Source organism: Rutidosis leptorrhynchoides, chromosome 7, assembly GCF_046630445.1.
Source record: "Rutidosis leptorrhynchoides isolate AG116_Rl617_1_P2 chromosome 7, CSIRO_AGI_Rlap_v1, whole genome shotgun sequence".
Lineage (NCBI taxonomy): Eukaryota > Viridiplantae > Streptophyta > Magnoliopsida > Asterales > Asteraceae > Rutidosis > Rutidosis leptorrhynchoides.
Genome location: NC_092339.1, coordinates 283013328 through 283085416, shown reverse-complemented (window position 1 = coordinate 283085416; position 72089 = coordinate 283013328). Strand labels below are relative to the sequence as shown.

Below are 72089 nucleotides of genomic sequence, written 5' to 3'. Positions count from 1 at the left end.
ATATTTTTCGTTCATGTAAAGCGGCTAGAGCCGATTCTAGCCATGACTTTGATTCTGTTTCTGCAAAGATAGATGCTTTCGAAAGACGATTGGAAAAGATGACTAAAGATATTCACCCAATACGAATCAGTTGTGAGCAATGTGGTGGACCACACTTAACGAACGATTGTCACATCGAGCAAACGATAGAACAACGTGAGAATGTTTCCTACATGAACCAAAGGTCGGGAAATAATTATCAAAATAATTATCAACCGCCAAGGCCAAACTTTAATCGAAATCAAAACATATTTTACAATCCAAATGGACCAAATAATAACTCGTACCATCAACAAGGTCCGAATAACCAACCAACTCAAAACAACACTTTCAATCAACAAAGACCTAGCTTATATAAACCACCACAACAAACCGAAGAGAAAAAGCCAAATCTAGAAGAAATGATGGAAAAGCTAATGGAATCTCAAACACAATTTATTACATCTCAAACCCAAACAAATGAGAGGTTTGATCAGTCATTAAGAACTCAAGAAGCTTCTATTTTAAATCTAGAAAAACACGTAGGTGCTCTTGCTAGCATGATGAGTGAGAGGGAACAAGGAAAGCTACCTAGTAATACCGAAGTAAATCCTCGAAATAAAAATGTTAACATGGTGTCAACAAATTCTAAAAAACCAGCATCAGAAGATTGTAAGGTTTTCGATGTGAGTAACAATGAAGAAGTTACACCACCACCACCACCACCACCCGAGTATGTAAAGCCAGTGGTGGCACCATACAGACCACCCATCCCATTTCTAAGAAAAGGAGTTGAGAATGAGCAAGTGATAGGTAATAAAGTTTGTGATACCTCTGGAAAGAAGAAGAAGAAGAAGAAGAAGAAGGTGCAAGAAAAAAAAATCGTAAAAATAAACCCGGTGAAGACAGTTCCACCAAAACTTCAACCTAGGTTAGGTGATCCGGGTGAATTTATTGTTCCTTGTCTACTTAGTGATTGTGTCATGTATGATGTACTAGCAGATTTAGATGCGAGTGTTAATGTTATGCCTCTTTCATTATATAAGAGATTAGGAGTAGGTGAGCTAAGTCCAACAAAAATGAGTGTTCGACTCTTTGATCAAACCATTAGGCACCCAGTTGGAATTCCTGACAACCTACCCGTTCAAGTGAGTAATTTAACCTTTCTAGTCGAATTCATTGTCATTGACATAGAAGAGGACTCAAACATTCCTCTAATTTTAGGTCGACCATTCTTAGCGTCCACCAGGGGCGTTATTTGATGTAAGAAAAGGTAGAATGACACTTAGTAATGATGAAAAATAGATCACCTTTGTGAGTCGAAAGTCTAAATCTCCACCAACCAAAACCGTTGAACCGATAAAAATGATCGATGAGAAGCATATTATTTTACCAACTCCAATAGTAGTGCTTAACAATAATAAAACGCCTAAGTGTGGGGAAAATGAAGTAACACCTAATGATGACTTGATAACAAAGTACCCCATTGTTGATACGAAATTAAATGACTCCGTTATTAACAGTTCAATGAAGAAACTTATTAAACGAATTCGCGATGCTAGAACCAAGGGGAACTTTAAGTTATGTAACCAGTTAGTGTCCAATCTATCGCCTAAAGAAAAGGCGAAACTAGTTGAACTTGTGGATATTACACATGAATCCGACCAATGGCTTAAAGCAAAAGTCACAAATATGCAAGTTGATTATGGTCCAAAAGAAATTAACGATGAAGTTAATCACAATTTTGACACCACGGCTACCTAAGTGTGGGGAGATTCAAATGTTCTAAAAAGAAAACGCTGTCTAGAGTTAGTTGTTCTGTTCTCGTTTAGTTCCGAGAATAGAATCCGATTGGTCTTTTTCACTAGCAGACACTAAAGAACTAGTTTTCTCCCCCCATTCTGAATTTTTTTTTTGTATGTTTTGTATGAAATTAATATGCATTTTTAAATTTAAGTTTTGTGTGAATTTAAAAACAAAAAATTACTTTATTTCATTAAGTTTAAAAAATGATTTCTAAAATTCATCATAAGTTGAAGACTAGGTCATGGAACCGAAATTGCTTTACCCGAGGGCGGGGCGAAAAATTTTGTTATCATTATTTTTTTAATTTTATTGATCTAAAGTATACCAAAAAAATCAAAAAACCCAAAAATCTTTGCTTTTAACAAAATCGCTTTAACGACAAATTTTAAATTTCGTCGAGGGACGGACTAGGTAAACATACCGAAACTACCTAAAGTAAAAGGAAACAAAATTTTTAAAAAATTATTCATTTAAATTGTTTTAATAAATAAAGATTTTATATAAAAAAAATAATAAAAATATTATATATGTTTGTAGTTTATCTTATGTACAAAACAGGGTAAAACATCGCACTTTCAAAGACTGACATTAATTTCAGCAAAAACTACTAATTTTAACGACAAGACGTAAAATATCAAATGTGATATAAAACAATATGTTTACAAACTCGTTATTTTTAATCACTTTTCTACACTAATCACCCTCATGAATTTATAATTGTAGTCTGATTTCATGCAAATGAGGGCATTGCATGATCTCAAGTGTGGGGAAGGGTTATAAATTCTCTCGGGTTTACACTTAGTTTAATTGCCAAATTTTGTGAAAATTTGAAAAATTTTCAACTAAATGAATTCAAAATCATGTTTATACATATTTATAAACGATAAAACTAGGTGTTAATGCCAAAATTATTGTTACCTCAGAGAGAACATAAATAGAGAAACAACCAAAAACGTTTGAATTCATTTAAAATGGAATAGAAGAGAATAAAAAGGCAAAGAAAAGAATAAATAAAAGCTAAGTGCGAGAAGAATTTACCAATTTCTTTAAAACACATATCACATATTTAGTACAGATTATTGCAGGTACTTTTGTTTTGGACTAAACTAATCAGTTTTACCCGATTAATTGTAATTCCTTTGAAAGAATAGATGGATCTACACGATGAATCAATTCCATCATTAAAATGAAGTAAAGTCTTCCGAAAAAGACACACGCTTCTTGATTTAGGTCAGGAAGTTGTCGTCCAGACCAGTTGTAGAGTCTACGAAAAACCTTGAAAAGTTTTCTCGAAAATCAGCTGGAAATCCACGGACCTCAGTATCAAACAGGGTCGTCATGTGGTCAGACTTATCCTAATCATGAGAGGATCTGTCTCATAAAATGGGGAGGGCGCCGTGCAAAATAGCTTGATAAGACTAATGAATCAGACCCCCAGAAAGGATAATCTCCTTAAAAGATTAAAAATTAGCTTTTAAGCCTGATATTACTCAATCCTTGAGATTGACTTTAAAGATTGAGAATTGCAAACTCATGGAATTCAATGATATCTAAACTCGAGCTTGAACGAGAAAATATTTTGATCAAAATTACAAACCGATTTGTTTTCTGAAAACCCATTTTCAATGCGTTCATTACCATTGAACGTAAAATCCTAAGAATTCACTAGGAATTCATTAGGTCACCTGAACCAAATTGGGTGTCAACCGTAAGAATGGTGGTTGCATAGCATGGTCGAAGACAGGACCTTGTGCCAGACTGAAAAATTATATGGTGATCTTTACTATTGCTTCTACAAAGGATAGTAATTGCATCCGACACGTTGTGGACCATGAACATCTACATGTCATTAGACATTGCCTTAACAGTTGCTTGTTCATCGCTTTCCTTTACAACCGGACGGTCGTTTACCGAAAGGTAATACACGGGACAAGTAAACTGGACGTGTGCTTTCCTAATACAAGGTTAGCAAGTGGGTGACACAAAACCGCAAGTTTTGAGCTAAAATTTTGAAATCTGAAACCTACACAACCCACAAAAACATTTTACAAACACCGGTAAAGGGTTATTCCGGAAAACTTATCTAGGGTAAAAGCTAGAATGAATTTTCAAAAGATCAAATGTTTTCATAAAGATCCAATTTCCTTAAGGATCTAAATTTTATAAGTCATGTGGGACTATAAACCACATCGTTACTATCATTGTTTATACCGCCGTATCAAAATCACTGATGTATAAACTGTGTGAATAAAAGAAGTGATTCGAGTGAAGTGTGATTTAATTTCAAGTTCTGTATTGCTTGAGGACAAGTAACGTTCAAGTGTGGGGATATTTGATAGTGCTCAAATAAACATATATTTAGGCACAATATCCTTCCAATATGTAAAGCTTTTAGTTGCAATTGTTCTATTTTTATGTAATATTCGTTTAAATAAATAAGTGCGAAGACAAAAGAAGAAAACGACGATTTGAAGACGCAAATAACCAAAAAGCTCAATTGTAAAAGATACGATCCAAGTGGTTCAATTTATTGATGAGAAACGTCTAAAAATTACAAGAGTACAAGTCGCGGAACACAAAGTACAAGATATCTACGCGTACGAAAAGACGTTCGAAAATCCAGAACCGAGACATAAACCGGGCGTAAACGTACGAGACAACGGAGCTAAAATTACAAGTCTACTATGCACATGAATATAATATAATATATATATAATTATATAAAATTATATATATTATATTATATTATTAAATAAAACGTCAGCAAACTAGAAAACAAACTGATGGGAGCATGCCAGCCTGGCCATGCGATCGCATGGGAATAACACTGAAAAGCCATGCGATCGCATGGCCATCAGGATTAGTTCACATCTATAAAAGCCAGCGAATTCTGCTCGAATGATATACCTTCACACTCTTCTTTCTTTCTTTCTGTAAACTATATTTATATTTATTATTTATAATATTAAGTTTAAGTTAAGATTAATAATTGGGTTATTGTAAGAAATGTTTTACGGGTTTTAAAGTCAAAACTCTGTCCGTGTAACGCTACGCGATAAATAATCACTGTAAGCTATGTTCTTCCTTTTTAAATTAATGTCTCGTAACTAAGTTATTATTATGCTTATTTAAGTCGAAGTAATCGTGATGTTTGGCTAAATATTAAGATGGGGTTATTGGATTTTATACCATAATTCGGATTTGGACAAAAGACCGACACTTGTGAACATTGGACTATTGACTATTAATAGGTAGGGGGTATTGTCTAATTGAATGACAACTCATTGGAACCTGTCGAACCTATCTTTAAATTAGTTAATCTAATAATTATTAAATTGATTACGAATGTCCTATTTAGTGACGTTTATACGACATCGTTTACAATCATTTAATTAATTATTCGGGTTGGGTAATTAATTATTCATTCTGATCAAGTGGGTAAATTAATATTCATATCTCATTAAAACAGGGGTGGATTACATACAAGGATAATTGGTGTAATTATTAACAAAGTATTAAAACCTTGAATTACACGCAGTCGATAACCTGGTGTAATTATTAACAAAGTATTAAAACCTTGTTACAGTTTAAATCCCTAATTAATTGGAATATTTGACTTCGGGAATAAGGTTAATTTGACGAGCATTTTATAATTATGACCGATAGACTATTATGGAGAAAAACCAAATAAGTATCAAATAATCCAGGACAAATGACAATTAACCCAGGGTAATAAATGAAAATTAAAACGTCAAACATCATGATTACAGAAGTTTAAATAAGCATAATACTTTTATTTCATATTTTATCGTACCTTTATTTACTTTCATTTTAATTACTGCAATTTACTTTATCGCGATTTAAATTATGTCATTTATATTATCGTCATTTATCTTTACGCTTAAAATATAAAATCGACAAACCGGTCATTAAACGGTAAAAACCCCCTTTTATAATAATATTACTATATATAATTATATATATTTTATATAAATATAGTTGTTAAAAATATAGCGTTAAACTCATCTAGCTCCCTGTGGAACGAACCAGACTTACTAAAAACTACACTACTCTACGATTAGGTACACTGCCTATAGTGTTGTAGCAAGGTTTAGGTATATCCCATAAATAAATAATTAAAACTTGTGTAAAATTGTATCGTATTTAATAGTATATTTCGTACACCTCCGCTCGCACATCAAGTTTTTGGCACTGCTACCAGGGACGCCGAAGCAAAATGCTATATTTTTATAAACTATATTTTTGTAAAAAAATATATTATTTTTTATTTCGTAAAAATATTTTGTATAAGTGTTAAAAAAATTAAAAAGAAAAAAATATATATATATTTTTAAGATTTTGTCTATAATAAGTATTTTTATTTTTAGATTTAAAAATATAAGTTTATTTTAATAAATATTTTCTTTATATATTTTATAAAAGTATTAATTTTATAAATAATAAAACTAATTGAAACTTAAAAATACAAAATAAAATAAACTAAAACTTAATTATTAAATAACTACACCCTAATTAAGGTTTAATGATAATAATAATTAATAATACTCCGTAATTAATGCTGTACTATGATCAGTCCTAGCGTATCAGATAGAGCCATGCGGTCGCATGGGTTTTAAGGCCTGGGCTCATGCGATCGCATGAGCTTCAGGTTCAGTTCAATTGCAGGCCAAAAATTGCAGGTTCAATCGTTTATATATATATATATATATATATATATATATATATATATATATATATATATATATATATATATATATATATATATATATATATATATATATATATATATATATATATATATATATATATATATATATATATATATATATATATATATATATATATATATATATATATATATATTTTATTTTTTTTACTTTAATTTTTTTACAAAATTTAAAATAAGTAATTAAAATACACTTATATTTTTAAGATCTAAAAAAAATACTTTTATACTTTATAAAATATATATTTTCGTTTTACTCTTTTTTTTTATGTTTTAAATTTTTATTTTTAATATTTAAAACGTATTTTTATGACAATAAATTAAAACTTAATAAAAAAATTTTATAGCATTTCGCTTTCGGGTCCCCGGCAGCGGCGCCAAAAATACTTGATGTGTGCAGCAGCGTATACGAAATAGTTATATTTTTATTGCGAAATACTATTAAAAACGATACAATTTTACACAAGTTATTTATTTATTATTAGAGTGGATATACCTAAACCTTGCTACAACACTATAGGCAGTGTACCTAATCGTACAGTAGTGTAGTTTTTAGTAAGTTTGGTTAGTTCCACAGGGATACAGTAAACAAGTTTAACGCTATAATTTTTAAAACTATATTTGTGTGTGTGTGTATATATATATATATATATATATATATATATATATATATATATATATATATATATATATATATAAGTAGTATTATTATTGTAAAAAGGGGGTTTTTACCGTTTAATGACTGGTTTGTCGATTTTATGTTTTAAGTTGCAATTAAAACTTAATGTAAAATATTAAAAATAAATATAACTTAATTTAAAGCATAAAGTAAATGTCGATAATAAAAGTGCAATAATTTAAAGTGCGATAAATAAAATGACGGTAAATAAAATTGCGATAATTAAAAAGTACGATAATTAAAAGTACGATAAGATATAAAATAAAGGAATTATGCTTATTTAAACTTCCATAATCATGATGTTCGACGTGTTGATTTTAGTTTATTACCATGGGTTAATTGTCCTTTGTCCTGGATTATTCGATATGTCCATACGGTTTTGTCCATAATAGTCCATCAGTCATAAATATAAAGTGCGAGAGTCTTCGTCAAATTATCCTTATACCCGAAGTCAAATATTCCAACTAATTGGGAATTCGAACTGTAACAAGATCTTAATACTTTGTTTAATGAATATACCAGGTTATCGACTGCGTGTAATCCAAGGTTTTACTACTTTGTTAACAATTACACCAATTACCCTTGAATGTAATCCACCCCTGTTTTAATGAGTCCATTAATCATTAATCCATTCCCGTGTCCGGTAAAATGAACGATAACTCATATTTATAGATATCCCGTCCACCGTACCCGATTAAGCGTATGTGGTTATATATAGATACGTCAAATTGTAATCTTTATATTAAATTAACGAGGTATCATTTAGTTAATATAAAGCCCATTAATAACTCATAGCCCAATTTCCACAAGTGTCGTTCTTTTGTCCAAACCTCAATTATGGTACAAAGTACAATTACCCCGTCTTTAATATTTAGCCTAACATCACGATTACTTCGGCTTAAATAAGCATAATAATAACTAAGTTACGAGACATTAATTTAAAAATGTTGAACATAACTTACAATGAGTAATAATAGCGTAGCGTTACACGGACAGAATTTTGACTTACAAACTTAAAACATTCGCCACTATAACCTTATTATTATTAACTTTAAATTAAAATTAAAATTATAAATATAAATATATATATATGTTGAGAGTGAGAGAGATTGATATGTTGTGTAATTCGTTTGTGCTCCTTGTAACGTCTTACTTGCGTAATAAATAGGTTGAAATCATTTTTCAATCCTTTGTCCTAAAACGGCTCCCATTGCAAAATCACTTGCATCGCACATGAGTTCAAATGGTAGATTCCAATTTGGATTTATCATGATCGGCGCATTAGTGAGTTTTTCTTTAAGAATATTAAAATATTTGATGCATTCATCTGAAAAGATGAATGGAGCATCCCTTTCTAGGAGTTTATTCATAGGAGTGACAATTTTAGAAAAATCTTTTATGAAACGTCGGTAAAAACTGGCATGCCCTAGAAAACTCCTAACTCCTCTAACATTGGTGGGATGTGGAAGTTTAACAATTACATCTACTTTAGCTCTATCTACTTCAATTCCTTCCTTTGAAATTTTATGACCAAGAACGATGCCTTCTCTAACCATGAAATGACATTTTTCCCAATTAAGAACTAGATTTGATTGCTCGCATCTAATAAGCATTCGTTCAAGATTAACTAGACATGTTTCAAAAGTATCACCGAAGACTGAAAAGTCGTCCATGAAAACTTCCATACATTCTTCTATCATGTCGTGAAAAATCGCCATCATGCACCTTTGAAAGGTTGCAGGGGCGTTGCAGAGTCCAAATGGCATGCGTTTGTAAGCAAAAGTACCATAAGGGCACGTGAATGTGGTTTTCTCTTGGTCCTCGGGTGCTAGTGGAATTTGAAAGCATCCGAAAAAACCATCAAGAAAACAATAGTAACTGTCCCCGACCAACCTTTCCAACATTTGATCAATGAAAGGTAAGGGAAAGTGATCTTTTCTGGTGGCGTCATTTAATTTTCTATAATCAATACAGACACGCCATCCTGTTACAGTCCTAGTAGGAATAAGCTCATTTTTTTCATTTATGATGACAGTCATGCCACCCTTCTTAGGCACGCATTGAACTGGGCTTACCCATAGACTATCAGAGATTGAATAAATTAAACCTGCATCTAGGAGTTTAATAATTTCTTGCTTAACAACATCTTGCATATTAGGATTTAGTCTTTGTTGATGTTGCACATAGGTTTTATTACCTTCTTCCATAAGGATTTTATGTGTGCAATACGAAGGACTTATGCCTTTAATGTCATGAATTTTCCATGCAATAGCTGGTTTATGAGCTTTTAGCACAGAAATGAGTTGAGATTTTTCATTTTCAGTAAGAGAAGATGATATTATTACAGGGAATTTAGATTCACCATGTAAATAAGCGTATTCCAAATGGTTTGGAAGTGGCTTTAACTCTAATGTCGGTGGTTCTTCTATCGATGATTTGTATCGATATCTGTCTTCCTCTTTTAACATTTGAAGTTCTTCTGTTGTTGGTTCATATCCATTAGTCATGAGTGTAGCTAACATTTCAGCTTCATTAATTGGTTCAGTTCCTTCTCCTAAAGAACATTCTCCTGTTCCTTGTAATTCTGGAAATTCTTCTAACAATTCTGCATGTGAATCTATAGTTCGAATATAATAACATGTATCATCTGCAGATTGCGGTTGTTGCATGGCTCTATCCACAGAAAAGGTAACACTCTCGTCCTCTATACTTAGGGTCAGTTTCTTACCGAACACGTCTATTATTGCTTTAGCCGTGTTTAATAATGGTCTTCCTAATATAAGAGGAACTCGAGAATCTTCTTCCATGTCCAGAATATCAAAGTCTACTGGAAATACTAAAGTACCAACTTTAACTAGCATGTTTTCCATTATCCATATAGGATATTTTACTGATCGATCAGCTAGTTGTATGCTTATTCATGTTGGTTTCAATTCTTCGAGGTCTAGTTTAGTGTATAATGAATACGGCATTAAATTTATACTAGCACCTAAATCTGTTAATGCTTTTATTAAACTAAGACTACCCAGAAAACATGGAATTGTGAAACTTCCTAGATCACAGAGTTTTTCTGGTATCTTATTCAACAGCACTGCAGAACAATTAGCATTCATAGTAACAGCCGAGAGTTCTTCCATTTTCTTTCTATTTGTGATTAGATATTTCAGAAATTTAGCATATCTTCGCATTCCTGAAATTACATCAATGAAAAGAAGATTGACATTTATCTGTTTAAACATATTCAAGAATTTGGATTGCTCGGCTTCAAGTCTTTCTTTTCTCATTTTACTTGGGTAAGGAAGTGGTGGTTGGTATGGTTTAACATAAGGTTTAGCTTTAACTATGTTATCTTCATTAACCTTTTCAACTACCGGTAATGTTTCCTTATCTTGCTCAGGTTGTGGTTCTTGTGTAGTAGGAATAGCGTTATTAGAAATTACAGGTATTTCAGGTGGTTTAAGTATAATACCACTTCTCGTGGTAATGACTTTAGCTGTTTCATTTCGGGGGTTAGCATTTGTATCACTAGGTAGACTTCCCGGTTTTCTTTTACCTATCAACCTTGCTAGGTTACTTACTTATTGTTCCAGATTTTGAATAGAAGCTTGTTGATTTCTAAATGCTTGAGCATTTTGTTCATTGGTTTGTTTATGAGATGTGAAAATTTGAGTTTGAGATTCAACTAGCTTCGACATCATGTCTTCTAAATTTGACTTTTTATCATCGGTTTGTGGTGGTTTATTTTGAAAAATAGGTCTTTTCTGATTGTAAGTATTATTGGATACTTGTTGATTGCTAGGACCTTGTTGGTTGTTGTATGGAACATTTCGGTTATAATCTTGATTTTGATTGTAATTTGGTCTTGGCGGTTGATAATTATTCTGATAATTATTTTCAGGCCTTTGGTTCATGTATGAAATATTCTCTCTTTATTCCATTTTTTGTTCAATACTGAGACAATCTTTTGTCAAATGTGGTCCTCCACCCTGCTCACAACTAATTTGTATAGCGTGAATATCTTTAGTCATCTTTTCCATTCGTCTCTCGAAAGCATCTATCTTTGCGGACATGGAATCAAAGTCATGGCTAGAATCGGCTCTAGCCGCTTTAGATGATCTAACGATATCTTTTCCTTGGTGCCACTCATGTGAGTGGGAAGCAGTGTTATCAATAATTTTGTAAGCTTCAATTGTGGTTTTCTTCATAATGGAACCACCCGCTGCTATGTCGATGTCTTTCCGTGTAGTAATGTCGCATCCTTGGTAGAATATTTGTACTATTTGATAAGTGTCTAAACCATATTGCGGACATCCTCTTAACAACTTTCCAAATCTTGTCCATGCCTCATATAGAGTTTCATTTGGCTTTTGTGTGAACGTAACAATTTCTCCTTGAAGTCTCACGGCTTTAGATGCCGGAAAGAATTGTTTAAGAAAATTTTCAACTAAAACATCCCATGTATCAATCGCCCCTTCAGGTAACGATTCTAACCAATCTTTGGCTTCTCCCTTTAAAGTCCAGGGAAATAACATGAGATAGATCTGTTCATCCTCAACTTCTCAAATTTTAAATAGAGTACAGATCCTATTAAAGGTGCGAAGATGTTCATTTGGATCTTCCTTCGGCGCACCACTAAATTGGCATTGATTAGTTACCATGTGTAGGATTTGTCCTTTGATTTCATAATCTGGCACATTAATGTCTAGTTGAGTATTTGCATGACCTTGGCCAGTGCGTTTAGCCATCATTCGGTCTTCCATACTTAGAGGTTCCAGATTTTCCATCATTGAATTTGTTGAGTCTGAATCACTAGAGAATTCCGACTTAATGGTTTCTTCCTCGACAATCTCAGGAGGAATGATTAGTGGTTCAGGATCTCTGAATTGTCCCTGAATATCCACCGGATTCTCAATTGTGAGGTCGGGTTCAAAAAATGGATTATCGGAAATTTTAATTGGAGTACTTGGTCGATTAGATGACGATTCTAAAGAAAAATCAACTGCGACAATATTGGCTAGATGTCTTGATCGAGTTACAGGTGGTGAAAGTAAGAAAGGTGGTGAACGTTTTGCTCGGTGCATTCACTGAATATCCTATTAGTTATAAAAATAAAAATTATATAAGTTATCAAATTAATAGACTTTTCTGATTTTTCCCACATTTCGAATAGCCAATAGATGCAGCAGGTAGCCAGGACCCTTTAAATCGGAAGCCTACAACTCGCCACTAACAAATCCAACTATTACTACGATCCAGAAAATTTTTGATGTCTATCAATTTAACCGCTTAAAATAATTTTTAGTCAAAGTTCAAAGAAATAAAGAAAATTCTATGTCCTAAAAACTAGATCGTTGAGAAATAAGAAAGAAAAAGAGCACGTCGAAAAATGTCGAAAAACGTCGAAAAATAAAAGGTCGAAAAACAGATGTCGAAAAACAAACAGTCGAAAAATAAAAATAAGAAAATAAAGTGTCGAAACTTAAAAGTCTATAAACTAAAAATTAAAACTTATGTCTAAAGGTATTAAAGCTTAAAAGGAATTCTATATCCAAAACGGCAATAACTTAAAAAGGCACTAAAATTTATTTAAAACTAAAGCGATAAGCAACGTTGTAAAATTTTAAAGCGCCTAAATCTTAATCTAAAGAAAAAGCACTTAAGGGATTTTACGGCAAAGCCTAAAAATCTAGAAATAAAAATAACTACGGCAAAATACTAATTACGAATGATAAAAATACAAATTACGATTAAATGATTAAAAATATAGAATTTATAAAAAGAGACAAAAAATGATAAAATTACTTATTTTTATAAAAATATTATTTTTATATTATTATTTTATAAAAGTATTAATTTTATAAATAATAAAACTAATTGAAACTTAAAAACACAAAATAAAATAAACTAAAACCTAATTATTAAATAACTACACCCTAATTAGGGTTTAATGATAATAATAATTAATAATACTCCGTAATTAATGCTGTACTATGATCAGTCCTGGTGTGTCAGATAGAGTCATACGATCACATGGGTTTTAAGGCCTGGGCTCATGCAATCGCATGAGCTTCAGGTTCAGTTCAATTGCAGGCCAAAAATTGCAGGTTCAATCGTTATATATATATATATATATATATATATATATATATATATATATATATATATATATATATATATATATATATTTTACTTTTTTTACTTTGATTTTTTTTCAAATATTAAAATAAGTAATTAAAATACAATTTTATTTTTAAGATCTAAAAAAAATACTTTTATACTTTATAAAATATATATTTTCATTTTACTCTTTTTTTTATGTTTTAAATTTTTATTTTGAATATTTAAAACGTATTTTTATGACAATAAATTAAAACTTAATAAAATTTTTTTATAGCGTTTCGCTTTCGGGTCCTCGGCAGCGGTGCCAAGCTCCGTTGCGTCGCGCCTTGATAGTTGGTTCATGTCCCGGTTCCGGATTTTCGAACGTCCTTGCGTACTATTTAATATCTTGTACTTTGCATTTTGCGGCTTGTACTCTTGTAACTTTTAGACATTTCTCATCAATAAATAGAACCACTTTGATTGTTCTTTGTACTTTTTAGCTTTTTAGTCGTTTGCGTCTTCAAATCGCCGTTTTCTTCTTTTGTCTTTGCACTTATCAGAAGTGTCATCCAAAAGTGTCAGTAAAAGTGTGCATCAGAAAGTGTCACTGAAAGTCAACCTAACACTTTAAAAGCATTTTCAGAATTTACATCAGAATCAGAATCTGTCAACCTCAGTCCCTGAACTTTTAAATGGAAGCTGAGAACTGCAGTTATCGCGTTTGGAGCACGCTTGTCGCATTTTGGTACGTCGCGGAACGCGACAAACATGGTCAAAATGCGACGGCCTTAAAAAGCCTGGTCCTGGTCAATGTGTCACGTTTTGGTAGGGTGTATCGTGTTTGGGGTGTCGCGAAACGTGACAAGTAGTCGCGAAACGCGACAGATGTGCAGAATGACCATTTTGAACTCGTTTTTGGGGTTTAAATTGGGGGCATTTGAGTCTTTTCACTTGTGGACAGGTTTTCAGCCTCAAAACTGATCCAAACCTTATCTCTATCTCATTCTTCACACACACAAACACTCTCATCCATTTCTAGAGAGAGGAACCCATTTTAGAGAGAGAGAGAGAGCTTGGTTTGAGGAAGAAGAAGAGTGAATCGGGTCAAGTCGCGAGAGTTAAAGTTGTTCACCTCGTTCCTAGCTATATTTTGGTAGTGGTGGTAAGTTCTAACTCCGATTTTCATTGTTTGATTCTTGTTTGGGCTAGGGTTTATGTTAGTGATGAGCTGTAGAACCCACTTCTTGTGAAATTTGGAGGTTTTGGGTATTGTTAGTGTAAGTAAACCCGATTATTGTAGATTTAGGGTTTAATGACGAATTTGGGAGTATTTGTCATGGATTTTTGGTGTTAGTCAATAGTTTGAAAGTGTATTGGTGGTTTTGATGTTCTTAAGAACAAGTAAGAGTCAAAATGGGTGTTGACTTTGGTTTGGTGTCAAAATGAGTTTGAGTCAAGTTTTGGTGAATCAATTATGTAAATACTTGTTTTAGTTGTTAATTAGTGTTTTGGAAATATAATCACTAGCCGCTAGTGATTATGGGGCGTTTTTTTGACTTTGGTCGAAATGGGTAATTTGAATTGGGTCAAAATTGATGATGACACTAATTTGGATTAAATGGATGTTAAACGCTTTTGTTAAGTGATAAATGATGTTTTTGGATGTAATTACTCACGAGAAGTAATTTTGGGTTAAATTGATACTTTAACATAAGTCAAACGTGGTCAAAAGCAATATGGGTCAATATTGCACGTGTTGGGGTTTTGGTTTAAATGATGTTTTAAATGATTACTACCTAAGTAGTAATTTAATGTTAAGACCTAGTTGGTCTAATTGGTGTCAAGTATAATTTGGGTTAAATTGTACATTGTAGAGTGGGTTTGAATTACCACCCGAAGTGGTAATTGGTTTGTGTCCATTAGGTGTTAAATGGGTGGGTTTTGGTGAGCAAGGTGTGATCCCTCGGCTAAGGGATGTTTTTGTCGGGTTCTCTTTTAGAGAATATATGTTTATATGTATATTGTGGCTATATGTGATATATGTGGTCACTTGCTCGGATTTGAAGACGGAGATCATGTTATACATGACTTGTGCTGGCATTCCAAGGTGAGTGGAATAATTATGCGTGTACGTATATAATGTATTTATTTTGTAGCGTGAGGTGTGAAGTGTCGACGTGTTAAGACACCACATTTCACGTGACGAGTGAAATATCGACGTGTTAAGACACCACTCGGGGGTAAAGTGTCGTCGTGTTAAGAAACCACTACGGGAAGTATGACGGTTGAAGTGTCGACGTGTTAAGACACCACTCGGGGGTGAAGTGTCGACGTGTTAAGACACCACTCCGAGAAGTATGACGAGTGAAGTGTCGAAGTGTTAAGACACCAACCGGGGTGAAGTATCGACGTGTTAAGATGCCACCCGTGGTGTTAGTGTACGACGTGTTAAGTGAACTAATGGTTGTTACGAACACTGATGGTCTTTCACGAGCACCATTCCCTTGTGCGATTGGTTAACCATGGTTATGTGATGTAGTGTAGCATATTATATTATTCGGATTATATGCTATTATTTGTGCTAGCTTGCGTATTGGAGATTTTAGCGTTACACTTTGCGATGGTATGCTAATTAAATTGCTAGCGTGTATGCGGTAATTGTGTAAGTGATTGCAAGTAAGTAGATTATATATGTATATGTATAATTATTGCATTCACTGAGCTTTATGCTTACCCCTCTCGTTGTTTACCTTTTTATAGGTATTGTTGATGCGGAGTTACCTAGTTGCTAGACTAGGATTGATAGACGTCGCTTAAGCTTGAAGGATTAGATTTTGGATATTCGGACGCGGATTGGGGGATTTGGTAGTCCCTGGGATTATGCTCTTGGTATCGGGTTGGGTTGTTGAGTATTAACCCGTAATTTGTATGATTGGTTCATTATTACAAATGCTTTTGTAATGTGTCATTTGTGTACCAAGGGTCGTTATAAATTGTTAAATGTGTCGTTATGGTATTATGTATTGGTTAAAACAGATTTGGAAATATCATGTATTAATGGGACCGAACTTATAAAAAAAAAATGTGCTTCGTTTTTGGTAAATGGATTTGGGGTTGTTTCAAATGATTTCACAATCACTATCACTGTCACTACGGGACATGACATGGTGATTCCATTCAGCATCAGCCTTAGAATGATTGGCTCCAGGGTCAGCACTAAGTTGATTGTTACATAGATTGGGAATTCGAACTTCATTTCTGGAGGTAACCATAACCATTTTCTCCTCATCTATTCTGTTTGAAGCCTGAAGTTCAACCATCTGATGCAAGGTTTCTGCAAGTTTGAGATAATCAACAACTGGTACCCCGGAGTCTAGTTGCCTTTGAAGATTTGCAATCCGGTCTTCAAAAATTCTATTCTCCTCATTCAAGTAGTGATTACGTTGTTTCTCAATGTTCAGATCAGCTTCAAGTTGGGAGAGATGAGCAACATATTTTTCATGAGTCAGGATTTAATGACCCAGATCTGCATTATTAAGCTGGTTGCGATGAATATTAGCAGCAACAGTCTGTAGCTTGCATATCACCCCCGCCTCAAGGGTGATCAATCATTTCTATATTTGTATAGACTTTCATAATTAAGTGCGCACAACGTTTATAATGTGTTTGTGTATTTTCTATTTTTGTTTAATTTTTAAAGATTCAAGAGTGCTCGTGGAATATGGTTAAATGAACACATAGATGCATGGAAACCAATTGTGGATGATGTTCATGCCAAAAGAAGAATCTTCTTTTACAAATTATTATATCTCGAAAAACAGAACCAGGTACGCGCAAATCTTTTTCATAATCTTATCATTATTCCTTAATAACGAGACCAGAAAACAACTAAACTTTAGTTATAGCACCCCATATGTTTTTAGAATTTATGTTTTTGTAGGTAAACAATCAATAAATATAATTAGCTCGCTTAGTACCCTTTTGAGTTTTGATTTTAGATTTGTCATTTCCCGTGATTTGATACTCTGATTCGGAAAACATGTTGTCGAGGAGAAAATGGTGTGTAGGAATGGTTTTCTAAAACCTCATAAACTAACTAGCGACGAAATTAGTCAAGTCCTTAGTGATTTCAGAATAGCATCAAGTAATGTTATGGAAGCCGGTAAGTATTTTATAGAGTTGATTTCTTTTTTGATAATCATTAAATTTATGAAAATATGTGTATAAAATTTGGTAGGGCCGAAATCCATGGAGCTCACTGGTTACTAATTGATCGTATTCTGAACCAAATATGGTTGCCTTCAATTTTCAATATCACGTGCACAAATTGCATAAAAGATATTTTTTTAAAGTTAATAGTTGACAATGAATACTCTCATTTTCCACGCACACACGCTTTCGAGCAGAAACCCAAACCATATTCCAGGGATCCAAACTTAAAATCCACCCTGAGGGGCAGGTGGGTCTGACGTGGATCCAGAATATGGTCGGTAAAACCTCGCATGGGGCAACCCGGCTTATCAGAATAAATTTCACGGATATTTTTAAGGAAAGGGAACTCGAACTCGAGACCTTCCCCTCCTCCCAACATCTAAGTGTTGGGGATAACCACTTGACCACTAGGGTGAGTTCAATTGCATAAAATATTACAAGCCCATAATCAATTTAGTGATGATATTTGACCGAGGCCAGGACTGCTAATTAATTGGGCCGAGGACTACAACTTAATTTGGCTGAAGGAAAAATAAGAAACTGGTAAAAATTAACTCTAAAATTGTTTAGCCCACTAGGGTCATCTAACCCCCTTGAACTACAATGGCACTAGTGCACCACTGATATGGCCGAAACGGACAATTTTATTCGTGCAGTGTCGTTAGGCCGCAGGATGTCCGATTCAGTAATATTATATAGTTGTTATAATATTACTACTTTTATTATTATTATTAAAATAAACATCACTATTATTAATATTATGATATAAATATAAAAATTGATATGTACAAGTTGTTATATTATTATAACTATTCATAATAATATTATCATTAATAATAGTAATGTTATTATAAGTTGTATTATTATTATGATTATGAATAATATTGTTATTACCATTTTTATAATTAATATCATTATTATCAGTTATTTTTATTATTATTTTTATATAAAAATTATTAAATATCTTGAAAATAATTACTATTAATATTATTGTAACCAATATGATTATAAATAAATTTAGTATTATTATTATAATTGTCATTAATAATATTATAAGTAATTTCATTAAGATTAATATGACATATTATTATTATTACTCTTATTATTATTACAAATATTATTATTAATTGTATTTAGATTATTATAAATATTAATAATAATTATATAGTTTATACGTACAAATTAGGGACCCAATTTTGTTTCAAATCCCTTTCGATCTGTTTAAATGACGACTTCAATTCATATTCCAGTCCAAAAACTGTTGCACGTCGGTATCTTCTTTATTTGTTTTATTTTTTTTCGTTTGTTTTTTTTCTCTTCTGAGATATTCTAACCTGCTAACCAAGTCACTTTATATGTATCTGAATTTCTCAAATGGCTTGAAATAATTCAATCAACTTTACATCTCCATTATCAATTACCATAATCCCTTTACAACAATTCGAATCAAAACAGAAGAAATTTTAAATAAACAAGTCGATTACTCTGTTAATGGGTCATTTTATTAATAGCTCAATTTCTTAACAAAATTTAAAATCTTTAAATGCAGTTATGTTCTAAATCTCTTACCTAAACTATCTGGAAACTTTCAAGGTTCAATTTTAACTATCGTGTTTCAATTTAAGAGTCAAAGTTATGTTTTAAAAGTCAACCGAACTGTTCTTGGAAAAAATTCGAACGCGTTATGATGTTATAGGTTCAATTGAGAATCCAGATAGCTTCCAGGAGTTATTTAAAATGTTTTTCATGTTATAATTGTTAACTAAAACTGCCTAGATTGTCGAAAGTGATTTTGAGTTTAACCTCGTGTTCTTCAGGCGAAATTTTTTTATTTATTTTATTTATGATTCTGATTAAAACAAATTATTTAAGCAGATTGGGTACGTTTCAAATACAGTTTTTAAATATATAATCTTAGATCATATTAGGGATTGATCTCTAGTCAATTGAGTTCTGGTTCGATGAAGAAGATGATGAATATGGAAAACGGGTTATAAATAATTAGTTATAGAAATATTCAGAAAAAAAACAGGAGGCAGAAGAGTGGTTAGGTGTTGGTGCGGGTATTCGAGGGGTTGCGGGTTCGAGCCCCGTCATGGGTAATTCTTTTTAGGAAGCTTAATAAAGGGTATAACCATATTTATTTTATTTTATATCTATTATTATTATTATCTTTATTATTATTATCATTATTATTATTATTAATATTCTAATTATTGTTATTATTAGTGATTGTTATTTGTACAAGTATCATGGTTATTATTATTATTATTACTAAAATAAGTATTAGTTACCATTTATTATTTATCATAATTAAAATTACAAATAAGATTATTATTATTGTTATTACTAATATTATTACCATTTCTAGTTTTGTTATTAAGTAGTAATGTTATTAATATTATCATAGTATTATTATAAGTATTACTAATATCATAACTTTTTTTACCACTTTAGAATTATTATCAAAATTATGATCATGATTATTATTAGTATGAAAATGAAAATAATACGAATTATTATTATTTTCGTAAATATTAGTACTACTATCTTTCTATAAATAATAGAATTATTAATATTAACATAAGTAGTATTATTTGTATTATGACAAGTATTATTATTATGTAATTATTAAAATCAGTAACATAGCTATCATTAACTGTAAAAATTAATATTTTACAATTATGATTATTAATATCATTATAATTATCATTAAGTATTATAATTACTATCATTTTTACCACTACTAATATTATTTTGGTTTTATTACAACTACTATTATTAATAAACAAATATATATGTTAAAAATATATTTAATACATATGACATAACGAAAAGTAATAACAAAATGAATATATGAAACATATATATTATTAAAGGTATATAACTAATAAATTTATATATATATATTGTACGGTTACAACTACGTATATTAATAAATATACAAATGATATAGGTTCGTGAATCTGAGGCCAACCCTGCATTGTTCAATGTCGTCATATGTATTTTTACTACAAAATACAATATCGTGAGTTTCATTTTCCTTTTTACCCTTTATATTTTTGAGCTGAGAATACATGCGCAAGTTTTATAAATGTTTTACAAAATAGACACAAGTACGTGAAACTACATTCTATGGTTGAATTATTAAACCGAATATGTCCCTTTTTAGTCTGGTAATCTAAAAATTAGGGAACAGACACCCTAATTGACGCGAATCCTAAAGATAGATCTATTGGGCCCAACAAGCCCCATCCAAATTACCGGATGCTTTAGTACTTCGAATTTATCATGTCCGAAGGGAGTCCCGAAATGATGGGGATATTCTATATGTATCTTGTTAAGGTCGGTTACCAGGTGTTCACCATATGAATGATTTTTATCTCTATAGAGTTTGCGAAATGCCTGATATGAGATGATGTTTATGAAAAATGGAAATGAAAATCTTGTGGTCTATTAAATTAATGGAAATGATTGTTATGATAAACTAATGAACTCACCGACCTTTTGGTTGATACTTTAAAGCATGTTTATTCTCAGGTATGAAAGAAATCTTCCGCTATGCATTTGCTCATTTTAGAGATATTACTTGGAGTCATTCATGACATATTTCAAAAGACGTTGCATTCGAGTCGTTGAGTTCATCAAGATTATTTTTAAGTCAATTATAGTTGGATATATTCTGAAATGGTATGCATGCCTATCAAATTTCGATGTGATGAAAGTTTGTCTTTTAAAAACGAATGCAATGTTTGTAAAACGTATCATATAGAGGTCAAGTACCTCGCGATGTAACCAAATGTAATGTATTCATCCAGATGGATTAGGACGGGTCATGATGTAACGACCCTGGAATTTCCAACGTTTATTTATTAATAATTATTATTATTAATACGTGTGATTAAACGAATGTATGTTATTACATTTACATGTTGCCATGATTACCCGAACTTGACTTTTAAGTGCCCGAAACGTCTTTGTGAGACCCGGAACTTTCACGAATAATATTTTTAGATATTATTTACATTCATGATTAAATTTATTCATCATTTTAATTAACTAAGGCTATTAGTTAGTTACTTGGGCTTTAATTGGTTTAACTTGTGATTTATTTGAACTTGGGCTTTGATTAGTTAATGGACTCATGAATTAAGACTTGTAAGCCCACCCTACCTTTAAGTGGGCTTAGTTAGCCCACTCTTTCAAAGTGTAAGTATCACTTTAACTTGTAACTAGTTAGTTAACTTGCATGGAATCTAGTTCACTCATAATCCCCATGCATAACCATTCTTTATCCAACTTTTGAAGCTTTACTTGCAAGTGACCACAAAACTAATCCCTCCCCCCATTTTTCTGCTGCAAAAACCGTGGCCCTTATGGCCTTGGAGGGAGTTCTTTTGGTTCATTTTTGTATTACTTCATCACTTGTATTTTCTCTCATTCAAACACACATTCAAACTTGCAACTTCTTTCTCTCTTTTCTCTCTTGCTTTTCTCTCAAATCTAGTAAGTAGCAAGATAACTTTTCTCTCCTTTTTACTTCTAAAAACTGAATTCTACATCTTCATCATCATCATTCTTTTATTTAAATGTTACTAGTCTTTGATTAGTTAATTACTTGTTGTTATTTACTTACATGTTTCAAGAATCTAACTTTCTAGTTTGATTCATCCTTTATCTTGTTTTAACAAGAACAATCAAGAACTAAACTCTCTAGTTTAGGTTCTACATATAATGTTTCAAAGATTATAAAGTTCTTGTGTTGATTAAAGACATACTTGTAAGTCATGGAAGTAAACTTAAAGTTAACTTTACTTAAAGATCAACTTTGGTTGAATCTTTAAAAGTATGAACAACCATGAATCTTTTCTTGTTTATTTAAGTTTAATTCTTCAATTTATGCACTTTAATTTCATGTAGTTAGTTTATATGGTCAAGTACTACAAGTTTGTCTTGATCTCATATCTCTTGAACAAATCAAGTTAACCTTGGAAGTTCAAGAACACACAAACAAGTTTTCTTTAAATGTAACTTTGGATCTAGACTTTTGAGTCTTGGATCTTCAAGATCAAACTAAGAACTATGTTCTACTACTTATGATCTTGATTAGTTAGTTTACTTTCAAGTTTGTAACTTGTTATTAGCTTTAAAGTCCATGTATGTGTTAGATCTAAGACCTTGATGCAACTTTGGTTCATCAAACTTCATACAACTCTTAAGTGAGTTGTGCTTCATGTCTTAGACTTGCACATGGGTTATGATGGTCAAGACTTGGTTAAGATGATGTAGATACATCAATGAGTTGTACACTTGAAGTTATATGCATCAAGGATGAGAACCATGATGAACATCAAACACCAAGACCACCGGAACCCTTTTAAACTCACTGTTCTGTCCAAAACCTACTGACCTGATGCTTCTGGAACAGAACAGTAGACCTGGGCTGTTCTAACCTTGATTTTTAGATAGAACTTTTCGATTAGATAACTTTTCATATAGGACTCGTCTTAATCCGAGTTACGGTTTAGGATTTATGGCCCTCCGATCGTTACTATGTCCTTTAACGTTGTGCAGAAATTTCTGACCTACTCGCACTTAGACCGTCGCCATGGTCAAACCAAGACGAGTTTGCTTCTGTACATTTTACCACACTTAAGGGACTCATAGACAGAGCTATGGCCACTGGTCTCACCTTAATTCAGTAAGGGTAGAGGCCGTAGTGATGGACTGAAGTCAGACTTTGTTGAAAACTGCTTTCATAAACGAAACTTACTTTACGCCTTTTGTTTGATGATGAATGATGATGACCCTTAAGACCTTAAATACATACTTTTAAACCTATTAAGACGATTTACTGACCTAGTACTATTTGACTTAGGTTGAGGACTTCGGACCATTTACTTGCACACCTTTCCCGACTACTACTTTACCGCTACATATCATTGTGAGTTATAGCATTCCCTTTTTACTTTAACATATTTTGGGAACTGAGAATACATGCGGATTTTTTTATGTTTTACATACTAGGCACGAGTACTTAAACTTATATATGTGTGGGTTATACAACGGCAGAAACATTCCCTTTAGCTCGGTAACGTTTAATCATTGGTTTTTGAACTATGAACGCGAATCTTAGATATGGATCCATAGGGTTTGACATCCCCACTCGGGCTAGTCGCGCTAGCAGTCAATGAGTGTTTAATACTTCATAAACATACGCACTCGCCAAGTGTACATTCAGGGGGTATTTTAAACGTTAAGTTAGTTACCAAGTGCCCACGGTTAACATATACTTTAACATACTGTTTTGAAACGCTCTTTGTAGCACTGAAATCTCGTGGCCTACCTTACATACTGTTATACTTAAACTATAGCTCACCAACCGTTGTGTTAACATTTTTAAGCATGTATTTCTCAGGTGCTTGAGGTTGCTTCCGCTGTGTACTAGTCGTGCTGTAGAACCCGCTGCTTAGAGTTGTTATCGCATGACTACTTATCTTGCATTCAAACTTATTTACTTTTGAAACTATGTTATGTAACGACCTTTGGGGTCACGTACACTTATTATTTGCTTCTACTTAGTGAAGCATGCTTTTGAAATGTAAAACATTTGATGTCGGTTATGACATCACCTTTTTATCATGAATGCAACTTCTTTAATTACAGCATATAGTACTTAACCTTGTAATGATCCTGTTATTGATGATTCGTACACGATGGTTTTGTACGGGGCATCACACATGAAAGTTGGTATCAGAGCGGTGGTCTTAGCGAACCAGGTCTTGCATTAGTGTGTCTAACTGATAGTTGTTTAGATGCATTAGTGGGTCTGGACTTCGACCGTGTCTGCATGTCAAAAGTTTTGCTTATCATTTAGTGTTGAAAATTATTTGCTTATCATCCTTAAAGTCTAGACACGTCTTACTGCCTCTATTGCATAGACAGTGTATAGATAAATTCATATCTTAGCGTATCTGTTATTGTTACCTTTGCCTGACAGTTTTCGTAGATTCCCCTGTAACTTATGGGATTTTAGTATTATATATGTATATGTAAATTATGTATTGCAGGGTACTAATCTACATCCTATAATCTATTTCTTATCGAAAATCCTTCATCTGATCGTATGAGGTGAATCCCTCAACTAGTTCAAGTCCCTTAGATTCTGATAGCTATTCTGATAGTTATTCCGACAGCTATTCCGACATGGATATTCACCTAAGCTCCGAAAGCAGTGTAAACGAAATGGATCAACCAACTAGTCATCTTCAATTCTGGATGAATTGGGGATGGGTTCGTAGTCTACTTAATCATTGGAGACAAGAAGAAACGATCCCTTTCATCCACCATATTGTCCTCTGGGCGAAGAACCTGAAGCATTCACCGGCGAACCAATCCGAAACACCATTTTCACTCTCATTTCCCGAATATCTCGCCACGATTATATTCTATCTAAAATTCTAAACCTTATTCATCCGCTCATTCCAACCGAAAATTATCCTGGAATAATAGAAGAAGTCAACAAATTTCGCGCTCGGGTAGTGACTTTAGAGAATATGATGTAAAATTTACCAGTTTCAGCAACAACACCGACAGCAACATCCGCATCACACGTCTCGACATCACAATCTATACCTCGAACATCAACATCATACACACCATAGATACCGAGGAATACCAACAACAATGAACGATGAAGTATTGATCCATAACTTCATTGAAGAAATATTTTGCGAAGAATATGTGGTTCCTAATAGTTTTAGAGATTACTTATTCTAGCTCAAATCGAAAATCATATGAGTTTAATATAATATTAACTCATTAAATCCATGATTACATCTGAAGAAAATATATATATGTTTTCATAAAGATTGTAATTAAAAATTCTTTTGTACAAACTATTAATGGTGAAAATATTTTAACGGGTTGGTAATACCCGAGGAATATTTAGGTTTCACATTAATAAGTTACACTGTACATTCTTCGAATCTGATTCAACGGTCATTTACTATCTTACTTACATCCATAGATATACGAATCCGTTCACCACAGAATAACCATTTTCATTCAATTTCATATTTGGATTTTGACTTATCAAAATCCAACAAGTGGCATAATGAAGAAAACATTGGACAAAATAAAATTTGTTAGAAACAAACAAATTAACTATGAGAAGAACTTTGTTAAGAATCCACGCTAATTGTTCCTAGCTAACTGTTCCTAGCTAACTTGTTACATTTTATTTATCGCAATTTAATTATCGCAATTTATATTCTCGCAATTTTATTTATCGTCATTTAATTTCTGTTATTTATTTTACGCACTTCAAATATCGGGACACGTATACAAGGTTTTGACATATCATATCGACGCATCTATATATATTATTTGGAATAACCATAGACACTCTATATGCGGTAATGTTGGAGTTAGCTATACAGGGTTGAGGTTGATTCTACAATAATATATATACTTTGAGTTGTGATCGAGTCAGAGACATGTATATAATGGGTCACGACATGTATTAATTAATTCGAATATTATATATTAAACTATGTATGAATTATTGAATTACTAATTGTGGATTGCTAACCGTGGACTGTTGACATTGAACAATTAAAATGAATTAAAATATTGATTATAACATATGAAACTAAACAATTCTTCAAGTTTGTCACTTGATTTCATCTTAAATCTCATTTGTATCTTGACGATTCCAATCTGCGTTCAAACCTTTCATGATTCTTAAAAGCACCTCAATCGAGAGGATGAACCAACCGCACTTCATCTACGGAAGCAAAGATTGATGCATATAGTTATGTACTTGAAAACACTCGGAACCTGAGTAAACGTTTAACACGTATCTGTGCTAGCTCCTTTGGCATTATTATTACCCAAAATAACTTTACAATCCCTTCTCAAGGTAGCAAATTTTGTTACAGCTCCAGCAAGTCAACTTCGACTTTTCGTTCGAAACAACCTTATTATAACCTTGATGTATATGCGTGCTCTTTTATTTTTACTGGGGAACCTTTTATATTCCACCATGTTACCATCAGCGTTTAATCATCTAAAAACACAATTATCTTAAAACCACCTCGGATAGATAACCGACGATTCATATATGGTAGCATTAAATGCAGAGGAAACAGTAAAATTGTAGATGGTCTAAACTGCCAAAAGTTTAATAATAAAGAATGGAATGTTGGAAAAGCACAGAAAAATTGGAACTGGAAACGGATTGAACTAACCATGAAGGAGACCAAGGACAAATACAAGGACCATACACCATATTCAAAGAATCCAGGTAATTCTAGATCCGTTGAAATCTTCAGAGAATATCTTGCTCCGAAGTCATGTTAAAATCTTGCAGAAAATCTTTCTTCATCAACCTTCGATCTTAGAAATTCCAAAATATTATTATAAATATCTTCGATATTTCTAAAGATATCTTCATAAATATTCTTGTCCGATATTATTTATCTCTTCGCGCTATCTGTGTTACATCATAAAAGAAACTATTTTAGTTTCTAAATTCTGAAACCTTTGAATTTAAATTATGAATGTTTTTGAAGTAGTGTTGGGAACTGATGCATGAGTTAGTATAATATAATGACACTTGATCATCGTGATTATATTACAGTAGGTCATGCTGAGTTTCTAATGGGACATGATGATTCACAGATCATAACGTCATCATGTGCCATGATACATAACTCTTTCATTCTGCTTGTCTTCTGAACATATCAAGAAAGTATATTCTTGATAGTTCTATTCTTAGTGATTCTGGTAATTTGACAAATCAAATCGTGCTATTACATTCTTTCTTGTTTAGAACATTAAGTTCATTCGAAACTCTATATCTATGAATTCTGGACCATTACTTGCTCTATTTAATATCGGAAAGAGAAAACAAAAGCATGGAACTCCGAAATATAAAGGAGGATATAAAACTCAATAACAACACGGAGGTTACAAAACGTGGATATTAATACGAATAACAATATAAAGACACGGTATAATTAAAAATAGTATCACCCCAAGGTTATATTAAAAGTAAATAGATTTTCTGGTTGAAGATTGAAAAGAAGGATGACAGAAATGATAATTAGGAAAATATCAGGGTTTAGAATTGGATTAAGCATTTTCACAATCTTTTGAATTTGGAGATTGTATAGAAATGGTGAGAATAATGGAACGGAAGAGGTTAATATATAATGGAAATATCAGGCAGAGTAATCGAGGTAGATCACAATATTTAATTTTAGAGATCTTAATTTTCCTTACTCGCCGAAGAATCAAATCCTTTAGATTTCGAAGATTTTCTTTAAATCCCTTGAATTTCGGAATTCAACCAAGACAACGTCGAAAGTTAAGACGTACCTTATTTTCTAAATTCAACCCTGACTACGTCAAAAGCCAAGAAGAATCTTATTTTTCCAGTTCACTATTTTGTGATAACTTCACTCGTACTCTTCGAATAATCAAATTATCTAAACTATATTACGCAACGGTGATAAAATTTTATTTTATCAATTCTTATTGTCATAAAAACATACTTATCATTAACCATGACGACCTCACTCAAATTTCGGGACGAAATTTCGTTAACGGGTAGGTACTGTGACGACCCGGAAATTTTCGACCAAATTTAAACTTAATCTTTGTATGATTTCGACACGATAAACAAAGTAGGTAATGTTGAGTCTAGAAAGTTTTTGAAACTATGTTCATATAATAATTACCCTCTGACTATTCCTGACGATTCACGAACATTATAAATATAAATATTTATAAGAATTCTTTGTAAATAAATATGTAAATACATATATAGATAAAAATATAAATATAAGTGTATATATAAAATCTTGAATTTATAAAGTACCCTTAATCAATTAGAATTAAAAAGGTAAAATAATAATTAGAATAATTAAGTTACTACAAACATGAATATATTAAATTGTATATATATATATATATATATATATATATATATATATATATATATATATATATATATATAATTGTTATAATATTACTACTTTTATTATTATTATTAAAATAAACATCACTATTATTAATATTATGATATAAATATAAAAATTGATATGTACAAGTTGTTATAGTATTATAACTATTCATAATAATATTATCATTAATAATAGTAATGTTATTATAAGTTGTATTATTATTATGATTATGAATAATATTGTTATTACCATTTTTATAATTAATATCATTATTATCAATTATTTTTATTATTATTTTTATGTAAAAATTATTAAATATCTTGAAAATAATTACTATTAATATTATTGTAACCAATATGATTATAAATAAATTTAGTATTATTACTATAATTGTCATTAATAATATTATAAGTAATTTCATTAAGATTAATATGACATATTATTATTATTACTCTTATTATTATTACAAATATTATTATTAATTGTATTTAGATTATTATAAATATTAATAATAATTATATAGTTTATACGTACAAATTAGGGACCCAATTCTGTTTCAAATCCCTTTCGATCTGTTTAAATGACGACTTCAATTCATATTCCAGTCCAAAAACTATTGCACGTCGGTATCTTCTTTATTTGTTTTATTTTTTTCGTTTGTTTTTTTTTCTCTTCTAAGATATTCTAACCTGATAACCAAGTCACTTTATATGTATCTGAATTTCTCAAATGTCTTGAAATAATTCAATCAACTTTACATCTCCATTATCAATTACCATAATCCCTTTACCACAATTCGAATCAAAACAGAAGAAATTTTAAATAAACAAGTCGATTACTCTGTTAATGGGTCATTTTATTAATAGCTCGATTTCTTAACAAAATTTAAAATTTTTAAATGCAGTTATGTTCTAAATCTCTTACCAAAACTATCTGGAAACTTTCAAGGTTCAATTTTAACTATCGTGTTCCAATTTAAGAGTCAAAGTTATGTTTTAAAAGTCAACCGAACTGTTCTTGGGAAAAATTCGAACGCGTTATGATGTTATAGGTTCAATTGAGAATCCAGATAGCTTCCAAGAGTCATTTAAAATGTTTTTCATGTTATAATTGTTAATTAAAACTGCCTAGATTGTCAAAAGTGATTTTGAGTTTAACCTCGTGTTCTTCAGGCGAAAATTTTTTATTTATTTTATTTCTGATTCTGATTAAAACAAATTATTTAAGCAGATAGGGTACGTTTCAAATATAGTTTTTAAATATATAATCTTAGATCATATTAGGGATTGATCTCTAGTCAATTGAGTTCTGGTTCGATGAAGAAGAGGATGAATATGGAAAACGGGTTATAAACAATTAGCTATAGAAATATTCAGAAAAAACAGGAGGCAGAAGAGTGGTTAGGTGTTGGTGCGGGTATTCGAGGGGTCGCGGGTTCGAGCCTCGTCATGGGCAATTCTTTTTACGAAGCTTAATAAAAGGTATAACCATATTTTTATTTTATTTTATATCTATTATTATTATTATTATTATTATTATTATTATTATTATTATTATTATTATTATTATTATTATTATTATTATTATCTTTATTATTATTATCATTATTATTATTATTAATATTCTAATTATTGTTATTATTAGTGATTGTTATTTGTACAAGTATTATGGTTATTATTATTATTATTACTAAAATAAGTATTAGTTACCATTTATTATTTATCATAATTAAAATTACAAATAAGATTATTATTATTGTTATTACTAATATTATTACCATTTCTAGTTTTGTTATTAAGTAGTAATGTTATTAATATGATCATAGTATTATTATAAGTATTACTAAAAACTTAATTTTTTTACCACTTTAGAATTATTATCAAAATTATGATCATGATTATTATTAGTATGAAAATGATACGAATTATTATTATTTTCGTAAATATTAGTATTAGTATCTTTCTATAAATAATAGAATTATTAATATTAACATAAGTAGTATTATTTGTATTATCACAAGTATTATTATTATGTAATTACTAAAATCAGTAACATAGCTTTCATTAACTGTAAAAATTAATATTTTACGATTATAATTATTAATATCATTATAATTATCATTAAGTATTATAATTACTATCATTTTTACCACTACTAATATTATTTTGGTTTTATTACAACTACTATTATTAATAAACAAATATATATGTTAAAAATATATTTAATACATATGACATAACGAAAAGTAATAACAAAATGAATATATGAAACATATATATTATTAAAGGTATATAACTAATAAATTTATATATATATATATTGTACGGTTACAACTATGTATATTAATAAATATACAAATGATATAGGTTCGTGAATCTGAGGCCAACCCTACATAGTTCAATGTCGTCATATGTATTTTTACTACAAAATACAGTATCGTGAGTTTCATTTGCCTTTTTATCCTTTATATTTTTGGGCTGAGAATACATGCGCAAGTTTTATAAATGTTTTACAAAATAAACTCAAGTACGTAAAACTACATTCTATGGTTGAATTATTAAACCGAATATGCCCCTTTTTAGTCTGGTAATCTAAGAATTAGGGAACAGACACCCTAATTAACGCGAATCCTAAAGATAGATCTATTGGGCCCAACAAGCCCCATCCAAAGTACCGGATGCTTTAGTACTTCAAATTTATCATGTCCGAAGGGAGTCCCGGAATGATGGGGATATTCTATATGCATCTTGTTAAGGTCGGTTACCAGGTGTTCACCATATGAATGATTTTTATCTCTATGCAGTTTGCAAAATGCCTGATATGAGATGATGTTTATGAAAAATGGAAATGAAAATCTTGTGGTCTATTAAATTAATGAAAATGATTGTTATGATAAACTAATCAACTCACCAACCTTTTGGTTGACACTTAAAAGCATGTTTATTCTCAGGTATGAAAGAAATCTTCCGCTGTGCATTTGCTCATTTTAGAGATATTACTTGAAGTCATTCATGACATATTTCAAAAGACGTTGCATTCGAGTTGTTGAGTTCATTAAGATTATTATTAAGTCAATTATAGTTGGATATATTCTGAAAAGGTATGCATGCCTGTCAACTTTCGATGTGATGAAAGTTTGTCTTTTAAAAACGAATGCAATGTTTGTAAAATATATCATATAGAGGTCAAGTACCTCGCGATGTAACCAAATGTAATGTATTCTTCCAGATGGATTAGGACGGGTCATGAAAATATTGGGGATAAAAATGTGACTTTTTGGCCGATATCAACCACCCTTGCATGTAACTAATGACCTTTAAAATATTGTTACATCCATATCGTTACAATAAGACTACCATTATCAGGGCATTAGAAGGATCCTGTCAGACATGCCAGACAAATTTAACACCCCTTGACGCCATTAACGGGGCGTCAGGGTGACGGATTTGGTGCGTTAATCACCCATCCGATGAAAAAAGGTCAAATGAGGTGTCGCAATGTGATTGGTCCACAATTTTGAGCTGTTGGGCAACGGCAAGGAGATCTTTTTTTTTAAATATATTTTCAAATTTTTATATTTTTATCTATTTAAACCCACTACCCACTTTCATTCTAACATACCAAAATAATGTTTTTTCTCTCATTTTTACACTATCAATCCTACTTCTTCAATAATATGACATCTTATTTACTTAATTCCGACTCCGATTTGGCAGACGAGCGGATTATTGAACTGATTCAAGAATTAGAAGATGAACATTCTGAAGTGGATTCCGAGTGTTTTCAAAGAAACTGGAATTTATAATCCAAGAGATCGTGAGAAAGTCGCACAATACTGATGGAATGATTATCCGCCACATATATTTAAAAGGCAATTACGTATGCGGATTCAATTATTTCTATGAATATCAGAAGGTATTTCTAATTTCAATACTCATAATATGCCCGAGCATTTTAGTTATTTTACCGAACATTTTGATGCTATCGCAGGGACTCGCCGGGATATCCTTCGGAAAATAAAAGCTAAGCTAACTACTACTAAAAACTAACTAAAAGCTTGAAAATATAAAGTGAATTACAAATTGAGTGTGTGTTGAAATGGATGGAGAAAGCCCTTTAAATATACTTGGATTTTTCCTGCAAACGGCTGGCAGGCCGTTTAGCAAGCCGTTTGGCAGGCCGTTTGCAGGGCCGTTTGGCAAGTCAAGCCGTTTACAGGGGCCGTTTATTCTGGCCGTTTGGCAGGCCGTTTATGAGCCAGGCAGGCCGTTTGGCAAGCCGTTTGGTCTGCCTAGTCAGCTGATTTTCACTGGATCGTAACTTGATTTTTTGTCTTTCACCGTTTTCGCTCTAGAATCTTCGTTTTAGCTACGTTTTACTTGATTCTTTTTGTATCGCCTTCGTAATTACTTAATATACAAAATCAATCGAAAAAGCGATAATTTTTCTGACAAAGTTTGAATCTTTATTGTTCTAAGGCTTAATATTGGGGATAAAAATATGACTTTTTGGCCGATATCAAATACCCCACACTTAGCTTTGCTTGTCCCCAAGCAAAAAGCGGGAATATAAGGTTCTTTCTAATAGATTCTCCCTTGACCCACCCGTAGATCTTTTTATTATGCCTTAATCAGAAGTCGTTACATCTTTTGAAAGTATTAGAAAAAGTTTCGAGCTTCGATGATTTGGTCGCTAGATTTCAATCGCGTTCATAGTGAAAAAGGCCTACTTTCCAACTCTCAGATGTAGAGTATACATGATCAGGCTCCTCACTAGCGGATCACTCATATCACTCAAGTGTTTAGGGTGTCCTAATCTAATTGTATTGTTGCTCAGAAGCCAGTCGTGTAACAGTTCTTATCATAGGCTTGGTAAAGCATCGATATCTTCACCGGTTAAATAAGGACGACACTGATCTTCTTCCTAGGCATTCTTTCAAGAGGAAGACGGGTTGTAGGGTTTGGTTGGGAAATTTTTATGGATTGGTGAAAGGTATCCAGATCTTTTTATTTCGAGAGAATTGATAGACTTTGATTCTTCAGAGTATCCATTTTTAGATAGAGAACGGCTTGGAATCCGTAAAAAAAAAGTTTTCTTCGAAAGAGGCGGATTTTGCTAAGACTTTGTCTAGAATTTTATTTGGCTCCTCCGGTATCCTTCTTGGGGCAACTTCTTGGGTTTTTCTTTGCCTTTATTCATAGAGACTTTGCTCTTTCAAAGAAAAAAAAAATATATATATATATATATATATATATATATATACATATACATATATATAAATCGTGAAACTTAATCTGATGTATCAATCTCTTATTAACCACTGCTGACTTGGAATTATGATAATTAATCTTGATTAATTAGACTAATTATACTCCCTCCGTCCCACCACAAGTGTCCACATTTCTATTTTGGGATGTCCCATTTCAAGTGTCCACTTTGTATGTCAACCAATGAGAAGAGGTTATTCAGGAGAGAGAAAATTTCTGATTGGTGGAGAATGAAATTAGTGGAATTTTCTAAAACTGTGTGCAAAAAGTAAGTGGACATTTGTAATGGGACGGAGGGAGTATTAAATTACACCTGGCAAGTGGGATTAGGGTAAAAATACGGATGCACACACCAATTCTACTGGTCTATATCCATTTCCAATTAGGGTTTCATTCATATTCTTCAGTATACTCTACTATCTATGAGAATATGTTCACAATAAAAAATAAACAAGGCGCCTCCCTTGTTTCTCATAAACCGTCTTCAGTTTAGGGCTCCAAAAATCAAAAACCATCGACGTGCTTTTTCAGTCAGACAAGAATCTCTCTTGTCGATTCATGCGTGATTATGGATCTAGAATAGATCTGGAATCAATAACATAACTTTTTCTAATTTTGCAGGTGTTATACCACAATTGAAACGGGTCGATAGAGGTATGTAATGGTGAAAATGAATCACACATTGGCAATTCTTCAAATACATGTCATTAGGATATGTAACTCCAACTTTCTCAAAATTTTAAATTAGTTATATTAATTGATTAAAGTTTAAAAATTAGTCAAAATCTTCAAATACGTTGTATGTTAATTTTTGGGTTGATTATGCTCTGTTTATTTTTTAAATACATGTACTAAACACAACTTCACACAGCAAGTGTTTGCTAAAATGCTTGAATGAATACTAAAGTGTGATGGTTATCATGTTTCTATTCAATATGGTTTTTTCAGTATAAGCTATCAGCTATTAAACATCACACAAGTTCAATCTACTTCATGTTTGAATGAAAACTAAGTTCTTAAATATAATGTCTTAGAACTTTTGCTGCTCTTGATGTTGTCAATATCTAATTTAGATACGTGTTTTCTTTTTTCGCAAAGGTAGAGATCAACCATGTGGAGTAATATGTATAGATGTTAGTTGTGTCATCCATTTTAGCAGATTAATTGTAGCCTATTATTTGTAGAAGTGATAATATATTTTCTATGCATTTTTTCTTGGTAATATTCATATGATATATATTTTGATTGATGATGTTATGGTAGGTGTATATAAAATAGCTTATATTTTACAAGGAAATACTATTAAATATGATACAATTTTACACAAGATATTTATTTATTTATAGAATGGGTATACTTAAACCTTGCTACAACACTTATAGGCAGTGTACCTAATCGTACAGTAGTGTAGTTTTTAGTAAGTCCGGTTCGTTCCACAGGGAATCTTTTTCACAAAGCTTAACGCTATATTAGTTAAATTTATAAAAATACAAATATATATATAAGTAATATTATTATTATAAAGGGGGGATTTTACCGTTTAATGACCGGTTTGTCGATTTTAAAAACTTTAGTCGCAGTTAAAACCAAATGTAAAATATTAAAAATAAATAAAAGACTTAATTTAAAGCGTAAAGTAAATAACGATAATGAAATTGTGATAAATAAAAGTGCGATAATTAAAAAGTACGATAATTAAAAGTGCAATTAAATACAATAACAATAAATAAAAGTGCGATAATTAGAAGTGCAATTAAATATAAAATAAAGGAAATTAAATATGAAATAAAAGAATTATGCTTATTTAAACTTCCGTAATCATGATATTTGACGTGTAGATTTTAGTTTTATGCCCATGGGTTAATTGTTCTTTGTCCTGGATTATTTAATATGTCCGTCTGATTTTTGTCCATAACAGTCCATCAGTCATAAATATAAAGTGCGAGTGTCCTCGTCAAATTATCCTTATACCCGAAGTCAAATATTCCAACTAATTTGGGACTTAAACTGTAACAAGATTTTAATACTTTGTTTAATAATTACACCAGGATGTCGACTGAGTGTAACCCAAGGTTTTAATACTCTGTTATCAATTATGCCAAGTGTCCTTGTACATAATTTCACCCCTGTTTTAATATTTCTAGTGGCTATTAATCCATTCCCGTGTCCGGTTAAATGAACGATTATTCGTACATATAAATATCCCACCCATCGTGTCCGATTGAGTGTATATGGTTATTTATAGGGACGTCCAATTGTAAATCTTTATATTAAAATTAACAAACTATCATTTAGTTAAACAAATATAAAGCCCATTAATAGCTCATAGTCTAATTTCCACAAGTGTCGTTCTTTTGTCCAAACCCCAATTATGGTACAAAGCCCAATTACCCAATTTTAGTAATTAGCCCAACATCATGATTACTTCGTTTTAAATAAGCATAATAATAACTTAGCTACGAGACATTAAATTAAAAAGGTTGAACATAACTTACAATGATTAAAAATAGCGTAGCGTTACACGGACAGAATTTCGACTTACACCCTTACAACATTCGCTAACATACCCTTATTATTAGAATTATAATTAAAATTAAAATTAATATATATATATATATATATATATATATATATATATATATATATATATATATATATATATATATATATATATATATATATATATATATATATATATATTACGTTTACATATAGAGAAAGAGAGATTTTAGGATATTTTTTTACGTCGAACTGCGTTGGCTTTTATAGGGAATTGAGTCCAGGGGAACAGCGCGAGTCGCGGCCTTTTCCCTCTTTGAACTCCGCAAGTCGCGGAGTTCGTTTTTACAGATCACACCATTTTGGAGCCTTTCTTTGCCGAAGATTTATTTTATAAATATAATATATATATAATTAATATAATTAATTATATATTATATTATATTTATATACATAGTTAACTTGTAATTTTTAGTCCGTTGCGTCGAGCGTTGAGAGTTGACTCTGGTCCCGGTTCTGGATTTTCGAACGTCCTTGCGAATAATTTAATATCTTGTACTTTGTGTTTTGAATCTTGTACTCTTGTAATTTCGAGACGTTTCTTATCAATAATTGAAACCTCTTTGATTGTCTTTTGTACTTTTGAGCTTTTTGGTCGTTTGCGTCTTCAATTCGTCGAATCTGCTTTTTGTCTTCACCTTTTATTATTTAAACGAATATCACTTTTAAATAGAACAATTGCAACTAAAAGCTTGTCTTTCTTGAGGAATAATGCTATGAAATATATGTTCGTTTTTAGCATTATCAAATATTCCCACACTTGAGTGTTGCTTGTCCTCAAGCAATATAGTCTTGAAATACTAGAATCACTTCTTTATTCTTCACACTTTGTACATCAGTGATTTCTATACGGAGATATAAACAATGGTAGTAACGATATGGTTTACAGTCCCACATGACTATAAAATTTAGATCCTTTAAGGAAATTGGATCTTTATGAAAACATTTGATCTTTTGAAAATTTTAATCTAGCTTTTACCCTAGATTAGTTTTCCGGAATAACCCTTCACCGGTGTTTGCAAAATATCTTTGTGGGTTTGGTGGGTTTTAGATTTGAAAATTTTGGCTCAAAACTTATGGTTTTGTGTCACCCACTTGCTAACCTTGTATTAGGAAAGCAACACGTCCAGTATACTTGCTCCGTATATTACCTTTCAGTAAACTACCGTCCGGTTGTAAAGGAAAGCGTTGAACAAGCAACTGTTAAGGCAATGTCCCCTGACATGCTTTTAATTATGGTCTAAAACGTGTCGGACGCAATTACTATCCTTTGTAAGAGCAATAGTAAAGCTCACCCTTATAATTTTTCTGTCTGGCACAAGGTCCTGTCTTTGACCATGCTATGCAACCACCGTTCTTACGGTTGACACCCGATTTGGTTCAGATGACCTAATGAATTTCAGGTGAATTCCTAGGATTTTACGTTCAATGGTAATGAACGCATTGAAAATAGGGTTTTTAGAAAACAAATCGGTTTGTAATTTTATCAAAATATTTTCTCGTTCAAGCTCGAGTTTAGATATCATTGAATTCCATGAGTTTGTATTCTCAATCTTTAAGGTCAATCTCAAGGATTGAGTAATATCAGTCTTAAAAGCTGATTTTTAATTTTTAAGGAGATTATCCTTTCTTGGGATCTGATTCATTAGTCTTATCAAGCTAATTTGCACGGTGCCCCCCATTGTACGAGATAAATCCTTCTCATGGTTAGGATAAATCTGACCACTTGGCGACCCTATTTTATGCTGAGGTCCGTGGATTTCCTGCTGATTTTAGTGATGACTTTTCTAGATTTTTCGTCAACCTACAGCTGGTCTGGACGACAACTTCATGAGCTAAATCAAGAAGCGCGTTTCTTTTTCGGAAGACTTTACTTCCTTTTAATGATGGAATTGATTCATCGTGTAGATCCATCTTTCTTACAGTAAATTGGCTAAAACAGTTAATTATCGTCCAAAACAAAAGTATTTTCAATTATTTGTACAAAAATATGTGATATATATTTTGAATAACTTGGTGAAAATTTCCAACACTTGGCTTTTATTTTCCTTTTTGTTCTCCTCTATTCCATTCTTAAATGAATTCTAACATTTTGGTTTGTTTCTCAATTTATGTCCTTTCCGAGGTAACAATAATTTCGGTGTTAATACCTAATTTTATCATTCATAAATATGTATAAACATGATTTTGAGTTCATTTAATTGAAAATTTTGAAAAATTTTACTAGAATTGGGTAGTCAGTATATAAGACTAGGGCTGTTCTTTATTATTAGAGAGCACTAGATTCTAATACAACTACTCCTTTACTAGTATTTTTAATGGTAACCAAGTGTTTAAGATAAAAATCCGACTAGGGCTGTTCTTTATTATCAGAGAGCACTAGATTCTAATACAACTACTGCTTTACTAGTATTTTTAATGGTAACCAAGTGTTTAAGATAAAATTCTGAAAGAATTTAACCCCTTCCTACACTTAAGATCTTGCAATGCCCTCATTTGCAAGAAATCAGTAACAATTTAAATTATTGAGGGTGATTAGCATAGAAAAATGATTAAATTTTACCAAAGTTTCCAAACATATTGGCGTTTTTTTTCTGAATGATAAATGGTGCATATCATTTGTTCATTCCTTCTTGTTGTTATTTCACATATATTTTGCATCTTGTGGCCAAAATTAGTTGCTTTTGCTGAACTTAATGCCAGTCTTTGAAAATGTGTTGTTTTTCCCTGTTATGTACATAAGATAAACTGCAAACATATATACATATTTTTGAAGTTTGGTATATTATCCCACATTCAAAAATTATTAAAATCTAATAATAAAAGTTAGAAAATTATAAAAACTATTACAATATTAACATAAGTATTAAATGTATCAACATTACAAATAATAAAATAAATAAAACTAAGTAGACTAGGGATGATACTAATACCAGTAGGGGTTCCATGCATAACCATATGTGTTATAAAATGCTTCGGCTGGGTTATACGTAGGATACGGTGGTTGGATCTCTATAGACCAGGGAGGAAATACGGGCGATGGAGTAGGAATATAGTTTCTACCTATTTGTTGGCAATAAGCTATGATTTGGTTTTGATGAACTTGCCAATCTTCAAATGCTCGATGTCTAGCATTTTCGTACTCTTGTGAAGCTATAAACCTTTGCATTTCTGTCATTTCATTTCCCCCTCCCACATTACTTGCCTGTTGGTTTCTCTCAACCTGTGGATGTCTACCATTATATCGTACTGCGGCGTTATTTCGCCTCTTCAAAACCTTCGCACCATGGTATACATTTAAACCTATTGTATCGCGGGGTTCTGGTTCTTCGATTAGTAATCACCCCCCGACTTATATCCACACCGAGATATTCAGCAATCAAAGTAATAAATATACCACCTCCTATTATACTGTGCGGTCTCATCCCCCTAACCATAGCTGATAAATAATAACCCACACAATACGGTATACTTACAGCGCTTTGTGGGTCTCGAATACACATATGGTAAAACAAATCCTGTTCATTTACCATTTCCTTATTCTTACCTCTTTGTGTAATCGAATTAGCTAAAAACCTATGAATTACTCTTAACTCTGCTCTATCTATATCTAAATAAGAGTAATTTCCCCCTTTAAATCGGTGATGGCTAGTCATTTGACTCCATACACCATGTGTATCAAAATTTTCATCAATCTTTCTACCATTTAATATCAACCCTCTACAATCGGCAGATGCTAACTCCTCAGGCGTATATATACGTAAGGCCTGAGCCATGTCTAGTAGAGACATGTGGCGCATCGAACCTCCTAACAAAAATCAAATAAAAGATCGATCGGTTAAACTTGCTACCCGATCATTTATTTCTATACTACACAATAATTCTTCACACCATACTTTATATACAGGTCTACGCATGTTGAATAAACGTACCCAATCATTAAAAGTAGAATTACCATACCTCTGTGTAAGTAATTCCCTAATTGGCCCGGCTAATTCTACAGCTTCTAACGGTGCCCATTCTATTACCCTAGGTACTTCAACAGTTTTAGAATGAAGAGTATGCAAGCCCCTTTGGTATTTTGGATAATCTATCCAAAGTCTGTCAAATCTCAAGTTCGGGTGCAAATCTTCCAAGTGCATATCAGAAAATGTCATAACTGGATGAGGTATATCTTGTTTGTAGTAGTTATCCACCTTCTGTTGTTCCGCATTCTCAGCAGGAGCATTGCGAGCTTGGGATGAAAATTCACCCCTTTCAGTCTGCAAAACACATTAAACACAATTTTTGTGCATCCAAATATGCATTAGTGTCAGCAAAATCATCAATCAAAATAATTACAATGACATGTTCAATCTATATCAAACATAAGCTCATTTTCATATTTTTATCAAATCTACACTTTTTCAAAGAAGCATATACGAAAATGTTCACCAAGTTCATAAGCATTCAACTCAAATAACATGTCAAAATAATCATTACTAGCAATTAAACAAGTTTCAAATGGCATTATCTCTCAAAAATCAAGTTCATGAATTTTAGACTTGAAAAAGTCCACTTTAATTCTCAAAATCATGCTTAGGCTCAAAGTTTGAATCATTTAACTACCTAAACATGTTACACTACTTAATTTAGCAACAATTCATGACAAAAATCGGCCATAACCTGTTTATATCAAAAAGCCCCAAATTTGCTCAAGAACACAAACCCTAGATTACTCAAAATTTGAAGTTTAAGGCTTCTAATCATGTTAAATAGCATCAATCTAGGTTATACAAGCATAATACACATGCAATTTAAGCATAATTACACTAAAAAGCATTAAAATCGAATTAGGGAAAAAATTGCTCAAGAACACTAATTTTCGGATTAAATGGTTTTTAGGTGTAGAAATTTACCGTTTTCCTTGAGTAATTCCTTGATAGCATCCTTCTCAACATGATTTTAGTAAAAGATTTGATGATAAACGGTCAAAAATTGCGAATTTGGTGTGTATTTTTCGAGTGTTTGCGCAGTTTGGAGTGGGTAGGTGTGTGCAACTGGGATGTTCAGCTCGTTTTATTTTTTTCTGGATTTTGGTCTCTCCGCGAGTCGCGGCATTTGACTCTTTCAAACTCCGCGAGTCGCGGTGTTTGGGTTTTTTTTATATAAGCCTTAAATTATAAAACAAATATAAAATAAATTTAAAATTTTGTTTTCCTTTGTTTTAGGGCGAGGTCGTTTCGGATCGATGTCCTAGTCCGTCCTTCGACAAAATTTTAAAATTTGTCTTTTTGTAGCGATTGTTTTAAAAGCTAAGATTTTTGGGTTTTTTTTTTAATGTTTTTGGCATATTTTAAGTTAATAAGTTTAAAAATAATGATAATAAAAGTTCTCGTCCATCCCTCGGGTAAAGCAATTTCGGTTCAAAGACCTAGTCTTCAACTTACGACGAATTTTAAAAATCATATTTTTAACTTAGCGAAATAAAGTAAATTTTTGTTTTTAAATTCACACCACTTAAATTTAAAATGCATAAAATTAAAAATTCATATTTTAAAAATTAAAAATTCACACCAAACTTAATTTAAAAATTAATATTATAAATTCTGATAATGCTAAAAACGAACATATATTTCATAGCATTATTCCTCAAGAAAGACAAGCTTTTAGTTACAATTGTTCTATTTACAAGTGATATTCGTTTAAATAATAAAAGGTGAAGACAAAAGACAGATTCGACGAATTGAAGACGCAAACGACCAAAAAGCTCAAAAGTACAAAAGACAATCAAAGAGGTTCCAATTATTGATAAGAAACGTCTCGAAATTACAAGAGTACAAGATTCAAAACGCAAAGTACAAGATATTAAATTGTACGCAAGGACGTTTGAAAATCCGGAACCGGGACTAGAGTCAACTCTCAACGCTCGACGCAACGGACTAAAAATTACAAGTCAACTATGCACATAAATATAATATAATATTTAAATAATTCTTATAATTATTTATATATTATAATAAATAATAAAAACCGTCGGCAAGAAAGACTCCAAAGGGACTGAGCTGTAATTTCATTCTCCGCGACTCGCGGAGTTTGAAGAGTATTTCACCGCGAGTCGCGGAGCCCCAAAAGTCGAATTTTCCTATAAAAGCAACCGAATTCTGATCGCAAATCATCATCTTTTTTTCTCCTCATTCATACGATATATTTATATTTATAATTTATATTTTAATTTTAATTTTAATTATAATTCTAATAATAAGGGTATGTTAGCGAATATTGTAAGGGTGTAAGTCGAAATTCTGTCCGTGTAACGCTACGCTATTTTTAATCATTGTAACTTATGTTCAACCTTTTTACATTAATGTCTCGTAGCTAAGTTATTATTATGCTTATTTAAAACGAAGTAATCATGATGTTGGGCTAATTACTAAAATTGGGTAATTGGGCTTTGTACCATAATTGGGGTTTGGACAAAAGAACGACACTTGTGGAAATTAGACTATGGGCTATTAATGGGCTTTATATTTGTTTAACTAAATGATAGTTTGTTAATGTTAATATAAAGATTTACAATTGGGCGTCCCTATAAATTACCATATACACTCGATCGGACACGATGGGCGGGGTATTTATACCAACGAATAATCGTTCATTTAACCGGACACGGGAATGGATTAATAGCCACTAGAATAATTAAAACAGGGGTGAAATTATGTACAAGGACACTTGGTATAATTGATAACAAAATATTAAAACCTTGGGTTACACTCAGTCGACATCCTGGTGTAATTATTAAACAAAGTATTAAAATCTTGTTACAGTTTAAGTCCCCAATTAGTTGGAATATTTAACTTCGGGTATAAGGATAATTTGACAAGGACACTCGCATTTTATATTTATGACTGATGGACTGTTATGGACAAAAACCAGACGGACATATTAAATAATCCAGGACAAAGGACAATTAACCCATGGGCATAAAACAAAAATCAACACGTCAAACATCATGATTACGGAAGTTTAAATAAGCATAATTCTTTTATTTCATATTTAATTTCCTTTATTTTATATTTAATTGCACTTCTAAATATCGCATTTTTATTATTATTGTATATTGCACTTTTAATTATCGTACTTTTTAATTATCGCAAGTTTATTTTATCGCACTTTTATTATTCGCAATTTCATTATCGTTATTTACTTTATGCTTTAATTTAAGTCTTGTATTCATTTTTAATATTTTACATTTGGTTTTAACTGCGACTAAAGTTTTAAAATCGACAATCCGGTCATTAAACGGTAAAAACCCCCCTTTATAATAATAATATTACTTATATATATATATATATATATATATATATATATATATATATATATATATATATATATATATATATATATATATATATTTTTTGTATTTTTATAAAAGTAAACTAATATAGCGTTAAGCTTTGTTTAAAGATTTTCCCTGTGGAACGAACCGGACTTACTAAAAACTACACTACTGTACGATTAGGTACATTGCCTATAAGTGTTGTAGCAAGGTTTAAGTATATCCATTCTATAAATAAATAAATATCTTGTGTAAAATTGTATCGTATTTAATAGTATTTCCTGCAAAAATTTAATAGTATTTTATACCACTCCGCTACCGCATCAAGTATTTTTGGCGCCGCTGCCGGGGAACTTTCTAAACGCCGGAAGCGCAACGCTAATATATAAAAAAAAAAAAAATAAAGAAAAACGCGTCGAATTTAAATAACCTGTCAGCTGAATTTTGGAACCCCGCGACTCGCGGGGTTTGAAGCTTTGAATACCGCAAGTCGCGGAGCTGCTCTGACACGCTGACAGAACCCTAATTTCACATTAATTACGGATTATATTATAATTATTAATATAAAACCCTAATTAGGTTTTAATTAAGTATTAATTTTAGTTTTTATTATTATTTTGTTTAATTAGTTTAGTTAAAATATTAAATTAATAGTTTTATTAAATAAATAATATAAAAATAATATTTTTATAAAAATTGTACTTTTTACAACTTTTTGTATATTTTTATATTTTGTCCCTTTTTAATCGTTGTAGCATAATATTTGTATATTTAGCTCATATTTAGTTTTAAACTTAGTTTTTGCTATAGTTATTTTTACTCCTAGATTTTTAGGCTTTGCCGTAAAATTCCTTAAGTGCTTTTTCTTTAGACTAAGATTTAAGTGCTTTAGAATTTTGCGAAACCTTTTTAAGTTTTAGTTTCTTTTTAAGTTATTTCCATTTGGGATTTAGTTTTTTCCTGTAAGCTTTAATATTTTTAGACGACTTTTACCTATGTATCAATTATCATTCCAATTAGTAATTTCAATTTGCGATTATAATTTTAAGTTAGTTAGGTTAGTCAAGTATTTTTAAGTTTTATAAGTTTCTTTTATTTTTTGGTCACCTTTTATTTTTCAACCATTTTTCTTTTTCGACCTTTTTCGACGAACTCTTTTTCTTTCTTATTTCTCGCTATTCTAGTTTTAGGACATAGATTTTTATTCTACTTCTTATCTAAATTTCTTAAAATTACGAAAATTTATTTTGAGTGGTTAAATTGATAGACATCAAAATTTTCTGGTTCGTAGTAATAGTTGGATTTGTACGTGGACCGGGTTATTGGAGCCAAACAGTCCTCAATTATATTGAGACCAAACAAATCCTGCCCCTCTGCTGCATCTTTTGGCTATTCGAAACGTGGGCAAAATCAGAAAAGTCTATTGATTGGATAACTTATTATAATTTTTCTTTCCTTTTTAAAACTAATAGGATATTCAGTGAATGCACCGAGCAAGACGTTCACCACCTTTTGTACGTTCACCACCTGTAACTAGATCAAGACATTTAGCAAATATAACCGCCGTTGATTTTTCTTTAGAATCGTCATCCAGTAGACCAAGTACTTCAGTTCAAATTTCCGATAATCCATTTTTTGAACCCGACCTCACAATTGAGAATCCGGAAAATATTCAGGAATGGTTCGTAGATCATGAACCATTAAACTTTCCTCCGGAGCCACCAATCATTCAAACAGAGATTGTTGAGGAACGAACCATTAAATCAGAATCATCTAGTGATACCGATTCAACAAATTCAATTATGGAGAATCTGGAACCTTTAAGTATGGAAGACCGAATGAGAGCTAAACGCACTGGCCAAGGTCACGCAATTACTCATCCAGACATTAATGCGCCAGATTATGAAATCAAAGGACAAATTCTACACATGGTGACTAATCAATGCCAATTTAGTGGTGCGCCGAAGGAAGATCCAAATGAACATCTACGTACCTTTAATAGGATCTACACACTATTTAAAATCCGAGAAGTGGAGGATGAACAGATATATCTCATGTTATTTCCCTGGACTTTAAAGAGAGAAGCCAAAGATTGGTTGGAATCGTTACCTGAAGGGGCGATCGATACATGGGACGTTTTAGTTGACAAATTTCTTAAACAATTCTTTCCTGCATCTAAAGCCGTAAGACTTCAAGCAGAAATTGTTACGTTTACACAGAAACCAAATGAAACTCTATATGAGGCGTGGACTAGATATGGAAAGTTGTTAAGAGGATGTCCGCAACATGGTTTAGACACCTGTCAAATAGTACAAATATTCTACCAAGGATGCGACATCACTACAAGAAAAGACATTGATATAGCAGCTGGTGGTTCTATTATGAAGAAAACCGAAACTGATGCTTACAAAATTATTGATAATACTGCTTCCCACTCACATGAGTGGCACCAAGAAAAAGACATCGTTAGATCATCTAAAGCAGCTAGAGCCGATTCTAGCCATGACTTAGATTCCATTTCCGCAAAGATAGATGCTGTGGAGAGACGAATGGAAAAGATGACTAAAGATATTCACTCAATACGAATTAATTGTGAGCAGTGTGGAGGACCACATTTGACAAAAGATTGTCTCAGTATTGAATTAACAATAGAACAAAGAGAGAATATTTCATACATAAACCAAAGGCCTGGAAATAATTATCAGAATAATTATCAACCGCCAAGACCGATTTACAATCAAAACCAGAATTATAACAGAAATATTCCATACAACAACCAACAAGGTCCTAGCAATCAACAAGTATCCAATAATACTTATAATCAGCAAAGACCTAATTTTCAAAACAAACCACCACAACAAACCGATGATAAAAAGCCAAATTTAGAAGATATGATGACGAAGCTAGTTGAAACTCAAACGCAGTTTTTCACATCTCAGAAACAAACCAATGAACAAAATGCTCAAGCATTTAGAAATCAACAAGCTTCTATTCAAAATCTGGAACAAGAAGTGAGTAACCTAGCAAGGTTAATAGGTGAAAGAAAACCGGGAAGTCTACCTAGTGATACAAATGCTAACCCCCGGAGTGAAACAGCTAAAGCCATTACCACAAGAAGTGGTACAACACTTAAACCACCTGAAATACCTGTAACTTCTGATGAAGCCATTCCTACTCCACAAGAACCACAACCTGATCAAGATAAGGAAAAAGAACCGGTAGTTGAAAAGGTTAATGAAGATAACACAGTTAAGGATAAACCTTATGTTAAACCATACCAACCACCACTTCCTTACCCGAGTAAAATGAAGAAAGAGAAACTTGAAGTCGAGCAATCCAAATTCTTGGATATGTTTAAACAGATAAATGTAAATCTTCCTTTCATTGATGTGATTTCAGGAATGCCTAGATATGCTAAATTCTTGAAAGATCTAATTTCAAATAGAAAGAAAATGGAAGAACTCTCGGCTGTTACTATGAATGCTAATTGTTCAGCAGTGCTGTTGAATAAGATACCAGAAAAATTATCTGATCCAGGAAGTTTCACAATTCCATGTTTTCTGGGTAGTCTTAGTTCAATAGAAGCATTGGCAGACTTAGGTGCTAGTATAAATCTAATGCCGTATTCACTATACACTAAACTAGACCTTGGAGAATTGAAACCAACCAGAATAAGCATACAACTAGCTGATAGATCAATAAAATATCCTAGAGGGATAATGGAGAACATGCTAGTTAAAGTTGGTACTTTAGTATTTCCAGTAGATTTTGTTGTTTTGGACATGGAAGAAGATTCTCAAGTTCCTCTCATATTATGAAGACCATTCTTAAACACGGCTAAAGCAATGATAGACGTGTTCGGTAAGAAACTGACCCTAAGTATAGAGGATGAGAGTGTTACCTTTTCAGTTGATAGAGCAATGCAACAACCACAATCTGCAGATGATACATGTTATTATATTCAAACTATAGATGCACATGCAGAATTATTAGAAGAATTTCCAGAATTACAAGGAACAGGAGAATGTTCTTTAGGAGAAGGTAATGAACCAATTGATGAAGCTGAAATGTTAGCTACACTTATAGCTAATGGATATGAACCAACAACAGAAGAAATTCAAATGCTAAAAGAAGAAGACAGATATCGATACAAATCATCGATAGAAGAACCTCCGAAATTAGAGTTAAAGCCACTTCCAAACCATTTGGAATACGCTTATTTACATGGTGAATCTGAATTACCTGTAATAATATCGTCTTCTCTTACTGAAAATGAGAAATCACAACTCATTTCTGTGTTGAAAGCTCATAAACCAGCCATTGCATGGAAGATTCATGATATTAAAGGAATAAGTCCTTCGTATTGCACACATAAAATCCTTATGGAAGAAGGTCATAAAACGTATGTGCAACGCCAACGAAGACTAAATCCTAATATGCAAGATGTAGTTAAGAAAGAGATTATTAAACTGCTAGATGCAGGTTTGATATATCCAATTTCTGATAGTCCATGGGTAAGCCCAGTTCAATGCGTGCCGAAGAAGGGTGGCATGACTGTCATTACAAATGAGAAAAATGAGCTTATTCCTACTAGGACTGTAACAGGATGCCGTGTGTGTATTGATTATAGAAAATTAAATGACGCCACCAGAAAAGATCACTTTCCCTTACCTTTCATAGATCAAATGTTGGAAAGATTAGCCGGAAATAGTTACTATTGTTTTCTAGATGGATTTTCCGGATATTTTCAAATTCCAATAGCACCCGAGGACCAAGAGAAAACCACATTCACGTGCCCTTATGGTACTTTTACTTACAAACGCATGCCATTTGGACTTTGCAACGCCCCTGCAACCTTTCAAAGGTGTATGATGGCGATTTTTCACGACATGATAGAAGAATGCATGGAAGTATTCATGGATGACTTTTCAGTCTTCGGTGATACATTTAAATCATGTCTAGTTAATCTGGAACGAATGCTAATTAGATGTGAACAATCAAATCTAGTACTTAATTGGGAGAAATGTCATTTCATGGTTAAAGAAGGCATCGTTCTTGGACATAAAATTTTAAAAGAAGGAATTGAAGTGGATAGAGCTAAAGTAGATGTAATAGCTAAACTTCCACATCCCACCAATGTTAGAGGAGTTAGGAGTTTTTTAGGGCATGTCGGTTTTTACCGACGTTTCATAAAAGATTTTTCTAAAATTGCCACTCATATGAATAAACTCCTAGAAAAGGATGCGCCATTCATCTTTTCAGATGATTGTATCAAATCTTTTAATATTCTTAAAGAGAAACTCACTAATGCGCCGATCATGATAACACCAAATTGGAATCTACCATTTGAACTAATGTGCGATGAAAGTGATTTTGCAATGGGAGCCGTTTTAGGACAAAGGATTGAAAAACGATTTCAACCTATATATTATGCTAGTAAGGCATTACAAGGAGCACAAACGAACTATACAACTACTGAAAAAGAACTCCTTGCTATTGTCTTTGCTTTTGACAAATTTCGATCATATCTCGTTCTAGCAAAAACGGTGGTCTATACCGACCATTCTGCTCTTAGATACCTATTTTCAAAACAAGTTGCTAAACCAAGATTAATCCGTTGGATCTTACTCTTACAAGAGTTTGATATTGAAATCCGAGATAAAAGAGGAGCAGAAAATCTCGCCGCTGATCATCTTTCTCGTCTTGAAAATCCCGAATTAGAAGTTCTAAATGAATCAGCCATACAAGACAACTTTCCTGATGAATATCTATTGAAAATAGATTATAAAGAAATTCCATGGTTTGCAGACTATGCAAACTACTTAGTTTGTGGATTCCTTGAAAAAGGATTATCGTACCAAAGACGAAAGAAATTCTTCAGTGATATAAAACACTATTTTTGGGAAGATCCACATCTGTTTAAAAGTTGTCCCGATGGAATAATACGCCGATGTGTATTTGGAGATGAAGCTAGTAAAATATTAAACCATTGTCACACAGGACCAACAGGAGGGCATTATGGGCCTCAACTAACAGCAAGAAAAGTTTATGATGCTGGATTTTATTGGCCTACAATTTACAAAGACGTACACCTTCTTTGCAAATCCTGTGATGCTTGTCAAAGGGCCGGAAAAATAAGTCAACGTGATGAAATGCCACAAAATGTCATTCAAGTATGTGAAGTATTTGACATTTGGGGTATTGACTTTATGGGTCCATTTCCAAAATCTCATAATAATCTATATATACTCGTAGCCATTGATTATGTATCTAAATGGGCGGAAGCACAAGCTCTCCCAACTAACGATACATGAGTTGTAGTCAACTTTTTAAAACGTCTTTTTGCAAGGTTTGGAACACCGAAAGCTTTAATAAGTGATCGGGGTACTCATTTCTGTAATAATCAACTTGAGAAAGTTCTTAAAAGATATGGAGTAACTCATAAAATCTCCACCGCATATCATCCACAAACAAGTGGACAAGTTAAAAATACCAATCGAGCTTTAAAACGTATTCTAGAGAAAACCGTAGGATCAAATCCGAAGGAATGGTCCATTAAATTGGAGGATGCACTCTGGGCTTTTAGAACAGCCTACAAAACTCCAATTGGAACCACACCTTTTAGACTTGTTTATGAAAAAGCATGTCATCTTCCAGTAGAAATTGAACACAAAGCATTTTGGGCTTTGAAGACATGTAATCTTGATTTACATGAAGCCGGACGTCTACGATTAAGTCAACTAAACGAATTAGAAGAATTAAGACATGAAGCATACGAAAATTCGTTAATCTATAAAGAAAGAACGAAGAAATGGCATGATAAAAGAATCAGAAGTTCAAAAGAATTTAAAGAAGGAGACAGAGTTCTTCTTTTCAATTCACGATTCAAGTTATTTCCTGGAAAATTGAAATCAAGATGGTCTGGACCATTCATAGTCAAAAGAGTTTTCCTATACGGAACGATAGAATTAATAAATTCAAATGGGATTGAATTTAAAGTTAATGGTCACAGAGTTAAACATTACATACATGGTCCGATGGAAGTCGACAACGAAGTTAATCACAATTTCGACACCACAGCTAACTAAGTGTGGGGAGAATCAAGTCTTTAAAGGATAATATATATTTCTGATAGAGTTAGATTGTCTGTTTTCGTGTAGTTCTCGAAAATGGAACCCGAATGGTCTTTCCCTAGCAGACCCTAAAGAACTAGTCTTCTCCCCCCATTCTGAATTTTTTTTTTTTAGGTTTTTACAAAATGAAGACTGCCTGTGAACTAAACCATGGTCTAATGCTACACGCTTTGATCACTAAAAGAAATAATGACATACTACCAAGTGAAATAGTATCAGTAATCAGAGAAAGAATGGACGGAGTTAGAAAAGAATCCAGATGCGAAGATAATAAATTACAATTTGGTAAAGGAAAATCAAAATCCGCAGCGAAAAGAAGAGCACGACACCTAGAAAGATGTCACAAATGCGGAAAATGGTCACATGGAGGTAAATGTTCAAATAATCAAACCTATTCAAATACCGAATTTGTTACTTTATGCAGAGACGGACCGTTCATATGTTTAGAAGAAAAGACACTGAATGCTCGAGGTTACGCCTATGTAGCCATGGAAAACCAATTAAACCGACTATCTTATGAATGGGATAGATCATATAACTAAGAAATCTGTTCCACAGGTATGTCTGTACAGTTTTTATTTTTATTTTTATTTTTAACCTTTTGATAATAAACGCTAATTTGTTCGCTAAAAAGTATTAAATTGGTATTGAATAAAATTAGGTTTGGCGACCGAAATTATTGATATCATTCAAAAAATTTATTACATCACTGCGAAATTTAACGTTTATTCTTAAGGTATAAATATCTTTAAACAATCAACCCAAAATATTTCAAAAATTCGTCATGAGTTAAATTAAGTTTTGGAACCGAAATTACTTTACCGAAAAGAGGGGCGCATATTTTTGATAATATTTGATTGATTAAAGTGGGATAAAAAGCCAAAAAGATTTTTAATTTTATTTTTACCATGCTTTTAAAATTAATATTTAAATCTTAAATTAATATTGTAAACTTTGTAAAAAAAAAAAATATTTTTAAAATTGTAAATATTTGAAAAATTAATATAAGTTTGGTATGAATTTATAATATAAATTTTTAAATTAAGTTTGGTGTGAATTTTTAATTTTTAAAAAAATATAAATTTTTAATTTTATGCATTTCGAATTTTAAGTTTGGTGTGAATTTTTAATATAAATTTTGAATTTTATATTTAAGTTGTGTGAATTTTAAAAAACAAAAATTTACTTTATCTCATTAAGTTAAAAATATGATTTTTAAAATTCGTCGTAAGTTGAAGACTAGGTCTTTGAACCGAAATTGCTTTACCCGAGAGAGGGACGAGAACTTTTATTATCATTATTTTTAATCTCATTGAATTAAAGTATGCCAAAAACATTAAAAAACCCCAAAAATCTTAGCTTTTAAAACAATCGCTACAAAAAGACAAATTTTAAAATTTTGTCGAGGGACGGACTAGGACATCGATCCGAAACGACCTCGTCCTAAATAACAAGGGAAACAAAATTTTAAAATTAAGTACTTAATTGTTTCATAAGTTAATGATTAAAAAAAAAATATATATATATATATATATATAGCAAACTCCGCGACTCGCGGAGTTTGAAGGCTTAAATGCCGCGAGTCGCGGGAGTACCGGATTACAGAAAAAAAATAAAGAGCTGCAACAGCTCAGTTTCACACTCCACAACTCAAACAAACTGCGAAAAAAACCCACGAAAAACCCGAAAAAAAACCCCCCAAAATCACAATTTTTAACCGTTAATCACCAAATCTTTTACTAAAATCATGTTGAGAAGGATGCTATCTAGGAATTACTTAAGAAAAACGGTAAATTTCTACACCTAAACACCATTTAATCCGAAATTAGTGTTCTTGAGCAATTTTTTCCCCAATTTGATTTTGATGCTTTTTAGTGTAATTAGGCTTAAATTGTTTATGTATTATGCTTGTATAACCTAGATTGATGCTATTTAACATGATTAGAAGCCTTAAACTTCAAATTTTGAATAATCTAGGGTTTGTGTTCTTGATCAATTTGGGGCTTTTTGATATAAACAGGTTATGGCCGATTTTTGTCATGAATTGTTGCTAAATTAAGTAGTGTAATATGTTTAGGTAGTTAAATGATCCAAACTTTGAGCCTAAACATGATTTTGAGAATTAAAGTGGACTTTTTCAAGTCTAAAATTCATGAACTTGATTTTTGAAAGATAATGCCATTTGAAACTTGTTTAATTGCTAGTAATGATTATTTTGACATGTTATTTGAGTTGAATGCTTATGAACTTGGCGAACATTTTCGTATATGCTTATTTGAAAAAGTGTAGATTTGATAAAAATGTGAAAATAAGCTTAAGTTTAAAATGTCATTGTAATTATTTTGATTGATGATTTTACTGACACTAATGCATATTTGGATGCACAAAAATTGTGTTTGATGTGTTTTGCAGACTGAAAGGGGTGAATCTTCATCCCAAGCCCGTAATGCTCCTGCTGAGAATGCGGAACAACAGGAGGTGGATAACTACTACAAGCAGGATATACCTCATCCAGTCATGACCTTTTCCGATATGCACTTGGAAGAGTTGCACCCGAACCTGAGATTTGACAGACTTTGGATAGATTATCCAAAATATCAAAGGGGTTTGCATACTCTTCATTCTAAGGTTGTTAAGGTACCGAGGGTCATAGAATGGGGACCCTTAGAAGCTGTAGAATTGGACGGGCCAATTAGGGAATTACTTATACAGAGGTATGGTAATTCTACATTTAATGACTGGGTACGTTTATTCACCATGCGTAGACCTGTATATAAAGTATGGTGTGAAGAATTGTTGTGTAGTATAGAGTTGAATGATCGGGTAGCTAGTTTAACCGATCGTTCTTTTATTAGATTTTTGTTAGGCGGTTCGATGCGCCACATGTCTTTACTAGACATGGCTCAGGCTTTACGTATATATACGCCTGAGGAGTTAGCATCTGCCGATTGTAGAGGGTTGATACTAAACGGTAGAAAGATAGATGAAAATTTTGATACACACGGTGTGTGGAGTCAAATGACAAGCCATCACCGTTTCAAAGGGGGAAATTACTCTTATTTGGATATAGATAGAGCCGAATTAAGAGTGATACATAGGTTTTTAGCTAATTCGATTACACAAAGGGGTAAGAACAAGGAAAAAGTAAATGAACAGGATTTGTTTTACCATATGTGTATTCGAGACCCACAAAGCGCTATAAGTATACCGTGTTGTGTGGGTTATTATTTATCAGCTATGGTTCGGGGGATGCGACCGCATAGCATAATAGGAGGTGGTATTTTTATTACTTTGATTGGTGAATATCTCGGTGTGGATATAAGTCGGGGGGGATTATTAGTAGAAGAACCAGAACCCCGCGATACTATAGGTTTAAATGTATACCATGGTGCGAAAGTTTTGAAGAGGCGAAATAACGCCGCAGTACGATACCATGGTAGACATCCACAGGTGGAGAGAAACCAACAACAAGGTAATGTAGGAGGGGGGAATGAGATGCAAGAAATGCAAAGGTTTATAGCTTCTCAGGAATACGAAAATGCTAGACAGAGAGCATTTGAAGATTGGCAAGTTCATCAGAACCAAATCATAGCTCATTGCCAACATATAGGTAGAAACTATATTCCTACACCGAAACCCATCTTCCCTCCCTGGTCTATAGAGATGCAGCCACCATATCCTACGTATAACCCTGCCGAAGCATTCTATAGCACCTATGGTTATGCCTGGAACCCCTATTGGTACCAGTATCATCCCTAGTATACTTATTTTTTTTTTTTTTGTAATTTGTAATGATTGATACGTTTAATACTTTTGTTAATATTGTAATAGTTTTTATAATTGTCTAACTTTTATTCTTAGATTTTAATAATTTTTGAATGTGGGGTAATATACCAAACTTCAAAAATATGTATATATGGTTGCAGTTTATCTTATGTACACAACAGGGTAAAACAACGCATTTTCAAAGACTGGCATTAAGTTCAGCAAAAGCAACTAATTTTGACGACAAGATATATGTGAAATAACAACAAGACGGAATGAACAAATGATGTGCACCATTTATCATTCAGCAAACAAACGCCAATATATTTGGAAACTTTGGTAAAAATTTAATCATTTTCACACAAATCACCCTCAATAATTTAAATTATTCCTGATTTCTTACAAATGAGGGCATTGCAAGATCTTAAGTGTGGGAAGGGGTTAAATTCTTTCGGATTTTAAAATTTTTTACTTTATACACTTGGTTACCATTAAAAATACAAGTAAAGCAGTAGTTATATTAGAATCTAGTGCTCTCTGATAAAAAAGAACAGCCCTAGTCTTATATACTAACTACCCAATTCTAGTAAAATTTTTCAAAATTTTCAATTAAATGAACTCAAAATCATGTTTATACATATTTATGAACGATAAAACTAGGTTTTAACACCGAAATTATTGTTACCTCGGAAAGGACATAAATTGAGAAACAAACTAAAATGTTAAAATTCATTTAAAATGGAATAGAGGACGATAAAAAGGAAAATAAAAGCCAAGTGTGGGAAAATTTACCAAGTTATCTTAAACATATGTCACATATATCTGTAACAAATAACTGAAAATACTTTTGCTTTGGACTAAACTAAACTGTTTTAACTGATGAAAGAAAAGAAGAGATGGATCTACACGATGAATCAATTCCATCATTAAAAGGAAGTAAAGTCTTCCGAAAAAGAAACGCGCTTCTTGATTTAGGTCATGAAGTTGTCGTCCAGACCAGCTGTAGGTTGACGAAAAATCTAGAAAAGTCATCACTAAAATCAGCAGGAAATCCACTGACCTCAGCATTAAACAGGGTCGCCAAGTGGTCAGATTTATCCTAACCATGAGAAGGATTTATCTCGTACAATGGGGGGGCACCATGCAAATTAGCTGGATAAGACTAATGAATCAGATCCCCAGAAAGGATAATCTCCTTAAAGATTAAAAATCAGCTTTTAAGACTGATATTACTCAATCCTTGAGATTGACCTTAAAGATTGAGAATTCAAACTCATGGAATTCAATGATATCTAAACTCGAGCTTGAACGAGAAAATATTTTGATCAAAATTACAAACCGATTTGTTTTCTGAAAACCCTATTTTCAATGCGTTCATTACCATTGAACGTAAAATCCTAGGAATTCACCTGGAATTCATTAGGTCACCTGAACTAAATCGGGTGTCAACCGTAAGAACGGTGGTTGCATAGTGGTAAAAGACAGGACCTTGTGCCATACCGAAAAAAAAAAAATTATTATAAGGGTGAGCTTTACTATTGCTCCTACCAAGGATAGTAATTGCGTCCGACACGTTATAGACCATAATTAAAAGCATATCAGGGGACATTGCCTTAACAGTTGCTTGTTCAACGCTTTCCTTTCAACCGGACGGTAGTTTACCGAAAGGTAATATACGGGACAAGTAAACTGGACGTGTTGCTTTCCAAATACAAGGTTAGCAAGTGGATGACACAAAACCGCAAGTTTTGAGCTAAAATTTTCAAATCTGAAACCCACCAAACCCACAAAAATATTTTGCAAACACCGGTAAAGGGTTATTCCGGAAAACTTATCTAGGGTAAAAACTAGATTTAATTTTCAAAAGATCAAATGTTTTCATAAAGATCCAATTTCCTTAATGGATCTAAATTTTTATAGTCATGTGGGACTGTAAACCATATCGTTACTACCATTGTTTATACCGCCGTATAGAAATCACTGATGTACAAAGTGTGAAGAATAAAGAAGTGATTCTAGTATTTCAAGACGATATTGCTTGAGGACAAGCAACGCTCAAGTGTGGGAATATTTGATAATGCTAAAAACGAACATATATTTCATAGCATTATTCCTCAAGAAAGACAAGCTTTTAGTTACAATTGTTCTATTTACAAGTGATATTCGTTTAAATAATAAAAGGTGAAGACAAAAGACAGATTCGACGAATTGAAGACGCAAACGACCAAAAAGCTCAAAAGTACAAAAGACAATCAAAGAGGTTCCAATTATTGATAAGAAACGTGTCGAAATTACAAGAGTACAAGATTCAAAACGCAAAGTACAAGATATTAAATTGTACGCAAGGACGTTCGAAAATCCGGAACCGGGACTAGAGTCAACTCTCAACGCTCGACGCAACGGACTAAAAATTACAAGTCAACTATGCACATAAATATAATATAATATTTAAATAATTCTTATAATTATTTATATATTATAATAAATAATAAAAACCGTCGGCAAGAAAGACTCCAAAGGGACTGAGCTGTAATTTCATTCTCCGCGACTCGCGGAGTTTGAAGAGTATTTCACCGCGAGTCGCGGAGCCCCAAAAGTCGAATTTTCCTATAAAAGCAACCGAATTCTGATCGCAAATCATCATCTTTTTTTCTCCTCATTTATACAATATATTTATATTTATAATTTATATTTTAATTTTAATTTTAATTATAATTCTAATAATAAGGGTATGTTAGCGAATATTGTAAGGGTGTAAGTCGAAATTCTGTCCGTGTAACGCTACGCTATTTTTAATCATTGTAAGTTATGTTCAACCTTTTTACATTAATGTCTCGTAGCTAAGTTATTATTATGCTTATTTAAAATGAAGTAATCATGATGTTGGGCTAATTACTAAAATTGGGTAATTGAGCTTTGTACCATAATTGGGGTTTGGACAAAAGAACGACACTTGTGGAAATTAGACTATGGGCTATTAATGGGCTTTATATTTGTTTAACTAAATGATAGTTTGTTAATGTTAATATAAAGATTTACAATTGGGCGTCCCTATAAATTACCATATACACTCGATCGGACACGATGGGCGGGGTATTTATACCAACGAATAATCGTTCATTTAACCAGACACGGGAATGGATTAATAGCCACTAGAATAATTAAAACATGGGTGAAATTATGTACAAGTACACTTGGTACAATTGATAACAAAATATTAAAAACTTGGGTTACACTCAGTCGACATCCTGGTGTAATTATTAAACAAAGTATTAAAATCTTGTTACAGTTTAAGTCCCCAATTAGTTGGAATATTTAACTTCGGGTATAAGGATAATTTGACGAGGACACTCGCATTTTATATTTATGACTGATGGACTGTTATGGACAAAAACCAGACGGACATATTAAATAATCCAGGACAAAGGACAATTAACCCATGGGCATAAAACAAAAATCAACACGTCAAACATCATGATTACGGAAGTTTAAATAAGCATAATTCTTTTATTTCATATTTAATTTCCTTTATTTTATATTTAATTGCACTTCTAAATATCGCATTTTTATTATTATTGTATATTGCACTTTTAATTATCGTACTTTTTAATTATCGCAAGTTTATTTTATCGCACTTTTATTATTCGCAATTTCATTATCGTTATTTACTTTATGCTTTAATTTAAGTCTTGTATTCATTTTTAATATTTAACATTTGGTTTTAACTACGACTAAAGTTTTAAAATCGACAAACCGGTCATTAAAAGGTAAAAATCCCCCTTTATAATAATAATATTACTTATATATATATATATATTTGTATTTTTATAAAAGTAAACTAATATAGCGTTAAGCTTTGTTTAAAGATTTTCCCTGTGGAACGAACCGGACTTACTAAAAACTACACTACTGTACGATTAGGTACACTGCCTATAAGTGTTGTAGCAAGGTTTAAGTATATCCATTCTATAAATAAATAAATATCTTGTGTAAAATTGTATCGTATTTAATAGTATTTCCTGCAAAAATTTAATAGTATTTTATACCACTCCGCTACCGCATCAAATTCACACCAAACTTAAATTATATTTTTGTTTTTATACATGCAAACTTATATTAAAAATATTAATTTTTTAAATATTTACAATTTTAAGTATATTGATTTTAAAAAGTTTACAATATTATTTTAATATTAATTTTAAAAACAAAGTAAAAATAAAATTAAAAATCTTTTTGGCTTTTATCCCACTTTAATCAATCAAATATTATCAAAAATATGCGCCCCTCTTTTCGGTAAAGTAAATTCGGTTCCATGACCTAATTTAACTCATGACGAATTTTTGAAATATTTTGGGTTGATTGATTTAAGATATTTATACTTTAAGAATAAACGTTAAATTTCGCAGTGATGTAATAAATTTTTGTATGATATCAATAATTTCGGTCGCCAAACCTAATTTTATCGAATACCAATTTAATACTTTATAGCGAACAAATTAGCGTTTATTATCAAAAGGTTAAAAATGAAAATAAAAAAAAATTAAAAACTGTACAGACTTATCTGTGAGATAGTATTCTTAGTGATATGATCTATCCCACTCATAAGATAGTCGGTTTAATTGGTTTTCCATAGCTACAAAGGCGTAACCTCGAGCATTCAGTGTTTTTTCTTCTAAACATATGAACGGTCCGTCTCTACATAAAGTAACAAATTCGGTGTTTGAATAGGTTTGATTATTTGAACATTTACCTCCATGTGACCATTTTCCGCATTTGTGACATCTTTCAAGGTGCCGTGCTCTTCTTTTCGCTGCGGATTTTGATTTTTCTTTACCAAATTGTAACTTATTATCTTCGCATCTGGATTCTTTTCTTACTCCGTCCAATCTTTCTCTGATTACTGATACTATTTCACTCGGAAGTGTGTCATTATTACGTTTAGTGATCAAAGCGTGTAGCATTAGACCATGGTTTAGTTCACAGGCAGTCTTCATTTCGTAAAAACCTAAAAAAATAAAAATTCAGAATGGGGGGAGAAGACTAGTTCTTTAGGGTCTGCTAGGGAAAGACCATTCGGGTTCCATTTTCGAGAACTACATGAAAACAGAAAATCTAACTCTAACAGAAATACATATTATCCTTTAAAGACTTGATTCTCCCCACACTTAGTTAGCTGTGGTGTCGAAATTGTGATTAACTTCGTTGTCGACTTCCATCGGACTATCTATGTAGTGTTTAACTCTGTGACCATTAACCTTAAATTCAATCCCATTTGAATTTATTAATTCTATCGTTCCGTATGGGAAAACTCTTTTGACTATGAATGGTCCAGACCATCTTGATTTCAATTTTCCAGGAAATAGCTTGAATCGTGAATTGAAAAGAAGAACTCTGTCTCCTTCTTTGAATTCTTTTGAACTTCTGATTCTTTTATCATGCCATTTCTTCGTTCTTTCCTTATAGATTAACGAATTTTCGTATGCTTCAGGTCTTAATTCTTCTAATTCGTTTAGTTGACTTAACCGTAGACGTCCAGCTTCATGTAAATCAAGATTACATGTCTTCAAAGCCCAAAATGCTTTGTGTTCAATATCTACTGGAAGATGACATGCTTTTCCATAAATAAGTCTAAAATGTGTGGTTCCAATTGGAGTTTTGTAGGCTGTTCTAAAAGCCCAAAGTGCATCCTCCAATTTAATGGACCATTCCTTCAGATTTGATCCTACGGTTTTTTCTAGAATACGTTTTAAAGCTCGGTTGGTATTTTCAACTTGTCCACTTATTTGTGGATGATATGCGGTGGAGATTTTATGAGTTACTCCATATCTTTTGAGAACTTTCTCAAGTTGATTATTACAGAAATGAGTTCCCCGATCACTTATTAAAGCTTTCGGCGTTCTAAACCTTGCAAAAAGACGTTTTAAAAAGTTAACTACAACTCGTGCATCGTTAGTTGGGAGAGCTTGTGCTTCCGCCCATTTAGATACATAATCAATGGCTACGAGAATATAGAGATTATTATGAGATTTTGGAAATGGACCCATAAAGTCAATACCCCAAATGTCAAATACTTCACATACTTGGATGACATTTTGTGGCATTTCATCACGTTGACTTATTTTTCCGGCCCTTTGACAAGCATCACAGGATTTGCAAAGAAGGTGTGCGTCTTTGTAAATTGTAGGCCAATAGAATCCAGCATCATAAACTTTTCTTGCTGTTAGTTGAGACCCATAGTGCCCTCCTGTTGGTCCTGTGTGACAATGGTTTAAAATTTTACTAGCTTCATCTCCGAATACACATCGGCGTATTATTCCATCTGGACAACTTTTAAACAAATGTGGATCTTCCCAGAAATAGTGATTTATATCACTGAAGAATTTCTTTCGTTTTTGGTACGATAATCCTTTTTCAAGGAATCCACATACTAAGTAGTTTGCATAGTCTGCAAACCATGGAATTTCATTATAATCTATCTTCAATAGATATTCATCAGGAAAGTTGTCTTGTATGGCCGATTCATTTAGAACTTCTAATTCGGGATTTTCAAGACGAGAAAGATGATCAGCGGCGAGATTTTCTGCTCCTTTTTTATCTCGGATTTCAATATCGAACTCTTGTAAGAGTAAGATCCAACGGATTAATCTTGGTTTGGCATCTTGTTTCGAAAATAGGTATCTAAGAGCAGAATGGTCGGTATAGACCACCGTTTTTGCTAGAACGAGATATGAACGAAATTTGTCAAAAGCAAAGACAATAGCAAGGAGTTCTTTTTCAGTAGTTGTATAGTTTGTTTGTGCTCCTTGTAACATCTTACTAGCATAATATATAGGTTGAAATCGTTTTTCAATCCTTTGTCCTAAAACGGCTCCCATTGCAAAATCACTTGCATCGCACATTAGTTCAAACGGTAGATTCCAATTTGGTGTTATCATGATCGGCGCATTAATGAGTTTCTCTTTAAGAATATTAAAAGATTTGATGCATTCATCTGAAAAGATGAATGGAGCATCTTTTTCTAGGAGTTTATTCATAGGAGTGGCAATTTTAGAAAAATATTTTATGAAACGTCGGTAAAAACCGGCATGCCCTAGAAAACTCCTAACTCCTCTAACATTGGTGGGATGTGGAAGTTTAGCAATTACATCTACTTTAGCTCTATCCACTTCAATTCCTTCTTTTGAAATTTTATGTCCAAGAACGATGCCTTCTTTAACCATGAAATGGCATTTCTCCCAATTAAGAACTAGATTTGATTGTTCGCATCTAATCAGCATTCGTTCAAGATTAGCTAGACATGTTTCAAAAGTATCACCGAAGACTGAAAAGTCATCTATGAAAACTTCCATGGATTCTTCTATCATGTCGTGAAAAATCGCCATCATGCACCTTTGAAAGGTTGCAGGGGCGTTGCAAAGTCCAAATGGCATGCGTTTCTAAGCAAAAGTACCATAAGGGCACGTGAACGTGGTTTTCTCTTGATCTTCGGGTGCTATTGGAATTTGAAAATATCCGGAAAATCCATCAAGAAAACAATAATAACTATTTCCGGCTAATCTTTCCAACATTTGATCAATAAAAGGTAAGGGAAAGTGATCTTTTCTGGTGGCGTCATTTAATTTTCTATAATCAATACATACACGCCATCCTGTTACAGTCCTTGTAGGAATAAGCTCATTTTTTTCATTTGTAATGACAGTCATGCCACCCTTCTTAGGCACGCATTGAACTGGGCTTACCCATGGACTATCAGAAATTAGATAAATTAAACCTGCATCTAGCAGTTTAATTATTTCTTTTTTAACAACATCTTGCATATTCGGATTTAGTCTTCGTTGGCGTTGCATATACATTTTATGACCTTCTTCCATAAGGATTTTATGTGTGCAATACGAAGGACTTATTCCTTTAATATCATGAATCTTCCATGCAATGGCTGGTTTATGAGCTTTCAACACAGAAATGAGTTGTGATTTCTCATTTTCAGTAAGAGAAGACGATATTATTACAGGTAATTCAGATTCACCATGTAAATAAGCGTATTCCAAATGGTTTGGAAGTGGCTTTAATTCTAATGTCGGTGGTTCTTCTATCGATGATTTATATCGATATCTGTCTTCTTCTTTTAGCATTTGAATTTCTTCTGTTGTTGGTTCATATCCATTAGCTATTAGTGTAGCTAACATTTCAGCTTCATCAATTGGTTCATTACCTTCTCCTAAAGAACATTCTCCTGTTCCTTGTAATTCTGGAAATTCTTCTAACAATTCTGCATGTGAATCTATAGTTTGAATATAATAACATGTATCATCTGCAGATTGTGGTTGTTGCATTGCTCTATCAACTGAAAAGGTAACACTCTCATCCTCTATACTTAGGGTAAGTTTCTTACCAAACACGTCTATCATTGCTTTAGCCGTGTTTAAGAATGGTCTTCCTAATATGAGAGGAACTTGAGAATCTTCTTCCATGTCCAGAACAACAAAATCTACTGGAAATACTAAAGTACCAACTTTAACTAGCATGTTCTCCATTATCCCTCTAGGATATTTTATTGATCGATCGGCTAGTTGTATACTTATTCTTATTGGTTTCAATTCTCCAAGGTCTAGTTTAGCGTATAATGAATACGGCATTAAATTTATACTAGCACCTAAGTCTGCCAATGCTTCTATTGAACTAAGACTACCCAAAAAACATGGAATTGTGAAACTTCCTGGATCAGATAATTTTTCTGGTATCTTATTCAACAGCACTGCTGATCAATTAGCATTCATAGTAACGGCCGAGAGTTCTTCCATTTTCTTTCTATTTGAGATTAGATCTTTCAGAAATTTAGCATATCTAGCCATTCCTGAAATCACATCAATGAAAGGAAGATTTACATTTATCTATTTAAACATATCCAAGAATTTGGATTGCTCGGCTTCAAGTTTCTCTTTCTTCATTTTACTCGGGTAAGGAAGTGGTTGTTGGTATGGTTTAACATAAGGTTTATCCTTAGCTGTGTTATCTTCATTAACCTTTTCAACTACCGGTTCTTTTTCCTCATCTTGATCAGGTTGTGGTTCTTGTGGAGTAGGAATAGCTTCATCAGAAGTTACAGGTATTTCAGGTGGTTTAAGTGTTGTACCACTTCTTGTGGTAATGGCTTTAGCTGTTTCATTCCGGGGGTTAGCATTTGTATCACTAGGTAAACTTCCCGGTTTTCTTTCACCTATTAACCTTGCTAGGTTACTTACTTCTTGTTCCAAGTTTTGAATAGAAGCTTGTTGATTTCTAAATGCTTGAGCATTTTGTTCATTAGTTTGTTTTTGAGATGTGAAAAACTGCGTTTGAGTTTCAACTAGCTTCGTCATCATATCTTCTAAATTCGGCTTTTTATCATCGGTTTGTGGTGGTTTGTTTTGAAAATTAGGTCTTTGCTGATTGTAAGTATTATTGGATACTTGTTGATAGCTAGGACCTTGTTGGTTGTTGTATGGAACATTTCTGTTATAATTCTGGTTTTGATTGTAGATCGGTCTTGGCGGTTGATAATTATTCTGATAATTATTTCCAGGCCTTTGGTTTATGTATGAAATATTCTCTCTTTGTTCCATTGTTAATTCAATACTGAGACAATCTTTTTTCAAATGTGGTCCTCCACACTGCTCACAACTAATTCGTATTGAGTGAATATCCTTAGTCATCTTTTCCATTCGTCTCTCGACAGCATCTATCTTTGCGGAAATGGAATCTAAGTCATGGCTAGAATCGGCTCTAGCTGCTTTAGATGATCTAACGATATCTTTTTCTTGGTGCCACTCATGTGAGTGGGAAGCAGTGTTATCAATAATTTTGTAAGCATCAGTTTCGGTTTTCTTCATAATGGAACCACCAGCTGCAATATCTATGTCTTTCCCTGTAGTGATGTCGCATCTTTGGTAGAATATTTGTACTATTTGACAGGTATCTAAACCATGTTGCGGACATCCTCTTAATAACTTTCCAAATCTTGTCCACGCCTCATATAGAGTTTCATTTGGCTTCTGTGTGAACGTAACAATTTCTCCTTGAAGTCTTACGGCTTTAGATGCCGGAAAGAATTGTTTAAGAAATTTTTCAACTAAAACGTCCCATGTATCAATCGCCCCTTCAGGTAACGATTCCAACCAATCTTTGGCTTCTCCCTTTAAAGTCCAGGGAAATAACATGAGATATATCTGTTCATCCTCAATTTCTCTTATTTTAAATAGTGTGCAGATCCTATTAAAGGTACGAAGATGTTCATTTGGATCTTCCTTCGGCGCACCACTAAATTGGCATTGATTAGTCACCATATGTAGAATTTGTCCTTTGATTTCATAATCTGGCTCATTAATGTCTGGATGAGTAATTGCGTGACCTTGGCCAGTGCGTTTAGCTCTCATTCGGTCTTCCATACTTAAAGGTTCCAGATTTTCCATGATTGAATTTGTTGAATCCGAATCACTAGAGGATTCTAATTTAATTGTTCGTTCCTCAATAATCTCTGTTTGAATGATTGGTGGTTTCGGAGGAAAATTTAATGGTTCAGGATCTATGAATTTTCCCTGAATATTATCCGGATTCTCAATTGTGAGGTCGGGTTCAAAAAATGGATTATCGGAAATTTGAATTGGAGTACTTGGTCGACTGGATGACGATTCTAAAGGAAAATCAACGGCGGTAATATTTGGTAGATGTCTTGATCTAGTTACAGGTGGTGAACGTACAAAAGGTGGTGAACGTCTTGCTCGGTGCATTCACTGAATATCCTATTAGTTTTTAAAAGGAAAGAAAAAATTATATAAGTTATCCAATTAATAGACTTTTCTGATTTTGCCCACGTTTCGAATAGCCAAAAGATGCAGCAGAGGGGCAGGATTCGTTTGGTCTCAATAAAATTGAGGACTGTTTGGCTCCAATAACCCGGTCCACGTACAAATTCAACTATTACTACGAACCAGAAAATTTTGATGTCTATCAATTTAACCACTTAAAATAAATTTTCGTAATTTTAAGAAGTATAGATAAGAAGTAGAAAAAATTCTATGTCCTAAAAACTAGAATGACGAGAAATAAGAAAGAAAAAGAGCGCGTCGAAAAAGGTCAAAAAATAAAAGGCGTCGAAAAATATGAAAGAAAAAAAATGACTTTAAAACTTAAAAACACTCGACTAACCCAACCTTATTACTACCACTAACTTAAAATTATAATCGCAAATTGAGATTACTAATTGGAATGATAATTGATACATAGGTAAAAGGTGTCTAAAAATATTAAAGCTTACAAGTAAAACTATATCCCAAATGGCAATAACTTAAAAAAAAAGCACTAAAATTTAAAAAGGCGTCGCAAAATTCTAAAGCACCTAGATCTTAGTCTAAAGAAAAAGCACTTAAGGGATTTTACGACAAAGCCTAAAAATCTATAAATAAAAATAACTATGGCAAAAATTAAGTTTAAAACTAAAAACTAGCGAAAAACACAAAAGTTACGCTAAAAACAAATAAAAAGGGACAAAATATAAAAATATACTAAAGGTTGTAAAAAAAATACATTTTTTATAAAAATATTATTTTTATATTATTTATTTTATAAAACTATTAATTTTTATATATTAATAAAACTAAATAAACTTAATATTACAAATTAAATAAATAAAACTAAATTAATTAAAATTAATTAACTAATCAAACCCTGATTAGGTTTTAAAATTAATAATAATAATAATTATCCCGTAATTAATGCTGTTAGGGTTCCTGTGTGGCCCGTGTCAGACGGCTCCGCGAGTCGCGGTTGGTCCGGTTCAATAACTCCGCGAGTCGCGGAGGGTTCAGGCTCAGACGAGATGCAGGTCAAAATTCAACAGGTCAGTTTTATTTATATTTTATTTATTTATTTTTCTGTTTTAATTAAAATATATTTATATAAATTTAATAAAACCTATATTTTAAAACCTAAAATAAAAATAGAAATATTTTATAATTTTATAAATAAAACTCTTAAAACTAGATTTATAAATGTTTTTTTTTCGGTTTTTGATTTTATGTTTTAAATAAAAACAAAATATTTAAATAAAACTTATATTTTTATAAAATAAAAATAAAGAAACTTTATAAAACTTAAATATTTAACAAATTCTTAAAAATATTTATATTTTTGTTTTTCTTTTTATATTTTTGAATATTTAAAACGTATTTTTACAAAAGCGTATTTTTTTTATATTAGCAAACTAAAAATAATTTTTTTTTTCTTTTTTTTAGCGTTGCGCTTTCGGCGTTTAAGTTCCCCGGCAGCGGCGCCAAAAATGCTTGATGTTATGGTAGGTGTATATAAAATAGCTTATATTTTACAAGGAAATACTATTAAATATGATACAATTTTACACAAGATATTTATTTATTTATAGAATGGATATACTTAAACCTTGCTACAACACTTATAGGCAGTGTACCTAATCGTACAGTAGTGTAGTTTTTAGTAAGTCCGGTTCGTTCCACAGGGAATCTTTTTCACAAAGCTTAACGCTATATTAGTTTAAATTTATAAAAATACAAATATATATATAAGTAATATTATTATTATAAAGGGGGGTTTTTACCGTTTAATGACCGGTTTGTCGATTTTAAAAACTTTAGTCGCAGTTAAAACCAAATGTAAAATATTAAAAATAAATAAAAGATTTAATTTAAAGTGTAAAGTAAATAACGATAATGAAATTGCGATAAATAAAAGTGCGATAATTAAAAAGTACGATAATTAAAAGTGCAATTAAATACAATAACAATAAATAAAAGTGCGATAATTAGAAGTGCAATTAAATATAAAATAAAGGAAATTAAATATGAAATAAAAGAATTATGCTTATTTAAACTTCTGTAATCATGATGTTTGACGTGTTGATTTTAGTTTTATGCCCATGGGTTAATTTTCTTTTGTCTTGGATTATTTAATATGTCCGTCTCATTTTTGTCCATAACAGTCCATCAGTCATAAATATAAAGTGCGAGTGTCCTCGTCAAATTATCCTTATACCCGAAGTCAAATATTCCAACTAATTGGGGACTTAAACTGTAACAAGATTTTAATACTTTGTTTAATAATTACACCAGGATGTCGACTGAGTGTAACCCAAGGTTTTAATACTCTGTTATCAATTATGCCAAGTGTCCTTGTACATAATTTCATCCCTGTTTTAATAATTCTAGTGGCTATTAATCCATTCCCGTGTCCGGTTAAATGAACGATTATTCGTACATATAAATATTCCGCCCATCGTGTCCGATTGAGTGTATATGGTTATTTATAGGGACGTCCAATTGTAAATCTTTATATTAAAATTAACAAACTATCATTTAGTTAAACAAATATAAAGCCCATTAATAGCCCATAGTCTAATTTCCAAAAGTGTCGTTCTTTTGTCCAAACCCCAATTATGGTACAAAGCCCAATTACTCAATTTTAGTAATTAGCCCAACATCATGATTACTTCGTTTTAAATAAGCATAATAATAACTTAGCTACGAGACATTAAATTAAAAAGGTTAAACATAACTTACAATGATTAAAAATAGCGTAGCGTACACGGACAGAATTTTGACTTACACCCTTACAACATTCGCTAACATACCCTTATTATTAGAATTATAATTAAAATTAAAATTAAAATTAAAATATATATATATATATATTACGTTTACATATAGAGAAAGAGAGATTTTAGGATATTTTTTTACGTCAAACTGCGTTGGCTTTTATAGGGAATTGAGTCCAGGGGAACTTCGCGAGTCGCGGCCTTTTCCCTCTTTGAACTCCGCAAGTCGCGGAGTTCGATTTTACAGCTCACATCATTTTGGAGCCTTTCTTTGCCGACGATTTATTTTATAAATATAATATATATATAATTAATATAATTAATTATATATTATATTATTTTTATATACATAGTTAACTTGTAATTTTTAGTCCGTTGCGTCGAGCGTTGAGAGTTGACTCTGGTCCCGGTTCCGGATTTTCGAACGTCCTTGTGAATAATTTAATATCTTGTACTTTGTGTGTTGAATCTTGTACTCTTGTAATTTCGAGACGTTTCTTATCAATAATTGGAACCTCTTTGATTGTCTTTTGTACTTTTGAGCTTTTTGGGCGTTTGCGTCTTTAATTCGTCGAATCTGCCTTTTGTCTTCACCTTTTATTATTTAAACGAATATCACTTGTAAATAGAACAGTTGTAACTAAAAGCTTGTCTTTCTTGAGGAATAATGCTATGAAATATATGTTCGTTTTTAGCATTATCAATTGATTACTACTTTGTACCAATCAGATAATACCTCTCTTTAAGAGCCTTTTCCCTTTTTTTTGAGATGGATGTAACTGTATATTAGTATTGACTTGTGTTTTGTATCTAGAGTGATTAATAAGCAACATCATAAAGCGAAAACATATTTGTCATCTTTATAATCATTAATTAATTATCTTAAGTATTAAGAATACAAATTCCCACTTTTTAGGCATTGTTTATAGTCTGAACCCGTTTTAAAAAGTATTCACGCAACAACATAATTTTCCAGTAATATAGCCAAATTTAAAAATGTAGTCAGTATGTCTAAGTTTATTCATTGAACAACTAAATCTCTTTAATTTAATGGTAAGTTTAAATTTAGGAAATGAAATCGTGTATTTTTAAGTCGTTTCTTTGCATATTGTACTAAGAAGAGGCCGAAACACCCAAAATATGACCAAATGTGATGCTTAATTCGGTAACGGGTCAGAACTGGCCTAAGGTTGTAACCCATTTTATTTTGGTGGCAGGTCATTTGTTTAAAATGTATGCTATTTTGTACATGATAAATGATCTAAATTATTATACTATTTAACAGTTACATAGTCCATTTTATCAATATGGATCGATGAATGTTATAAAGAACATTTGTTGGAATAGACCTTTTTAGTTGAAATAACCACCTGGGTCAAGTTGATTTTTAAAAAAGTTTCCATGTACTCATATTCGTGATTTTTGCAGGAGGGTTTGACTTTTAAAATGTATGCTCCATCAGACTAAGACAAAAAGTAAAGATAAAGTTGATTCATTAGTGTTGATTAATTGAAGTGTTTATGTTCAAGTCGGTGTGTATGATGAACATGGTGGACCAGTGACATCAAGATTCATGAACAAAAATTTGTTTGATAATCTAAAAAGTAAGCTCCTTGGTGCAGTTTATCAATTTATTGTTCATTTTATATCTTCTTTTATAAATTTGTTATCTTTTTTATTTATTTAGAATCTGCGACTAAAGATCAATAAGTGTCTGCAAATGTTATTAAAAAGGCATTTTTAGCTATAGAAGATGAGTTCCTTTCGCTTGCAAGAAAAAAAATGGCATGCTTTCCCACAAGTAGCATCTGTTGGAACCTGTTGTTTAGTGGGTGTTATTTGTAACGGATTGTTAAACGTTGCAATTTTCGGAGATTCATGACTTGCGTTAGGAAGAGCTGATAGGGGTGTTAGAGGGGCTTTTGTTGTATAATTATCAACTGTGCATAACGCAAGCTATTCTTCAATTAGAGACGAGTTTTGTTCATTGCATCCCGATGATCCAAAGATCGTTGTTTTAAGCACAACATTTGGCGTGTTAAAAGGTATCATATAGACATACTTTAAAAGTGATTTGTTATTTTTCAATAAACAAAATGGTTCTCGACGATTTTTGTTTGACTATCAAAACTCAACTATGGAAGTTTTTGTTAAGGCCATAAGGCTCTATAACTTGTGTTGGTTTTCAGGTCTCAAGATCTTTTGGTGGCGCGTATTTAAAGAAGCTGTTTTCATGCGATTCGTACTAAAGAAGATCATTCAAGACAGGTGTTTGTTGATTCTTATAACCTTTTTTTTGTGAAAATCATTGTTTTCTCTTAATATAAAACCGTTCTTTATCAAAAATGGGTATATTTATCAGTGTATAACTCAATGGTATGAAATTCAACGTATAATCATCCGTATCTATCTTAATAAATTGCAAGCTCTCATTTTCAAGCTCTTATTGAGATTCCTCCGACTCATTGGCTGAAAATATTTGCGTCTTTTTATGTCGGTTAATCAATCTTTTTATTTCTCAAAAGAATTGCATTCAATAATTCATTTTTTAATAGCCATGGATAATTTAAAAATAGGCATGGATTTGTGGGTGAGGAATTTGTTACTCACAATGTTATCGGTTTTGAATTAAGTACTAAATCCAAAAAATAGGCATGGATCATTTAAAAATAGGCATGGGTTAAGTCCTAATGCAAAAAAGTCATAAATGTCTGAACTTGACTTATATTATAGAGACGTTTGACTAATCTATTTACTTGCTTTCATTATTTATTATTATTGTCTTACACTTGGTTTATAAGCAACAATTATTATATAGCCACTTTAAGTTGTTCAACTTTGGAGTACATGACATCGCGGATATGCGTAGGAGTGGCCACAAAGATTTGTATACGTGGTTGCGGTACTTGAGACCTGTTTTCGTCACCCTAATGAACAACTTAAATTGGATGTGTAATAATTGTCATCTCTGTAAGTTGTCTTTGAATATATAGAGGTGGCAGTTTGATTGATTTACTTGTGAGGATGAGTTCTCACAAGTTATGTTTGATTTTATGTTTGATATATCATTTTAAGATTCAATACTATTTGCGGAAGAATACCCGTGCAACGCACGTGCTCTTAAATCTAGTATATATATATATATATATATATATATATATATATATATATATATATATATATATATATATATATATATATATATATATATTTCGGCATAACCTTTCTTCATAACTTTTGTCTTTCGTTCCTGGTGCCCAGAGAAGAAATGATAATCCACTGAAAACAGGTCTTTGACCTATCAAAAACAATCAGGGGTTCGGAATCTTTTAACAAGTGCTTTTGAAGCGAATTTTTGATCGATCTATCTCTTCGTTAATCTCTGGATCTTTTGATAAATGGAAAGGGAAATGAAGGTGAATGGGTAGTGTATTTTGGGAGTGAATTTGGGGTGAATATTTCTGATTCATCAACTCTTTATGTGAGTTGGTCGGTTTAAATTGCGTGGAGTGGAAACGGAAACGGGTGGCTTTTTGTCTTCTCTATACAGAATGATTTCGGAAGGAGTATCGCACATGCACCACGTATGGCGCTTACTAACCATTGGCCTTGAAACGTATGGCAGAACCAAGTTCTAACTTGAACCGTACACCGGCACACTCATCAATTGAAACGACAAAATACTATAGATTTACGGGTCGTACAGATACTTTGGGTCTAAGATTCCTTACCTTTTGGGAGTAGGGGTCGTGCTTGATCATGCGTAGCCTTTTACATATTTTCTTAAAAGAAATCGTTTGACACAAAACATAAGTTTAAGCTTGATCGTTCCGTTCTAACGAATGTTCCAAAAACCGATTTCTAGCAATTTTATTGGATCTTTTGGGCAAAACTAGGTAAGAATTTTTCGAAA

The 72089-nt window shown here is 32.1% G+C and overlaps 1 long non-coding RNA gene across 1 annotated transcript; it reads left to right on the top strand.

Moving 5' to 3' along the window:
* Nucleotides 1-34194: 34194 nt before the first annotated feature.
* Nucleotides 34195-70649, top strand: LOC139858645 (uncharacterized). Its single transcript, XR_011763022.1, has 3 exons — nt 34195-34455; nt 69605-70221; nt 70366-70649. It is a non-coding gene; the product is annotated as an uncharacterized lncRNA (long non-coding RNA).
* The last annotated feature ends 1440 nt before the right edge of the window (nt 70650-72089 follow it).